The sequence below is a fragment of the Amblyomma mixtum genome, chromosome 8 (assembly GCF_055824585.1).
Source record: "Amblyomma mixtum isolate Tamu chromosome 8, ASM5582458v1, whole genome shotgun sequence".
Taxonomy (NCBI): Eukaryota; Metazoa; Arthropoda; class Arachnida; order Ixodida; family Ixodidae; genus Amblyomma; species Amblyomma mixtum.
The window spans coordinates 90,526,501-90,598,589 of record NC_143019.1 but is presented as its reverse complement, the minus strand read 5'-3'; the positions used below and the strand labels follow the sequence as shown (position 1 = coordinate 90,598,589).

General features: G+C 45.2%; 3 protein-coding genes across 3 annotated transcripts in view; 1 reads left to right on the top strand and 2 right to left on the bottom strand.

Moving 5' to 3' along the window:
- Positions 1–1,306: 1,306 nt before the first annotated feature.
- Positions 1,307–2,227, top strand: LOC149333468 (uncharacterized). Its single transcript, XM_089558690.1, has one exon. The coding sequence runs from the start codon at positions 1,328–1,330 to the stop codon at positions 2,183–2,185; it is 858 nt and encodes a 285-aa protein (XP_089414816.1). The 5' UTR covers positions 1,307–1,327; the 3' UTR covers positions 2,186–2,227.
- A 10,389-nt stretch (positions 2,228–12,616) lies between these two features.
- LOC149333467 (uncharacterized) lies at positions 12,617–32,424 on the bottom strand. Its single transcript, XM_089557726.1, has 5 exons — positions 32,299–32,424; positions 25,744–25,895; positions 15,975–16,039; positions 14,088–14,180; positions 12,617–12,759 (listed from the first exon to the last, which is right to left on the bottom strand). Exons 1-5 carry the CDS (start codon positions 32,422–32,424, stop codon positions 12,617–12,619), a joined length of 579 nt encoding a protein of 192 aa, XP_089413852.1.
- Positions 32,425–63,553: 31,129 nt separating this feature from the next.
- Positions 63,554–72,089, bottom strand: part of LOC149333466 (uncharacterized) — a 17,121-nt gene continuing 8,585 nt past the window's right edge. The window contains exons 3-5 of the mRNA XM_089556062.1: positions 69,295–69,359; positions 67,453–67,536; positions 63,554–63,693 (exon numbers count right to left, since the gene is read on the bottom strand). Of these exons, the coding sequence (XP_089412188.1) occupies positions 63,554–63,693; positions 67,453–67,536; positions 69,295–69,359 (289 nt within the window). The remainder of the gene's footprint in view (positions 63,694–67,452; positions 67,537–69,294; positions 69,360–72,089) is intronic.

Below are 72,089 nucleotides of genomic sequence, written 5' to 3'. Positions count from 1 at the left end.
TAGGCTGTTTTCTGTAATGAAGATATCAGTTACGGCAGGAAAGAAATGAGCTTTATCTTTGACATGGAAGCGCAGGTGGTTGGAACTTTTTTAATCAGGCTCTCGTCCAAATCTGGAGCTTTCCTTAGGTTCCCATTCCAGAAATATTTCGTTTTCTTCAATATGTTTTCTTTTGGGCAATATAAAACCTACCTGGAATGACATATATATTGAAATAATGAACATAGCCGTCTATTCAGTTATTTTCAATACTTTCTGCAAAGTCCTCCGCCGCGGTTTAAATAACGTGTTTAGAATAAAAGGTTAGGTCAGAAGCGACAGGTTTTCAAAAAAAAAAATATAATGCCTTGGAGCCTTGGTCCTTAATTTTCTAGTCTTGCGTTTCCAAGACAAAGTCTTCCCCTTTTTCTGGTGGCTACTATATAAGTACGTCACAACGCTTACCAAGAAATTTTAAGAAATTGATTTTTTTTTGTGTGTGTGAAAAAAATGCACTTCAGTAATCAGAGGCCTGTTATATTCCGCCAGGGTGTCTTTGTATTATATATTTATTTATTTGTAACGCTGAGTGTGCCGCGCGGCATAAAACGTGGTATTAGTGACGAACGGTGTAATACGTTACAAAAAGGCATGAAGCCCGGTTGCGTGTAAAAGTCACATAAGCTTCGAGCACAAATGTTTTTCGTTGCTACTACTACTACTACTACTACTACTACTACTACTACTACTACTACTACTACTACTACTACTACTATTACTACTACTACTACTATTAATACTACTACTAAAATTGTATTATACATAGGTCGACCCATTTATCGCGCTTTAAATGAGGGGTCTCCATTTTCCGCTGTCTTATCACAGCGCTCTTGAAAGCCGAAGCGACGGGGAAAATTATCTAAATGCATGTAAATTGGGTGCTCCTTTATGTTTCCACTGACGCAGTATACACTAAATTCTTTTGAAAAGCTACCGTATTCTTTTTTGGAGAGGTTGAAATCAGAGGAATAATTATAGAAATATCCACAGGTTTTCATGAAATGAGAAGCTAATTCACTGTCAGCAGGTTGTCCGGGCGTATGTATTTCTCTTGCAAGAGACGCTGTATCCAATTATTTTGCGCAGCAAAAATAGCTCCTCCGGCCGTTCTTGGGAATATTCACTTTTGACTGGAAGAAAAGACAGATTTGTGGCCGAGCAACAAGTATATCCTAATCTTCCTTCCAGCCGTTTCAAACTAAAGTTGTCATTATTGAAAAAGATGGGTGGCGACCGTTTCGCGTTGTTGGCGGAATGGCGTAGACCCTGCGATCCGCTAATCTTTGCGATGCAGGTTAGTAAATCATATGCCTTATTTGCCAAAAGATCAAGCAATTATGTTCTGGTGCAGTTCCCGAGCCCACAGTGCTGTTTTGCCATTGCCGCCGAGTGTGCCACTGTTGTTCATTCTTTGCTATTGTTATCAGGAGATATCAAAACTAACCCTGGTCCTAACGACAACAGTGCAGTACTCGCGGAACTCCAGAAACTAACCGCAGGCCAAACCCAACTAATAGCCGAGGTACAAGGACTGAAAACCCAGCTCACTATTACAGATAAAACCATAACCGATTTAAGCAATCGTATGACCGACCTGGAAAAACACTACCAAGCGCTACTTCCCCTTCGAAACGACATTGAAAAGATGCAGGCTGACACAAGCAACATGGCGCGTATAATCCAGGAACTAGAAACCCGCATAGATGACGCTGAAAACAGATCACGCCGTAACAATCTCATCTTCTATGGTATCCCTGACACTACTGATAGCGAAACGTGGGCAGAATCTGAAAAACTAATCATTGATGTCTGCCGTAATAGCCTTCAAATAACTGTGGAACCTCACGAAATAGAAAGAGCTCATCGCCTCGGTCGTCACTCACAAGATAAAAATCGTCCCATAATCGTGAAATTCACAAGTAGCAAAACTAAAGAATCCCTCCTATCAAATGGGCGGAACCTGAAAGACACGGTTTATAGTGTTGGAGAGGACTTCTCGCATGCCGTTCGTCACGCGCGAAAACAACTTGTTGCATTTGCTAAAGCCAGGTCTGCCAAATTTTCCTTGCGATTTAAAACACTTCACATCGGCTCGAACCGTTATATTTTTGACACTTCATCTAACACCGTAAAGCAACTCGCGTAGCAATCGTCCCTTCACCCTACACCAATAAAACGCCAGCGCGCGACACCCTCAAATGTTTCCTCAAATGTTATCTGCCGCCGCGGTGGCTCAGCGGCTATGGTGCTCGGCTGCTGACCCAAAAGACGCGGGTTCGATCCCGGCCGCGGCGGCTAGAATTTCTTTGGAGGAGAAATTCTAGAGGCCCGTGTACTGTGCGATGTCAGTGCACGTTAAAGAACCCCAGGTGGTCGAAATTTCCGGAGCCCTCCACTACGGCGTCTCTCATAGCCTTAGTCGCTTTGGGACGTTAAACCCCATAAACCATAAACCATCAAATGTTATCTCGTTTTCCGTGATATACACTAACATCCGCAGCTTTCTCCCAAAGCGTGAACTCATATCCAACGTAATTTCGTCATCCAGGAGCAATATACTTATACTAACTGAAACTTGGTTAAACAGTAACGTGTCCGACGCTGAAGTTTTAACTGACTTACCGGAATTCAACGTGTACCGAAACGATCGGAAAGACTCACAGGGGGGGGGGGGGGGGGGGGGGGTGTTCTTGTTGCAATTCACCGAGGTTTATCATGCTCTATTGCACACGTCACATCTGATATGGAATCATTATGGCTAATTATTCGCACTCCCCCTATAACAGTACTTCTTGGCGTTTGTTATAGGCCCCCGCAGTCAAATCCAAACTTCTGTCGACATCTGAATGATACTATAAATCATCTTGTTGTTAAATACCCAAATGCGCGCATTCTCCTTTTCGGGGACTTCAATTATCCGGACATTGATTGGCAGAGTTTAGGCACTTCCTCTTTAACATGCAATACAGAAGCCAAGAACTTCATTGATGTCTGTTTAAATTTTAACCTCACACAGTTAGTCTCGGAACCTACTCGTGTCACGCATGCAACCGCAAACACCCTTGACCTAATACTAACTAATAGCCCTGAGTACCTATCATCCATTAGTTATCTTCCAGAAATCAGCGACCATAAAATCTTACATGCTCTATTTTCATTTACCCCAGCTCAGAAGCACCCATCCAGAAAAACAATAAATCTTTACGATAAAGGGAATTACGATGCAATAACTGAAGACCTTCGCATGTTCTTTTCAGAGTACCAATCCACATTCGACACTCACTCTGTTCACGAAAACTGGTTGATATTCAAAAATAAGTTAAATATGCTGAAGGCGCTAGACACCGCAGCGGACACGGGACATAGAAAGAAGACGACACAGGGCGGTACTTGCAACTAAAAGTTTAGGCACTTCCTCTTTAACATGCAATACAGAAGCCAAGAACTTCATTGATGTCTGTTTAAATTTTAACCTCACACAGTTAGTCTCGGAACCTACTCGTGTCACGCATGCAACCTGATTGTAAGATCACACGTGCCTCTGTCTTTATAAAGCCATGAAGTTTCAAATAAAATTTTAGTTGCAAGTACCGCCCTGTGTCGTCTTCTTTCTATGTCCCGTGTCCGCTGCGGTGTCTAGCGCCTTCATGTCTCACCAACTGGCCTACACAGCTACCCTCCTAAGTTAAATATGCTCTCTAATATGTTTATCCCCAGGGTATCTTTCCAAAATAACCGCAATAAGCCATGGTTTACTAAGCATCTAAAACGCCTAGAAAACAAGAAGAAACGCCTGTTTCGTACAGCCAAACACACTGATAATCAAGCCGCTTGGGAAAAATACCTTTCATCTGAGAAATCATACTTACTTGCAGTTCGTAGCGCCAGGCGCTCATTTTATCACACTGACTTACCGAAGCTACTAATCAGCAATCCTAGACAATTCTGGCAGGTTTTAAATCCTAAGCACACTCATGATATTACACTCACTAACGACTTGCACGAAGCGGTTACTGACGATGAATGCGCAGAAATATTTAATAACGCATTTGCATCTGTTTTCACGAGTGAATCTGACATGCCTTCACAGTTACCATCGCTCAACACAGAAGCCATCATGCCAGCTATCACATTCTTCGCAGATGGTAGCGCTTCCATAATTGATAACATTAAACTCTCATCATCAGCTGGTATGGACATGATTAATACAAAACTGCTTAAAAATGTGAAATCAACATGTGCAGCCTACTTATCTTTGATTTTTTCGCAATCGCTCTCTTCAGGCATCATTCCAGATGACTGGAAAACGGGCAAGGTCGTTCCAGTCCACAAATCAGGTAACAGAGACTCCCCCATGAATTATCGCCCCATTTCATTAATTAGCGTACCCTGCAAAATCATGGAACATGTCATCTACTCTCAGATTATAAATTTCTTAGACTCAAACGATTTCTTCCATTCTTCACAACATGGGTTTCGTAAGGGCCTCTCTTGTGAAACCCAATTAGCGTTGTTCCTTCACGATTTGCACACTAATCTTGACCGTAACATACAGACTGATGCCATATTTCTAGATTTTGCGAAAGCTTTTGATAAAATTCCCCACCGTCGTTTATTAGTAAAACTTGCACAGGTGAACTTACATCCTAACATACTACAGTGGATTGAGCAGTTTCTCACTAATCGTTCTCAATCAGTCTTTGCTAATGGCCACCTGTCTAACAGCCTCCCGGTTACATCAGGCGTTCCGCAAGGATCTGTACTCGGTCCATTACTCTTTTTGATATATATTAATGATTTACCTGACCACGTTTCCTGCAGTATTCGAATGTTCGCTGACGACTGTGTTATTTACCGCACTATTAATAACTCTCGTGATCAACTTAGTCTTCAAACCGATCTTAACAGCGTACTTAATTGGTGTAACAACTGGCTCATGTCCCTAAATCCTAATAAATGCAAACTCTTATCCTTCTCTCGTCGCCATAGCCTGCATCGCTTCCAATATTCCATTTCTAACACCTCGATTGATTCAGTACCATCTTATAAGTATCTAGGAGTCACCTTGTCTTGTGATTTATCTTGGCGCACCCATATTGGCAACATTATTTCAGCATCGAATAAAACGCTTGGTTTTCTCAAGCGCCATCTCCGCCTTGCCCCTCAACACGTAAAATTACTCTCATATAAATCGCTCATCAGACCAAAATTAGAATATGCATCTGCCATATGGAGCCCGCACCAAACTTATTTAATTAATGCATTAGAAGCTGTCCAAAATCGTGCCACTCGATTCATCCACTCTTCATACTCATATGACGTCAGCATTTCTTCATTGAAAGCATTATCAGGACTACCGCCCCTTTCGTTCCGTCGTCGCATTTCAAGTCTCACCCTTTATCACAAATTATTCCATTCTTCCCTCAATCGGTCACCGTATATCACAGCTGCCGCGCGCATATCTCACCGCACCAGTCATCCCCTACAATTTGCCCGGCCACCATCGCATACTGCCACCTTTTCTGCTTCATTTTTCTTTCGAGCAGCAACGGACTGGAACGGCCTACCCCGTGACATCGTCAACATCGCTTCATCCTCTGCTTTTCAAGAACATGTAACCGATCACCTTCAGTGCTAAATAATATTCGCTGTTTTGTTTGCTCATTTTATTAAGATCCCACCCCTTATGTAATACCCCCGATACAAGGGGGCCTTTAAGGTAAATACACTAAACTGAACTGAACTGAACAAAGATCCGTGTAGACGCATGTATTTTACTAGCTAATTCATCCTCTGATGGCGACACCTGAAATCCTATTTTTTCTGGTGTTTGGTGCCTTGATAAGCTCCCTTTTCGACTAAAGAGTTCTGTTTGCGAGTAAAGCGGTGGAGCCAATCAACAGAGATCAACACTTATTTTTCCTATGTGCGTTTTTTCTAACAGTACCCCGCCGTTTACGCGAAGGACGACGCATGCTCGTGGTCCGTGCATCTTTGCTCCTCACCGCTCCCATTCCAAACGAGTAGTAAACTATCAAAACGGCGTGGCCACTCCCAAGTATTAAGGCAAAAGCCTTTAATGGCTCATGCTCGCGGTGTCCGTCCGTGCTCGCGGTGTCCATGTTGCTCTTGCGACTGAGGGAAGGATGGAAAGGAAAGTGCACGGGCCTGCCGACTGGCTCAAGCGGAGCCACCATTGCTGCCACGTGCAGATAGAAGAGAGTGAAAAGATAAGACGAAAGAGTGAAAGAGAGAAAAGACGCCCGTCGAAAGAACCGCGCCCGCCGAAGCGGACTCTGAAGCGAAAGTGGTGCATCCCCCCCCCCCCTCCCTGGTGTCGATACGTGCGCTGGAATCGTGCCAACTGTGGCCTCTCCTCCGCGCTGCGGCGCCACCTTCTCCGTAATTTCCTTTCCTGAAATTAGATTTCATCATTATGGCCCCTGTTTCTGTTTCTCCTTTCACTCCTCCTTCCTCCCTTCGTCTACAAACGGAAGACGGGTGTCCGCCGAGATATGCGAGACAGTTACTGCGTAATATTCTTTCCTAAAATACAATATTCATTTTCTTCCCTACGCCGGCTCTCTGTCTTTCTTCTTCCACTCGAACTTCCTCCCTTCCTATGTGGTTTGGGTGTCCACCGCGTCGGTTGCTAGGCAGCGGCTCATACGGCCGTATCAACCATGGTAAATTGGTTTTTTGAGGAAAGGAAATAGCGCCGTATCTGTCTCGCATATCTCGACGGACACCTGAACCGCGCCGTAAGGGAAGGGAGGAAGGTGGGAGTGAAAGAAGAAAGAGAGAAAGAGGTGCCGTAGTGGAGTTCTCCGGAATAATTTCGACCACCTGGGGATCTTTAACCTGCACTGACATCGCACAGCACACGGGAGCCTCTTGCGTTTTGCCTCCATCGAAAAAATCATATCTGTGGGATTCGGCCGCAGCCTTCGGGCTGCGGTCGTTTATCTGTTTTTTCAGCCAGCGTCCTTCCCGGCGGACGCCGTTGCGACGCGCGTCTTTACTCTCTATTTTACTCTGTCCTCTTATCTTTGAACTCTTATCTTTGAACCACCACGTAGCAGCGGTGGTGGCTCGGCTTGAGCCAGTTGGCAGGCCCGTGCACTTTCCTTTTCATCCTTCTCTCAGTCGCAACCGCAACCAACGCGGCCGCCGCGGTTGGGTTCGAACCCGGGTACTCCGGCTCGGTAGACGAGCGCCTTACCACTGAGCCACCGCGGCGGATTATCAACCACACAACAGCGCGATTCAGTCATCCACTGACCCAGGAAGCCAGTATGCACGCTTCTTTTCCTTAAAATGTTCGGAGTGCAGAACGTCAAAGCCAACGCCAACGAACACAATGAACGCCAAACGGGCGACGGCCATGCCGCGAAACGGGCGCAAAACAATACAATAAAAAAGCGACCGCAGTCGACAAAGGCAATGAAAACCGCGCATGCAGGAAGGGGTAGTGGTGGTGGTTGTGACTGAGAAAAGGCTGAAAAGGAAAGTGCACGGGCGTGCCGACTACCACGTGCAGATAGAGGGAAGTTAAAAGATGAGAAGAAACAATTAGACACGCGCGTCGCAACAAACGCGTCCGCTGGCAGAAACAACCGATGCTCCATGCGGGAAGCCCACCCGCCACGCGCCAAGCGGCTCGGGGAAAGGGCAGTGGGTGGACCACGCGGCTTTCGCCAAGCACACTTTAGAATTTCCAAGGTGTCTTCGGTAATTTTTGCTTGCTCTTTAAGAGACCTCAGAGTGAATCACAAAGATGACGTCGCGAGTCATCATCATCATCAGCCTGACTTTGTCCATTGCAGAGCAAAGACCCGTCGCATGCCTCTCCAACTAACCCTTTCCATTGCCAGCTGCGGCCTCCGTATCCCCGCAAACTTCTTAATCTCATAAACGCTGCCATGGTCAGTTCCCAATGGTGGCCTGTTCGGCAACGCGCCGAAGCATCGCCAGAAGAACGTGCGCACCATTGCTATACGCAATTTGCCCGGTTTAACCTGAGCTAAACCACTCCCATTTTTTTTTCAAATGCGGTGGAGAGTTGTGTGGCGCCGGAATTCGAACCCCCTGTACTCTTGCATGCGAGGCGTATGCTCTACCTATGCACCACCGCTGCTTTCCCTTGCGAGTAGCTGACGCTAAAGAAATTCACTCATAAGCGCCCGCTGCTCAGGAAAGCAAAGCAAAGTGAGCGATGGAGCATGCGAAATCTAGGTCAGTGGGAGCACTAACACTACGCTGAAGGTCAGTTGCACCGTACCATAGCCGGTGCCTCAAAACTGTGCTTTGCCTATTTCCGCACTCATTTCACTGCTCCTGCGTCCGTATATGTCGTGCACGGGTGCCGGTATTTGTTTAGGCTTCTGCCTTTCTTTGACAGCCTGCTCCTCAAACATCGGGTCCTTATACACATGCTTATACACAATGGTTAATGAATGGATATCTACCAAGCGAGCGGAAAATGTCCTCAATAATTGGTCATGAGTGTGACTGCCCGATAACTTGACTATTTTGTTTTCATGGCTTCTCACAAAAATTTCTTCATGTTCTTTACTTGGCAAGATTTAAGCGGCACTTTCATTAGGAGAACAATTTCTTGCTTTTTCGCGCAAAAGAATCGTTACTTTCGAGTTGGATATTTGCGATTTCCTTGCTGTAAAATGCTTGGCCGACCTTGAATATAGCTTTAAAGGCCCGACGCTCCTTAATCGCTTAGTTTGCATTCTGCGTCGCGATGAAGCCCTCATTTCACCATCTTTAGGCAAAAGAAATTCCTACAAGTATTCGATAGGATAAAGTTGTGTACAATGAATTCTACAAATAACATTGATGAGTGGGCAAAGTTTTCGCGCTCCCGTTTGCCTCTCCGAAAGCCGTCGTACGAGTGAGTGAGTGAAAAACATTTATTGCTCCAAAAATCAGGTTTTAGCGGTGGGCCGATGTCTTCATGTCTTCGGCCTCTTCACAAGGTCGGCGCCCCTATTCCAGGGCACCGCTGAGTCTGGCTGCTTCGCAGGCGTGCTGCACCAGTGCCCTTTGGGCCGTGAGCTCGCTGCTGGTCAGCAGGCCCTCCCATTGTTCCGCATTCGGGTCATTTAGTTTGTGAAATGCTCTGTTACGTTCGCATTCCCATGTGATGTGATATAGCGTGGGGGTTGCTCCGCACCACGGACATGTGTCCCTGTATTGTGCAGGGAACATCTTATGTAGTAATGTATAAATTGTGGAAAGTCCCTGCTTGCAGTCTCCGCCAGCAGACCGCCTCGTGCTGTGTTACTGACGTGTGGGGTGGTGGGTATTTGAATCTCCGCCCTCTGTAGTAGTTTAATATTTCTGCATACGTTGGTGTGCATACGTTGGTGTGCCAGGAATGTGTCCCTGTATTGTGCAGGGAACATCTTATGTAGTAATGTATAAATTGTGGAAAGTCCCTGCTTGCAGTCTCCGCCAGCAGACCGCCTCGTGCTGTATTACTGACGTGTGGGGTGGTGGGTATTTGAATCTCCGCCCTCTGTAGTAGTTTAATATTTCTGCATACGTTGGTTCCACCGTCATGGGGTCCTCCAGGGTTTCTGACTGCCCTGTTCGGCTCGTGATCTCGCGAACTAGGCTGTCTACCCTCGAGTTACCCTCTATCCCGGTGTGTGCCGGTATCCAGAAAATCCTGTGTCTTAAGGTTTTATTTGGAAGCTTTGCTTCGAGGAGGATGCTCAGCGCTTCCTTGCTTATTTTGGCCTGTATGTAGTTCCTGCATGCTGCTTTGGAGTCTGTTAGGATTATCAAAGACTTGTTCCTACGGTAACCTTCGGCCGCCGCTAGAGCTACGGCAGCTTCCTCCCCCTCCGTTACCGTACAGTTTCTTAATGTCGCGCTGCTAATTGGTTCCCCCATGTGGTCTACCACTGCTGCCGCGACTCGGAACTTTCTGGTCCTGTGGTCCCATGGATAGAGGGCCGCGTCTGTGTATACTGTGTTTTCCATTGTGGCTAGGTTCCGCTTCACATAGTCTGCCCTGGCCTGCCTTCTAGCGGCATGGAGGTTGGGATCCATATTTCTCGGCAGAGGGCTGATGTCCAGTGTCTGGCGGGCCTCGTCTGGAATGCTAGCTGTTCTATCTACGATCCCTTCTACGTTGTGCCCTAATCTCTTTAGGAGCTTGCGGCCGGTGGCTGTCTGCTGGAGCCTGGCTATTTGCGCACTTAGCTGGGCTTCCGTTAGTTCTTCGAATTTGTTGTTTAGGCCCATTTCTAGCAGCTTTTCATTTGATGTGTTTCTTGGCAGGTGGAGTGCCATCTTGTGCGCCATTCTTAGCAGCGCCTCCGTCTGTTCTTTGTCTTTCTTGGTCATGCGGTGGTATGGCAACGAGTACGTGACTCTGCTGACTATCAGGCTTCTGACGAGCTGGATCGTGTCGCTTTCTTTCATCCCGCTTCTGTTCTGTGATACCCTCTTTATCATGCAGCTTATTTGTTCTGTTGACTTCTTGAGTAGGCTAATTGTGTAGGTACATCTCCTGCTTCCTTGGATCTACATGCCCAGGATGCGTATTATATCCCTTTCTGGTATATTTTGGCCTTCTAACTTTACTGTCAGTTCCTCCTTGGTAGGGTTGGACCCTACCCTAAGAAGTTCCGACTTTTCCGTGGAGCAGGCTAGGCCCCTTTCCCTCACGTACTCTTCTACACACGTTGCTGCTTCTTGCAGTCTCTCTTGCTTTTGTCCAAGCGAGCCTCGATTCACCCAGACCGTAATGTCGTCGGCGTACATCGCATGCTAGATGCCATCGATCTTGCTGAGTCTTCTGGCCAGTCCGATCATTGCGATGTTAAAAAGCACTGGTCAGATTACGGATCCTTGCGGCGTGCCCTTACGTGAGGTGGTAAACGTGTCGCTTCGCAGGTCTCCCAATCCCACTGTCGCTGTGCGTTCTGACAGGAAGGATCTTACGTAATAGTGGGTTCTTCTTCCGCAGTTGGCGTTGTTTAGGCCTTCCATAATGGCCTCGTGGCTAACATTGTCGAAGGCCCCTTTGATGTCCAGGGCCATGATAATGTTTTCGCCAGTTCTAGGTGCCGTGTCTATGATCTCTTCCTTGATCTGCAGCAGGACGTCTTGCGTCGACAGGTTCGCCCGGAAGCCGGACATGCTGTGCGGGTACTGTTCTTCGTCCTCCAGGTATTGTACGAAACCTCCGTACCCCGAACTCCTGTCGAACGGCTCCGAACTCCTGTCGCAGTCTGATGGCATTCAGTAGCCCTTAAGGCCAGCATCAACGTTGGTCTAGTGTGGTAACGCTGCATTCATGTGCCGACATGCCCACCATTTGACGACTGGCTTGGTTTATCGGTGTTTAACGTCCCAAAGCGACTCAGGCAATGAGGGACGGTATCGTGAAGGGCTCCGGAAATTTCCACCACCTGGGGTTCTTTACCATGCACTGACATCGCACAGTATACGGGCCTCTAGAATTTCGCCTCCATCGAAATTCAGCGGCCGCGGCCGGGATCGAACCCGCGTCTTTCGCGGCCAGCAGCCGAGCGCCGTAAACACTCAGCCATCGCGGCGGGGCGTTTGACGACTATGGCGTCTGGTCGGTGCATTGCTGCTGTGTCTGTTAACTGTTACGGCGTTCCTCAAAGAAAGGCGCAACAGTAGTTAGGTACGATGGAAATCTACAGCGCAAATACAGATGACGTCACAGGGAAGACATATAGAACACACGAGCGCCTGTATGTTTTGTCTTCCTTGTGTCTTCGTCTGTATTTGCGCTGTACATTTCCATCTTGAATCACCAACATACCCAGAATGCCACTTTAGTTAGGTGCAGCCCCAATATTGAAAAGTCTGGTCAAGCAGATACCGCCCTCAACTCCTAGTTGGCACGCGTTTTATTTACCCACCTCTTCCTCCACCCACGCGTTTAGTTATCTGATTCTTTATTCCGGCTATACTCATCGCGTGCTTGCATAAAACTTGCATTCCTTGTTCAGGTCTCCTCCGTGGGATTCCACGAAGCTTTGCGTCCCACGCTTCATTCCTACCAGTAACACGGTCGCCCGTTGAGCGTGATGTCATCTCAGTGTCGTCAGCTAGACTTTCGGCTCACGCATGGTGGCGCCCCACTCTGGCTCAAAAGCTGGTTTTGAGGATAGTCTCCACAGAGCCCTCATAAAACACTTCCATCCATTAAGAATGGAAAAGCTACTTCGTAACTGATATGGACACTTTCGCTGATATCATATTTTACATGCAAAGTTACATAAATAACATAATCACAGCCTTAAGCAATCGTCACAGTTAATTCAGGCCAGTTCGGAACCACAGATGTTGGGTACATGGATCTATTTATTGCTTCTTACAGCACTTCGTACAGGTTACGAGAAAACAGAAATGCACTGACGTTTCTTTCAGTGGAAAGGTCATAAAATGCTTGCAGAAGCTTATTACAAAGTTCTGCGAAGTTCTGACTAGCTTTTTTCATGCAGATTCATGCATATGCATCGCTATACAGAAGCTATAATAGAATGAGGTTTCCTTGGTGTGCTCCTTGCTATCCTCACTGTGGTTTAGCAGGAACATTCTGGCATTTTTCAATGTCACGCAGAATAGTGACGCTACCCGCAGAGTAGCTGTCAATCTTATTGAAGCACTTGTTGTATTCCAAGATATCCGAGTCAGGGTTGTCGATCAAGTAGTAGTCTGAAGGGCACAAAAAAAGTAAACCAAGCTTACTTTATAATATCGGAAATTTCTCCTCTCCTAACGAAAGAATACAGCGGTGCAAAAAAATGGGCGGAACACCCAATAGAACGGAGGGGTGCCAAATACCAACTGACCTATTGTCTTGAAAAAAACAAACAAACACGTATGAGCACTTGAGAGTGCGCATAAAAAACAAACAAAAAACACAAGGCGCGTAGAAAAGAAGCAAACACATTAAAAGGGGGCATTGAACCTTTCGAAAAGGCATTCTGTTCATCTGTTAGTGCCGCAGCAGACTTCCTCACGCATATGGGACCGAGTTCCGGTTCAGTGCCCACGTTTTAATCTCTTTGCTCCTGTTCCACGTTTTTGTGTTTGTTGTTTTTTGCGTACGCTTGTTTGTTTAAAATCGACTTTTTCGAGACAATAAGTCAGTTGGTAGCCGGTTTCTGCCCTTTATGTTGTGTGTTCTCTTCGTTGCTTTCTTGCTCCGTTGTATTCCTTTAGCTATGTGTCTTCACCGAGTAGCTCAAGCCTAAGTCTTGCTTCAACATATTTCTTTTCAGGGCTAATTTCTCGGATTATTTGCTCAAAATACATTGGTTCAAATTCGGGTTCACGCACGTATAGACTTTATTGTAAGAAGCGGCAAGGACATAAAACCGTTTAAAGCTCATGGTCTTCTTAATAGAACTGAACGGCAGACGCTCCAGCGAGAGGTCGCTAATCAATGGAGTGCATTTGGCTCATAAGCTGTCATACCATTGCAAGAAAATAAGTGTTAAAGAAATATAATTGTCCTTGCATTAAGTTAAAGCCACTTGTGAAGACAGCGACGGCCTAGTGAGTGCCAGCGCCCAATGGCAGAGCATAAAACATACTTACGCATACATTCAGTGTAATACGTGTGGTCAGCATTATGGTTATTAAATTGAATACCAGAGTGATGCAAAATCTAATTATCTGGACTCCCTGCGTCTTTCGCAGCCTTTATTTGATGGTTTTATTCTGCATTCTTCGCGATTGTAATATGAGCTGTTGCTAGTTGTCAATTTATTCTGCATTCCTCGCGATTGTAACGTCCTGATGCTGGCAGATTGTAAATTTTCCGCACATATGTACCTACCTCAATTTCCCATTCTCTTGTTTCGACTCTACATCCCATCGTGGTTTTTTCGCAGTGGAGGACATCCCATGTAAACTGCCCTTATGCTGACCTCCTCTCTTCTACTTATGTTGGCTCTTTCTTGCTCTCGGGTGAACTATGATGCTAGGTATTGTAGTGAGCTGTGTCTTAAACAAAATGGTATAGGGCATATACTTACAGATCTCAGGGGTCTCAGTGCAGTTACAGTGGCCGACAAAGCATTGGTCTCCGTTGACGTAGTCCAGTGTGAGCTGATAGACGGGGCTGGAATCTGATAAACGAAAACCAAGCAGTTCTTTTCCTAACTCTTACCTTCTCAAAGTTTGGTATAGTACAATAATGACAAAGAAACAGTACCTATGATGACAATTAGAACCAAATTTCATTTTTTTCCATTAGAAACGAGAATTTAAGTAACGCTCAACACTTCTTAATGACATACCTAGAGATTTAAAGTAGAATCCGGATTTGGAAGCTTTTGCGCCAGCACAGTACACACTGATTTCCTATATCTAAACCATCAACTGTGAATATGACAGCGTCTTTACAATGCATAATTTTCCTACTTTGCTGAACTGCGTTTACGGCGCAGAATTTTGTTTTCCTATTTTGTAATACTAATATCCTAAAAAGGGCAAGCTTATTAAATATTTCAGTTCTTCCAGGGGGACCGCGATGATTAAACTTGCAAGACAGCTTCCAGCTACTGTTAAATGCCTCCTTGAAACTCACATTTTTTTATCTCTGACGCAGCTGGCAGGACCTTTGCCTCTTAGCGTCTTTTCATCAACGGCGGTGGTCTACGGCAGAGCCATCTGCCTTGATTGAAACACCGGCGTTTGCTCGAGTTGCGTGGCTCGAAGCCCTACATCAGCCCACGCGGCGCATTCGCCTAATCTGGACGCCTGCTCATGCCTCCCTTGCTGGTAATGGGGCGGCTCATAACCTAGCTCGAGAACTGTCCCGCCGAGCTGGGTCGTACAGTCAACCCGCCCTATACTGCGGCAAGGACAGGTTGTTTACTTACAGAGAAATCCTGCAGCACTACAGGCTTGCAAGACTCAGATTGCCCCCAGCAGATAAAACGCTTTCCAAGCAAAAGGCCAAAGCCTGGCGTAAACTTCAAACTAACACCTATCGAAACCCCAATTGTATAGCTTCTATTCGGATGGACTCTACTCAGACAAATGCAAAAATTGTGATGCGAAAGCCGATCTAAATCATATGATCTGGAACTGCCCGCAGTCCCTACCCGCGAGTCGATTCATTACCGACTCTGATCATTGGGAGGCTCTATTGCTCAGCCCCGACCCGGGGACACAGATAAAGCTGCTCCAGCTGGCTGAAGACGCCGCCGCTGCCCAAGGGATAGCGGCCGCCGTTTAAGCGGGGGCCGACTTCGGGTCGCTCCTTTATATCCGCTGGAAATAAAGTTCCACCACCACCACCACCACCAAGAGCAAATGTGCGTGTTTGATAGAACCGCAGTTGGCTTATCTAAGAGTACAGCTTTTGTAAAAGCTGGAAGAGGCTGCTCATGACAGATGGTGATAAACGCTTTCAGTAAATGCAGCCCGCTTTGTCGGAACGGCGCCTTATTATTATAACAATCCCGTTAGTCTGGCTGGACACGTGCCTTTTCATTAGTTTACGGGTCTTCGCGGATGAATTATTGAGCTGAACTATAATTCTGTACTCGTCACTTAAAACTTCCTTCGGATACCTGCATTATTTTCATGTCAAGGATTATTAGCGCCGGCTCTTCCATTGAGGTGTGATTCATTTTTTTGTCCGACTTAGGTTTGGATTTAAATTTTTATCTTATCTCAACACTACCACTTCTCCCTCGTTAATCTGTCCGAGGAAACATTTCATCATAAATGCTTAAGTTGTAATCCTGTTCGAACTTCGTAAGATACAAAGAAGACATTGCTGCTTCTGATATTTCTGTGATTTTTTTTATTTCTCTAGAAACTGAACGCACACTGTGAATGGACAGCAAGATCTAGCGTGACAAGGATTGCTGACATTCCATGAAGGACTTTTTTTTCGTTCCTGAACTCACAATGTCCGAAGGTGATGTAAATCACGGTATTGTTTTCCACCTCAAATGTAGATGTATCGTTCATTCTGTAATAAAGAAGCAACAACAAAGAAAAGAATTGTAGCGCTGAGCATTACATAGTCTAGACAACCAAGAATGGCTTAAGCTGATAGCGCTTAACCGTAGAACAGGTTATGAATATTTCAGAATGAAGTACGGGTGCACAACCAACACAAAACATTCGCTGCCTAATCCCAATGCGAGTCGTCAGCCGGAATGCTATATTTCTTCTCAGTCTGAACCCTACTGTACCGTATTGCACTTTGCTTGTGTCTTGCTCCTTTACTTCTTTTGCAGTAATGCACTGGCTATCCATCTAGCTTATGGAATTGTTTGCATGCAAGCCCATTGCCATCAGTAGCGGCAGGACTCGTGCCGACGGCCTAACTCCAAGAATTCATATTCTAGTGAGGGAGCTCGTTGGCGCAATATTCATCGCATGGTGCCGAATGCTGTGTCCTCCTCGCCTGCCTATATAATCTTATTGCCAACTACTGCGAGCAGAAATAAAATTTAGACACCTGCATTTTTTTAGAATTTCAGGCGCGCATTCCTTGTGATATAAACAACTCAGTGGCAAATTGCTGTCGCAAAAGAGCGGAATCTACGGATCCCAAGCACGCATTCTCTTCTTTCACAGCGTTTAAGCTTGCAATCATAAGTCATCGCTCAAGCATACTATAGGGTCAATATTCGTTAAATAAACGCATGCCAACGACACAAGTAATTTAACACTACTGCAAACTCTCAACGTTCAGCAGGAAGGGTGTGGAAATGAGATGCTCGTTACAACGCATGAAGCATGGCAACAGTCATCGAAACAATGAAATCCATAGGGAAATATTCGTAATTTTTTCTACTTTGCGGTGACGATAAACTGAAAAACGATGAGGTATGTATTTATTGGTTAAATAAAGTAGAAGGATTTACTTTCAACGCCGAAAGGTAAACAAGCAGTTGTTTTATTACAATAGAATTTCGAGGCACGTCTAGTTACCAGAAGCTTCAGCAGATGGAGCCAGATGCTCCAGCAACACTATAATAGTGGCGCGCGGAGAATTCTCCTCTGCTTCCGGGAGAGATTGCAGCTCAGCTGGAGCCAGTGAGTGGGCTCGTGCACTTACACTTTATTAATGCGTAAGCATTGTATGGCTTTGTTTGCGGTTTCGTGTCATCACGAGCTTGTCCGCTCGATTGCAACTGAACGAATGGGATTATACGAAACTGAAACGTACCATCGGATAGAACATAAAAAAAATCTCGTACAGGAAATTCGGGGGGGGGGGGGGGGGAGGTTGAGTAGGGTTAATTAGTAAATTAACTACAGCCAAAAATGTCCAACAAAAACCCGGGGCTGGAGAAAACTGGCGGCAAATTCGAAAACGCCGGCTGTGTGGCACCATGTGACCGGAAGTGTCGGCGGAGCCAACGCGTGGCGCGAAATTTGAAAACAGCGTGGCGCAAAGTTTGAAAACTCACATGGGCAATTGATGGAAGTTGATTAAGTAAGATAATTAATTGTGGCACCGTCAAGGTTTCGATAATGTATCACCAATGCTTACGCATTTATCCAATGCGGCTGCCGCAGTGATCTCTAGCGTTTTTCCTTCCTTCAGTCGCAACAACAACAACCGCGGCAGGCGGTCAGGCACACCATCGTGCGCAATAAGTGAAAGGTGATTTTCTCCAACCGTGCCCATATCCCTGACTGCCTAACTCGTGCGCTCCCGTACCCACCGAGACGGCATATGACACATCTTGGCCGTCTTGCCAAGAGCCAATGGCACAGTCGGTCATGGTGTCGTTAGTGTCTTCGCGGGATGCCCGGTGCGGGGGAACAGGAGCGAGCAGGTTACGAACGCCTCAGAAAGTGGTTAAATGTTACCGCGAAAGCCACAAACCGCCCTCCGCACAGGCCTCAAACGCATCCTATAGCTCTGGGCGGCGAGGGATACCCTTGAAGCTCTGCTTGGTCCCGAGTGCGCAGAAAAGAAAAAAAAATAAGAGGGTGACATCCCCGTTTCACCCCGTAGAGCTGATTTCATTGCCTCTAAGCCGGTCAACCGAAGTTAACCTTTAAAGTTTTACTTTTAACTGTTTCGTCGTGAAACATCAAGAAGACCAATTTCGTTCTTCATTGAAGCGAGGGCAATGGTGCTGACAAATTTATTTCTTTTTGAGAATCGCATATTATAGTCTTCATGAAGTTCGTGCTTTCGTATCCAGCAAGTTCGGCCCAGCGTTCCAGTCATGTTGCAGAGCAATAACTTCACGACACGCGCACTGCCAGCGTGTTCCTTGATTCCGATTTCATTGCTCTGTTGTTGTCTATTAGGCGACTATTTATGCGAAGTCCTGTTTATTCACCTACGACGATCCTAAAAGGGGAGGGACAATATATTTTTCTCAACAATTCGGCTCTTCTGAGCTTTGCATCTAATTCGTGATGCTTAAAACTGCTGCTCACGCTTACCTTTTGGGATTAACTCTAAGGTAGGCTTGTAACTATAGTTTGGTGCGGTAAATGCGGCTTTGCTCACATTCGTCTGACTGTTCTCTTCAACGGATGCGGATCTGAGTTCCGAAGTCGCTTACAGCTTCTCAGGATGGCCCGATCGACAAAAATCTCAAAAGCCTGGGCTACAACTGACAGCCTGCGGGAATCCGGCGCCGAGTCAGAGTTACACAATTTGAGTTGTGTTTTCAACTCTTTCCTGCTGACGGATGTGAGAAAATATATTTAGGGCAATGTGTAAAGCTGGCATGCACACTGGTCCCTTCTTAGCATTTGTTCGCTGACTAGTAGGTTAGATGATCCCATTTAAAATGCAACACTAGTACCACCACAGATCTTCCCTCGTTTAGAAAGGCCGGAAGTCTTGGCGTCGCCGATCGTCCTCATGTTGCAATTATTTTGCAAGCGCATGCTGCTTCACAGTTCCTAAGGTACAAAATACTTAATGCGCATCCATGAGCGTGACTAGGTCCGGCAGCTTTTAGATCAATGACTATTCTTTAACAAAGTGGAAAGTCCTTACATTGTTACGTAATGGTTATCATTCCATTCACTATTACAGAATGTTATCAGTTCACATGAAAGTGGCATAACACAGGCACCGATGCTGCTGCATCCGTTCACATAGCTCGTCGTTAAACGTACCAAACTAGGAACGTATTGAACGGTGAGTACTTCCAAGAAACTCTTACTGTTCATCCCTCAAACATTCTCGATTCGCATCAAGAAGGTTTACACGTGTCCTGAGGTTCACGTTACCAGTAATTCGGAACAGCGATCAACTTCATCTGGTTGACACCAAAGAGAGCATGATAGGGTACGTAACGCCTCTATATTTTTTACCCCGGAAGATAGAACTGCACAGCAGCAGAGAACTTCTTTCAGCGCAGCAATCTGTTATGCTGTGAGGTAAAGCTTTAGAACACTTGGCTACGCGAGGCGCATGCGTTTTGGCGACGCTTTCGTTTTAGCCCTACAACGTGAGATCGCGTGCCTAAGTTGTATAACTGCCAATTTTGAGCACTTATTTGTTTTTGTTTCGAAAAACAGTGGATTAAAAATTAAAATCACAGCGCTGGTTTTCTCCATTTCTAGTCACAATGAAAGGAGAAGGAAACTGAATAATAATGATATACTGCGTTTTTCGTATCCAAAACACCTAAGAAAATTTAAACTTGCAAACTTCTAAATTATAGAATTTAGACTAGTAGTGGTAGTAGTAGTAGAAGACGCTTATTCGGCCAAAATTTACAGACCGAGCATGTCGACCGCCTGGGCGACCAGAAGTCGCTGTTCTTCCTCCCCTTCACCGCCAAGCCAGTCGAGCCAGGTGGTGATGGATAAAGAACGTGGGGGGTAGGAACCCGACTGCTGAGCAGCCGGGCAATAGAAGAGGCAATGGGCCAGGTCCGCATAGATACAGGGGCAGTTGGGGCAGGTAGGGTCCGATCAATAGCGATAGAGAAAGAGGCGAGACGGGGTGATGACTGCATTCATTTGAATGTGCCGAAGAAGGCGATCCTCCGGCACCGTGAGTGATGGATGAGGGGGAGGGTAAAGGCGTTTGTCGAGGCGGAGCTCGAGGTAGACCTCTTTTATTGTGCGGCGAAGGGTGAGTCTCCCACCGTCCTCCGAAGGCTTGGGCCAGGGGATCAACGGTGCCCGGAAAAGTGTGCCGCTGGCGAGCTGATGGGCCAGCTCATTACCGTCAATCCCTGAATGCCCAGGGACCCAGCAGAGGAAAACTATGGAAGGCTGCAGTGCGGACACCGCTCGTTCGACCTCCTATTGAAGAGAAGGGGTTAGGATGCGTTTCTGTATGTGGTGTATAGAGGCTTGTGAGTCTGAATAGACTGTGTACTCTTGAAGAGAGTGAAGTAGGGCAAATGACTAAAGGGCATGCGCAATGGCGAGGACCTCGAGGGACATGCATCCGGAGGATGTAGAAACGGCCCGCTGGTGTGAGTTGCAGGAGCGGTGAGGTGGGGTTGGTACAGGTCGTAGCCGCAGGAACCTCGAGGAGCCACGAAGGAGGCATCCGTGTAAGCTACACCCTGGGTATCAAAGAGAGGGAAATGGTGCTGCTCGGCCGCATGACGACGGCTGTCGTGCAGAACGGGGGACATGCTGGACGGGAGGGGGAGGATACGAAGATTGGGAGCCGGGGTGGGAATAAGAGAGGTAAATGGGGCGATGGGAATGGTGAGATACCCGCTTGAGTCAGTAACCACTGACCCTGGCGAATAAGGGAAAGCCGGGCAAGCTGCAAGTCATGATGGAGAGAGTGCAGAGAACGAAGAGAATGAAAGAGGCCTGTGGTAAAGATATTTGCAGTAGAGGTAGTAATAGGGAGGTTGAGAGCTGCCTTGTAGAGGCCCACAAGGGCAGTCTCGAGAGCGTTAAGTTGAGTCTGATTGAAGGAAACGTAGGGTGCAAAGTACAAGACCTTGTTGAGGGCCAGTGCGTGGGCAACTCGGCACGCATGAGACTCGTGGAGACCTGAGCTCCGAGTGACCACGCGCCGCAGTAGGTGAGTTACGGAGTGGCAGGTGGTGACAGCGTGGTGGAGGGCTTACACGTTCCTGGCTGCATGCAAAGGAAAGCCAGGAACTTTGCACTGCGTGACGACAGGAGTGGGAGAGCCAGAAAGGTGGAGAGAGACGAATTGGTTGTGTGAGCGCTGGTATGAGGAATGGTTGAGAAGGAGGTGCTCGGATTTTTCAGGAGCAGGAGAGAGGCTAGTGGTGGTGAGAAAGGTGTCGATGAGATCTAGGCCACGTTGCAGGGTTTCCTGATAGTGACCGGTAGAGCCAGACGAACACCAGAGAGTGATGTCATCGGCGTAAAATATGTGATGCAGGTCGAGAATTTCAGCTCGCTGGGAGGCGAGAGGCGCCATAGCAAGATTGAAAAGGGTAGGAGAGAGAAAAGCACCTTGAGGAGTGCCTCGGGTGAGGTTGTGGGGGTCGGACAGACAGGTGTCTACTCGTAAGCGAGCGACACGCTAGGAGAGGACTGAGCGGATATAAGAGTATATGCGGGAGCCACAGTCTAGAGAGGCGAGTAGGGAAAGGATGTGGTCGTGGCAAACACCGTCGAGGGCTTGCGAACATCGACGGTAACAAGTGCGTGAATTTGAGGGGGGGTAGGTGACAGAAAGGTGTGCTGGAGAATCAGAAACATGTCCTGTGCACAGACGCGGCGTCGGAAGCCGATGAGAGAATGGGGCAAGAACTCTCTCGCCTCGAGAAAATTAGAGAGGCGAGTCAGAGCCATTCGCTCAAGGGTCTTACGAACACATGATGTCAGGGAGATTGGGCGGAGGTTAGAGAGAGAGGGAGGCATGCCCGGCTTTGGAATCATAGAAATGAGGGAGGAGGTCCAGGAGCTCGGCAGCAGCCGCTGTCCCATGCCTCACTGTTGGTTTGAAGCAAGGATTCGTTGACGAAGTCAGGAAGGTTGCGAAGTGTGGTATATGTAATGCCATCCTCACCGAGAGCCGAGCGTGTAGTATTAGCAGCCAGAGCCGATTCGAGCTCCCGGAGAGTGAAGGATTGGTCCAGATCGGAGTTAGGTCCACCTGAGTACACCGAGTAGGAGGGTGCCAGAGGGCGCGGGAGATAGAGAGAGGCGAGCTGATCAAAAACAACGGATGGAGTCCCTTGAGTGAGGGCTTTAGCTAGAGTGGGAGCAAGGGCAGGCTTAGTGCCATGGAGGTATTTGAACAGAGACCGTGTGGATCGCGAGTGCAATGCAGAGTCAAGACGGTACAAAGAGCACTCCAACGAGAGTGCTCGAGTGAGGCGCAATGGGCGACGATCTCGGCCCGCAGAGCAGTGATCCGGGAGAAAAGTTGGGCATTGTGGGGTTTGGAGCGGAAGGAGCGCTGCGTTTACGGCGACGCCATAAACGGAGAAGGTGAGGATTTGAGTCTGGGACTGGGTGACAAGAGCAAACACGACGGCTACTGGACGTGAGCGCTACAGTGATGCGCGACGTCCAGTCGTCGTAGGATTGAAAGGAGTCGGGGGCGAGATTAGCGCGGAAGGCGTGCCAGTCAGTATGAGTGACCGGATGACATCGAGGGATGTGGGAAAAAGAGGTTGAAATATGTACAGGAAAGTGGTCACTGAGAAGAGTTTCGGCTGTCACTTGTCAGTGAAAGGAAAGTGAACCTCGAGATATCGGGTGCCGTGGGGCGCTGTGAGGCAGTGCCCGCTCGAGTAGGGGAGCCAGGAGTATTGAGAAGGGTGAGGTGAAGTTCCTGGGCCAGACAGTGGAGGAGGCGGCCGGGTTTGAGGGTTTGACGGTAGCCCCAGAGTGTGTGAGGGGCATTAAAGTCACCACCAAAGATAAGATGGGAGGTAGAAGGAAGAGAGTGAAGGAACTTGCCCAGGGCTGAAAATATAGAGAGGTGACAGGGGGGTTGTAGAAAGACAAAATTGAATGGTTCTCGATCAGGCGTTATGCGAGACACCGACACGTGACTGCCTTCTTTTTACATCCAAAAAGCCTTGAAAACTGTAAACTTTCAAACTTCTAAATGTTAACATTTGAATATTGAATGCTTCCAAAACATGGCTTATTTAAGGACCCGAGTCGTTATTGCCTTCGACGCATGCAAGAGAGGAGTAAGAACCCAAATGCAATGAAAAAACCCAGTTCGTTATTGCCAAAAAAAAGGAAGCTTCTCCCTATGAAGCGCGTTCGGCCGCGATGGTTAACGCAGCTAGCTAGTAACTCTGTCAAATGAATGCTAGAGCAAGCAACAGAAACTTTAAGCCTCGCAAAACTTTTCGTGTGTTGTGAGCAGGTTGTTTCAGCCACAAAGCACGTAGCTGTGTTTAAACGCTATTTCCTTAGCTTCGACAACCTAAACGATTGTTGTGAAATTTGTAACACAAAGAAATGGAAGTATCTTTTTATTCTCGTTCTAACCGCACGATTTCGAGATTTTTTGGATGTTAACGGTAATTTCTATATTTATGCAACCACCGCAGTCTAATTACACACTGATTTCTCAAGGCTAGTGCCAGCCTTTTTTTTTTTTGGCAGGGCGTTTGACGCATTGTTTCCATTACAACTAATGTACCAGCAAGCGGGCTTCTTTCCGCGGTTCACATAACAGCGAACCGAAATGCAGCTCGTTCCTTTGGACAGTGGCCTCGGTTACACTGTGGCGCGTTACAGAGCAGCACAACCCCCAACGCGCCACCAACAATTTTCTGGCGAGGGAAACGGTTCCCACAGCAGGACACCACGCGCCTTTCACGCGTGTCAGTTCGGCGCACACTCTTTCAAATGGATCGACCTCTATGGGTATGTGCGTTGTATAAGTACCTTTTCTCATTCAGCGGAGAACTACAATGTTTTCTGACGGTGTCGGTCTCTAATTCGTGCTCATGACATTCTCCTTTTGTTCCTGCTTCCATTTCCATTTCTGAGATTCTCTGCGCTTTGACATCCAATAATTTGATATCCTAACTCGCCTTTGATTATAGATGGAAGCCTGAAATCCAATGCAGGAAAGTCGGAGAAAATCCTGGACTCACAGGCCATCGTATCCACAAGCCGGTATTTGCCATTTTTTATTCGCTCCTCAAGTGCGTTCCACCTCCGCCCAATTAGTGTCCAATTCTGCACACCATGCCTCGTCTCCCTGGTTGCTTTCGCACATTTAGGAGCCTCTTCCATAAGCTCGTTTTCTCTCTTTACCGGACTTAACTAGCCATGGCTGTGCAGAACGTATGAACCAACCACGAAAAACGCGAGGATTTCTTAAATATAGCACAAGATGCTACCAGTTAGTTCGAACACGTAGCGACTTGCTGCGGCGGTTTCCGAGCAGTGCAATGCATTGACAAACGAAGCTTTTGGGCTTTCGCTGCAGCTCATGTGAATCCCGGGCGATGTTTTTAAGAGCGAATTACATGAATGGCAGGATAGGTCGTCACGCGCTCCGTATACTCCTCGCAGCGAGCGACAGAATTAAAAACCAGGAAGAACAAAGCGACAAGATCCCACACAAAATTGTGTGGGTACCGGGGCACACGGGGGTGGCAGGGAACCAAGAGGCCGACAGGATAGCTCGAGGATACATTACTTTCCGAGCATCCGATGAGCCCGCGGAACTCGCGCCAGCACTCAGGGATTACTCGGCCATACTACAAAACTACAGAGGCAGAAGATTGCGGTATCCCCCACCGCACAAATCTCTCAGCAGAGAGGAAGCTGTCACTTGGAGACAATTACAAACAGGCTCTTTCCCAAACCTGCATATACTAAACAAAATGCACCCTACCATATACGCGGACAAATGTCCCTGGTGCGACGGAAAACCTACTCTCTATCACATCACATGGGCCTGCCAAAAGATAGACGTGGTCCCCAAAATACAAAACCCGAGTGCGGAGCAGTGGGAGACTCTGCTGTCCAGCGACCGCTGTGAAGACCAAGAAGGTCTGGTACAGCGAGCTCAACGGGCGGCAGTGGCCAGCGGAGCCCTGGACTGAGGGCAACCGACCACTGATTAGAGGCGGACGACTTCGACAGAGAAGACTCCTGGGGGTAAAATCAAGGAGAAAACGTCTCTGAAGATGCTCCCAAACCGCAGGAAAAAGGACTAGAGTAAAATAAAGTTTTTCCTTCCTTCCTTAAGAGCGAGAGCTCTCTCTCACGACCAAGGCGACAAAAGTCGCTTCACCGCTGAAGCCTGGCCTTGAAGTCAACTTGTGATCCTCTCTAAAAACTGTAAGGATATTACTTACGGTAGGCTTCACGATTATGCATAATTAATGCGCCTAAAAGTAAAAGTTAACTACTCAACAATAGTTACCAACCTGCTAGTTAGCACGTCTTAGATCTATCCTGGCGTACTACACCACCAACAATACTATGTTGACAAAAGCGCTACTGTAACTCGAAAAACCTATTTTTTTTAATTGCAGGAAGGGTTAGGTGAAACACTTTGTATAAGATTAGGAGTTTTAGTATTCAAGCTTTAAAACAGTCGCGAATGTCAATCTTGCGTGTACTGCCACTTTCTTTTTTATGTGCCACGTCGGCCTCTACCAGATGTAAAGTCAGACATCGGGACATCTGATGTATCAGTGGATCTTCAAATAAAAACTTGTGTTCTAAACACTGACGCTACCAGCACCAAGCAAAATTGAGGACTTCTCTCCAGCTTCGCACTGGCTCATGAAGACAACTCACGCCGTGGTATCTCCTGCGTTCGTGTAAGCGACGTCATACTCGGCCGTGGTGCCGTCCTCAGATAGCGAGGTCCTCTCGTACCTCTCGCAGTTCGTAGCCGGCTGGGGGTCAGAAGTCAATTGGGCGTTGAACAAGGGGAAATCCGACAGAACCTGCGGCGATTTTAGAGCAGTTGTTGACGACGGCACACGGGAACCCACAATTTCAATGTTTTTTCATGAGGTTGTTAGTCACGCAAAGCAATATTTCCGCCGTGTCCTTTCTTACTGACCGGGGAAGAAAAGTTCATTTCCCAGTTCAATTTTTATTGTAATGGTCAACAAGTAAAAAAAAAAACAGGAAGCTCACGTTGCGCTTACTTTATCCTTCACACAATCTGCAGTCCAGGCAAGAATAGCAGGAAGCATGCCTCCTTGGTCTAAGTTTTCTCTTGTATAACTTGGAAAGGCTATCAAAGTTCCGTACATTTCCTAGTATAGGTAATAACACAAGCTTTCATAGCCTAAGCATTAAAGGCACATTGAATACATCTCCAACTTGAGTTTCTTCTTCAAGAAATGAATCTGTGGCTTGTTTAATATATACTAACTTTGTGTGGCAGCTTGAAAAATGTCATTTATGGCGTAGCAAATAGAATTTGGAAATTTTCACGCCACTCAATGTGATTCTCGTGCCGCCCATGCCGAGAACAAAGTGAGCCTTTCAGACGCGCGCAAAAATTCCATGTCGGCGCAAACAGTTTATTTCCGAAATCGGCCGTTGATGACGACACATTTTTAAAATTTTTGGAAAGTGTAAGTTTCATTTATGGTGGCAGTAGTCTTTCTTATTAAAAATACGTGCTCTATTACACAGACCAACTTTAATAAAATGGGCCAGCGTCCCTTTGAACGCAGCCTAATTTCTGCTTAGTAATGCCTGAAAGGAGTTCATTGCCCGTACCGACTCTAGTTTGGTTTATTGGTTTATTGGGGTTTAACGTCCCGAAGCAACTTAGGCTATGAGGGACGCCGTAGTGGAGGGCTCCGGAAATTTCGACCGCCTGGGGTTCTTTAACGTGCACTGACATCGCACAGTACACGGGCCTCTAGAATTTCTCCTCCAAAGAAATTCAGCCGCCGCTGCCGGGATCGAACCCGCGTCTTTCGGGTCAGCAGCCGAGCACCATAGCCACTGAGCCACCGCGGCGGGGCCGTACCGACTCTAACATCTCTATGACTGTACATAATGTCCGGTGTTTAAAAAGGCATTGCGGTTATAAATTTAGCAACAGAATGACACATCGGCTTTGAAGCTGGTAAAGAAAATAGCTATCCTCACAGCGCCTATACCGCGCTCTCGTGAATTTTGTGCATGTTTGGCGTTTGGTGGTTCTGGAAGAGGCTGAGTGAGGCACACACAGAATAAGCGGTCTTTATATACGTTACAATCTATCATCAGCTAGCGTGAAATAATTGTGTGTTCAGGATCTCTTCTCAAATTTAAGAATAATCAGAATCCTAAAGGCACATCCTATGGCGGCACGGCACCTCTATCCGAGCATTTGAGGACGTGAGGACACTGCGACAGTAAAACACTAGCGGGTAAATTCCTGCGTAAAGACCGTTTATTGCACAGTGCAAATTTATATTTCAGGTGTTTAACAGTAATGAGGATGTCACAACCGCTACATGTGCCTTGAGCACCCGTTGCTTCCGAGCGTAGAATTATACTAAAACATAACATATAGCACACAGCACTACATTCAAGCTCCATTCGCGGTTCTGTTTTTGTTAAAATGTTTACACTGTTTGCTCTGCAACATACATTGTTTCCGCGGAGAGTGCGCTGTGTGCGCTGGAATTTCCTGGCTGTCCTATGGTTCTCCTTCTCTTCAGTCGCTCTCTGCCGCTTAGCATATTATGTGGAAATGGAGGTAAACGCTCTTCACACCGAGGAGCTTCGAAAAGGTCTACCTACAGTGCAGGACTATCACCACGGCTTGACCCTACAAGTAGCGGACATCAGTCTGCAGTTGTCCGCAATGAGCACTAACCGGCGCCGTTGCCTTCGCGAAGCCCTTACTCCTGGAACGTCTCGGGTCGTTGAAGCGATCCGTCGAACACATGCTCTTAACGGACAGTGGACCGCTCGCGCATCTATTGCCGGCCACAACTTTCCAGTCCAGTGCATTTATTTGGACCCTTGCGCCCATCATATCATTATTAGAACCGATTTCCTGTCGGACCATTCATCCCTCACTGACCGCTGAAGGCACGGCCTCATCCTCCGAACACAGCTCCCGATCATCGATTCCGAATATGCAGTTCTCGCGCATATTTTTTTATACACAACCATGTTCGCCTGCCATCAAACGCACCCCCATCCCTGCCGTCAACCTATCCTATTATGTTCCTCATGGTGACTACCTCGTTGCTTCCATATATAATATTGCCACGTATCATTGTACTCTCCGTTCGTACGCGCAAGGCCGCAGGAAAGGGGTGTTATCATTTTTGTTTGTGACGCGAGAAGCGACCGGACTAACCTCGATTGATCACAGCCATGAAGAGCTGCATCTACGTGTTTCCAGATTACTCTAGATGATCTCAACCTGTTATCTCGAAGTTTCCTTGCCGGCTTTAAATTGAACGATGCCGCGTGCAAGGAGCATTCGTAGTTCGACGACTTACGAGCACGTTTGTTGCTTACGCCGCCGCCGAGTGATTCAGTTCTTTTGCGGGCGCAAGTCAGCCCAAATAAAGAGCTTCGTTTCCAAGTCTTGTTGGGGTCCTACTGACCGCTGGACTGCCGTCACTACAACGTGACAATATCGCGCTGACCCTAAACATTAAGCTGTCCCATACTGTCGCCGCAGTAACGGCGCACACGCACTATTTTCAAGTTTTGGCTTCTCCTTTCGTGTACTTCCTTCTGGCATACATGGCACCCTTTCTTTCCTGCCTCATTGCCAAGTCACTGCAATAGACGCAGCCCTTCTTAGCGAACCCGACCAGACCGCCAGCATCCTGAGCATGACCTGCGCACAACCCTGAGCATGAGTTAATCAAGCCGAGCTCAGAGAAATGCTTGAAAAAAAAAATATTACTTGATTCATTTTAGTCGGTGACTGTTTTGGCAACCGCTTTTGTGAAGAAAAAAAATGCCTTTTTGCGTTTCGGCGTAAATACAGACTTCAGTAACATAACCAAAAAGGACTTCTCCACGCTGCCAAGGATCCGTGGTGCCCTTTATTGTCTCTACAGTGTCAAATTTTTCTCGAACTTCGGCATCGAAGTTCGCTCTGGCTACTAGCAAATTGCGGTGCATGAACAATATCTCGAGATAATAGGTTTTATAACATTTGACGGCTTCAATTATTTTGAAGCAATGCCTTTTTCTTATGGAATGTACCAGCTAACTTGGAACGAATGGTGGACCCCACTCTCCAGGGTCTTCAATGTTCCACAAGCCTTTCTTATGTCAACGGCGCCAATTCCTTTTCGCCGACCATGTCGCTTCATCTCGCCAGCCTTTCTGAAAATGTTACACTGTTCAGCCACGCCGGTTTACAGCTAAACTTTTCAGTCTTCAATGCGCCGTTTCTCACAACACGAAATCATAATCTTCGGTCACGTCGTCGACTGCCCAAGAGTTCATCCTAACCCCGATAAATACGGGCTATGAAAGACTTCTTCATGTCATGTTCTTGCAAGGACGTCAGGACTTTCCTGCGACAGTGCTCGTAGTTTTCTCGGCTCGTTCCATCCTCAAGTGACGTCGACCGCCTCCTCAAAACCTTCTAAAATAAGGCGTAAATTTCCTTCTGTGGAACCAAGACTGAACATTTGTTGCCCTGATCTCGGAGCTTACCTCTGGGACTGTTTTGGCTACCTTCAATCTGAAAGCCCGAGCTAAAGTCCGTCCTAACGGCAGTCGCTATGGAATGCACACTGTACTGTCTCAGGGGCACACCAGAAAAGATCGTGCCATCGCCTACGCCTTTCGCCTACTATCTACATTACAGTGGAATCGCTTAAAAAGTACGTGGCTGCTTCGCCACTGTCCGTTCAGCTGCCAACTTTCTCCATTACTTCTCGGCAGACCGCTTACAGTTGTCACCGACCCCAAAGCACTCCCTTAGACCCTGCGCGCCGGTTTGGTCGTTGGGCACCACACCTGCAGGAGGGCATTTAAGGCAGGCCTACACCGTTGGCATGTGCGAGAGCCCTCGCATTGATAGTGACATCGATCTGTTGTGACTGCGTGCCTTTTCCATCTATAGCGAAGCATAGCGCTATGATACAGAGCTCTTTTCATTATAGGCCGCACCGACTGCACCACATCGCACTCTCTCTAAGCCGGTTCATGCTGCAGAATGGAAGGCACTTTTATGCGGCAGACGCCACACAGTGATTCACCATGACCTCCTGATCACTCTGACCAAGCACCTTGGAACAGTTCTTCTCCGACAGCCCAATAGCCTCATGATTTCATCGCTGCTAGTCATCTACATTTCTCGCGCACGTACGACCGCATAATTTGACGACTCTTTCTGCTCCACCTCAACCACCAGCACTGTAAAAGCCCTCAGTGGATGATCCAATCTACTGACAGATCGCCCACTCCATAGTTACATGCCTGCTTGAGCCTTTTGGTGACTTCTAAGAGAACAGATGGGCGCCGATTGCCACGGATACTGCGCCCCTGTGCGTAATCACGCGCACAGTCTCCAGCAGTACTGCTAGTGATGTTGACAACTTTCTTCCTAACGGCCTCATCTTACGCCTTGCTCAGCGCCAACTACACACCAACCGCGGGCGTTCAAGCTCACTGATTTTGTTCTCCGTTCCTCCGCCACTAAAAGCAAGCTCCCCACTGCCTATCACCATCATAGAAACGGCTTCACCGAACGCCTCAACAGAGCTTTCAACAGTGTGCTCGCAATATATGTTTCACGAGGTCATCATAACTGGAACATAGCTTTTTCAAGTTTACCATTCGTATACAACTCCTTTTTCCATGAGGAAGCTGGTTATTTGCCTTTCTACCTTTTATACGGACGCCAGTCCAAATTTGCTCTTGACACGCTTTTTGTATTCTTTGGTTCAGACTTCTTATTATCGACACGACTAAGACTGCCGGGTTGATCACACCTGCAAATTACTCCGTTCCCGGCTGCTAGCCTCATAAGCCACACAGCAAGACTACGACGACCGCCGTCACTGCAGTGTGTCCTTCTCACGAGGCTCCCTCATCTTGCTTCGGTCGTCCTCTCGCCGCATTGAGAATTCCGAAAAACTTTTATTCCGTTATTGTGGCCCGCACCGTGTGTGTGCAGGGTCACCGCTATCAGCTATGAGTTATGTCCTGCCTTCCCAGTTTACATCTCGCCAAGTTGTACGTTATTTAACCTTTGTTGTCTCAAGCCTTACCTAACCCCTATTCCCGCAATGCCCTAATCATGGGACCTCGGGGCTGTGTAAGATAATGTGATGGGCGACGGTGTGGACTATGGGTCTCCGTGGCGCACGTGCTGCCTTATATGGGTTTTGTCGGTTGTCCTTCAGTTATTTTGCGCGCCTTACCTTAACCAGCTCCCCGGCGCATAACAAAAGATGGTCCAAGAGACACTTTCGCAGGCGTGTTTGCACTTTGCTATCGAGTTTTGCTGCATTTTGCTGTCGCACGAACGAGATTTAGTAGAAAAGTTGACTTTACAGTTAATGTACTCATGCTTCCTTTAAATGAAAAATACAAACTTGCTCTTAAGGAAAGTTTTGCAGTGCACATTACGCCCACGTAGTGCTAACGTTCGGCAAAACCTAACGGATAATATCAAATGAACAAAAGAGCAGTGTGAAACTTTTTTCTACTTCTTACAAGGATGACATTTCTGTTGAGCAAATACAAAATTACGTAATACGGCTCAGTAAACCACCATACACACTTAGGCCTGTCAAATCACGCGTCCGTGTAAAATAACCGTAAGCGTCAGTTGAGAATACCGTGGAGATTTCATGGCGTCTCATGGCAATGACGCAGTTATATACAGCTGCCTACACTTCTTCTCCAATTTGTCTTGCCACTTTGCGCTTGTATTGCATGTTTTCGGCTGGCAGAAATCGTTATTCCAATGCTCTGGCCTAATATAAGTACAGATACAGGCATTACGAAATACAAAATGCACTTAAAGGCATTAAAACACTCGGTAAAGAAAAGCAAACAACAGTAAACAAATGAATGATCCCACACTCGCGGGGTAAAACTGACGTCTTTTAAGCCCAACGTTGAGTTGCGCGAAATTGTACACATGCATTCTTATAAAATAGCTCAGCACTCGTCCGGTGTTCTTCTTACTCGTCGTGGGCCGCGATATTTTACAAGAATACCCACTTTTTAATGTTTGTGCGCATTGGTATCAAAAGTTTCCTCCAGAACTGAGTTGGTGGTGGTGGTAGCTACCATTCCTTCCACACATTCATGCTCGTAAACTCATGCTGCACTTGTACTCCCGAGGTTTCCTTTTTAGAAACAAACTGCTAGGGACAGAACACCATTCCACTCTGTTTTTACCTGCGTCGCATCGCAGTCCTGGGGACTCTGCTGACAATCTTGTGCATGGGCGCAAGGAAAAGACATCACAGACACCAGTGCCAGCACCGAAATGACCAAGAGGTTGGAATGTTTGCTCGCATCCATTCCGATAACACTGTGAGAGCGAACAAAGAGTCGCGGGTACCTTCTGTAAAAAAACGAAACGCGGAACGATTTCGGCCCCGTTCACAAGCATCAAAAGAGACATTCAGAGAGCCAAAACACAAGTCACAGGATCTCCGGAAAAGCCAAGACAATGGATGAAAACCATGGTTTCGTCGTAACAGGAGCAATAAACAATCACAGAGGCTACTGCATTGCTCCGAGCAGCTTTCGCTTTTGAGGGAAACAGAAGCGTCTTCCAAACGGAAGTGTAAATACCCACCAGAAAGTAACTTTGCCAGACGCAGACGGTTGTGCTATGAGGACTGCAACTGTTCCCTATTCACGCCAGGGCTGCCATTTTATGCGGCCAGCTCCTCTCGTGTTGCATTCCAAATGTCGCTATCTGGCTTATTTTTTTGCTGCACGCCGACCCATACAGAGAGAAAAATAGAGCGAACACAGGAATGGTCGCGCGATTCTGTGACCCTGAAAACCCTACGTTTCAGCACCTGCATGCACAGCTCCAAAAAAATTCATTTTTCACTGTTTCGCATAGCGCTTGATTTTGTTTCTGCTTATTTTTTGAATAAGCGCACGGTGCGCACTTAAAAAGTCAAGTTATCCTGGGAGTAGTACAGTTCGATTAAAGGGCGGGAAATAAATAAAAAAAATCATCGGACTTGGCGATGTTGAACAGACATGCGAAGCATACCTACATGGTTTTAAAGTGTAGGCACGTACTATGCTATTGTTGTTTGGCGGTCCGGAGAGAGCTAGGTGTCGAATTCCTGATCATATTTATATAGCTGCTGACATAGAGGAGTTCTGCTGCATTAAGTTGAGGGTGGTGGCCATCGTTGTACGACATAATAACGGGCACAAATTGATGGTCACACAGCCGTACTCTTTTACATAGAGTCGCAATGTCCAGATAGTCAAAAGATTATAGGTGAGAGTTCAGTCGGCATTGCGTAGAGCGTAAACGCCGTACACGGATCCTGATGGGCGGCTTTCATTCTAAGGCAGGCAAGAAGAATACTAGAAAACAGGCTGCAACTACGGCATAGGTTTTAGAAATAGCATCATCGCCATTCCGACTGCTCTCAATTCAGGTAAAGGCGTCTTCCATGTACCTTTAGTTACCCCTGTCACATGCCAGTTGCTGTCATCTTATTCACGCAAACATCCCAACCTCATCCGGCTAAATGACTTTCTGCCCCCCCCCCCCCCCCCCCGCATAAGCTATCTGCTCAAAAAATAGTTTCAGTGAATAGCATAGGTTCTAGAATACCAAAAGTTAGATAAAAGTTGTGTTCCCAGAATGAAGTGGATTACTAATCATGAGTGACTTTTTACCGAAATCTGAGAACCTCAAGTGAACATTGAAGAACCAAAACGGGGGACTAAAATTGAAACAGGCTTTATATTTTTTTGCCCATCCATGCATAGTCGAGGATGTGAAAGTGATCGGCCGTGTGCTATGTAGCGACCACAGGAACGTGAGGTCCGGAATCAGCTTAGGTTTTAAAAGGAACATATTGCCACGTATCATTGTAGTGTCCGTTCCTTCGCGCAAGGCCGCAGGAAAGGGGTGTTATCATTTTTGTTCGTGACGCGAGAAGCGACCGCACTAATTTCGATTGTTCACAGCCATGAAGAGGTGCATCTATGTGTTTCCGGATTACTGTAAAGGATCTTGACCTGTTATCTCGAAGTTTCCTTGCCGGCTTTAAATTGAGCGATGCCTCCAGCGGCGGGCATTCGTAGTTCGACGACTGAAGAGAACATTTGTTTCTTACGCCGCCGCCGAATGATTCAGTTCTTTTGCGGGCGCAAGTCAGCCCGAATAAAGAGCTTCGTTTCCAATTCTTGTTGGTCTCTTCCTGACCGCTGGACTGAAGTCACTACATCATGACAATATGAAACTAGTAAGAAAAAACACATCAGCTAGTTAGCGGTTAGATAAAAAGTACAGGAATTCAAGATCTCGCGTCACAAGACATGCTCGCTCTGAACGCGGGACAATCACTTTATTTTTCGGAAGATGCAGGTTAATCTCACATAGGAGACTGAACACATGCCTACTAAACTCCGAGTAATTAAATGCTCTGGCCATACAAAGAGGCAGATCTCGAAGCACTGTGAAATTTTGTCACTAAGGGCAAGTCAAACATGTTAAGGATATATAATATGGAGAGAATACAGCAGGCGCCAAGGAATGGTGTTAGCCCTAAAGATGGCAAGAGGAAAGCTTGCAGAGACAAGAGGGGCAGTGCCGTCATCACTTCGATTAAGAAAGTTCAATTGGTCGAAGAATTTTACACACTCCTCTACGCTAGCCCAAATAATAGGGATTGTTATCATGTAGCCAGTTGCGTGGACTAATTACACCCGCCGGCTCTAACGAAAGAGGTGGTAAAGAAACCGCTCTTGAAAAGCAAAGGAGGAAAGCGGCTGGTGAGGATCCGGTAACTCAATATTTCTTTGAGGATGATGGGAAGACTGAGCTTGAAAAACTTTTCACTTTTTATATCAGTGCTTGGCGACCTATAACGTACCGCAATCTCGAAATAACGCGAATATTTTCTCAGTCCATAAGAAACAGGAAGCTAAGGATATGAAAAAATACAGACCGATCAGCTTAGTCTTCCTTCCTGAAAAATATTTGCCAAGGTAATTGCTAATCGAATTTTGTAAACCATATAATTCAGTCAGCCAAAAGAACAGGTTGGCTGTCGAAAAGGCTACACAATAAGCAGTTTTTACATCTTAAGTAACTTAATAAAAGCCTCTAAATGCAACCTTCATATAATACGAGAAGGTATTTGTTTCAGTTGAAACCACAGCATTTATGCAGGCATTGCGCAACCAAGCTGTAGAAAAGAGATATGTAAAGAATATGTAAAATATAGCGCTTGCAGAAGGCGCGATAGTGCTTTACAGCAAAGTGAAAAGAAAAGTTTGTAGGACACTTCAGCTCCACCTTTAAGTAGCGCTATTGGCTCCCTTCAAGGCTTTCATTGCCACAGTCACCGTTTTTTTTTTGTTGACATTCACACGTTTGGGCTAAACTTCAGAGCGTTTTCCATATCTTTGTCTGTGAGCTTTTACACATTTAAGTTCGCGGACATAATGTTACTCTATTATCTCAATAATTGAGAGGTCTCAGTTCTCTAGCCCGGCTGGCGACCAAAGAATCGTGGGTTCGAGTCACGAGTACAATAATGATGTTTTCTTTTTTTACAATCTATTATTTTATTACCTCAGGTCAATTAAAACTTCCGCCGACTTTACTTCGCATTACAAGTCCTCTTTTCAAACATTTTATTCTAGTCATCCACGTGTGACGTCACGGTTGTCATGGATTTGTAGACAGAACAATTCCAGCGGGATGACGCCGCGTTTGCCGCTGAGCAGTAGCCTTAACGCTGCGACGTTAATAGCTGTCGAGAAGGGCGCCAAGGTGGAGACACGATGGCTCCGGTACTTTTTAGCGGGCGTTTAAGGGAGGTATTCAGAGAAATAAATTGGGAAAACTTGCTATCAATAGCAATTCGACAGTACCATAGCACTCTCCGATTTGTGATGACAGTGTCTCGCTCTGTAATAGCAGGGCTGAATTATGGAGCGCGACCAAGGCCATAGATAAGCAAAGAACTACAGTGGATAAGAAAATTAATAGTAACGCTGTATTCAGCAGTGTCAGAAGGGAATGGCACTTTACAATATGCAGCGAAGCTTTGAAAGTGATGTGAGAATACATGTATTTAGGGCAGACTTTGGTAGCAGGTACGGAACAAGAGAGTGAAATAGCGGGTCGTATTTAGAGGGGTGAGGTGAATTTGTCAAGAGCTCATAATATAAATAGAAATTTGCTAACAACCGTTAAGAGCAAATGATCACAAAGTAAACAAGGGAAGGAAAAACACGAGAGTGAAATAGCCTTAACGCTGCGACGTTAATAGCTGTCGAAAAGGGCGCCAAGGTGGAGACACGATGGCTCCGGTACTTTTTAGCGGGCGTTTAAGGGAGGTATTCAGAGAACTAAATTGGGAAAACTGGCTATCAATAGCAATTCGACAGTACCATAGCACTCTCCGATTTGTGATGACAGTGTCTCGCTCTGTAATAGCAGGGCTGAATTATGGAGCGCGACCAAGGCCATAGATAAGCAAAGAACTACAGTGGATAAGAAAATTAATAGTAAAGCTGTATTCAGCAGTGTCAGAAGGGAATGGCACTTTACAATATGCAGCGAAGCTTTGAAAGTGATGTGAGAATACATGTATTTAGGGCAGACTTTGGTAGCAGGTACGGAACAAGAGAGTGAAATAGCGGGTCGTATTTAGAGGGGTGAGGTGAATTTGTCAAGAGCTCATAATATAAATAGAAATTTCCTAATAACCGTTAAGAGCAAATGATCACAAAGTAAACAAGGGAAGGAAAAACACGAGAGTGAAATAGCGTGTGGTATTTACAGGGGTGAGGTGCATTTCGCAAGACCTCTAAGGTAATGAATAGAAATTTGCTAATAACCCTTTAGGAAATAACCAAATAGTAAACAAGGGAGGGGAAAACCTCAGGGTGGCAAGCACCCTGAAGTTTTCCCCTGCCTTGTTTACTTTGTGTTTATCAAGAACCATCTGACCAACCTCTCTCTACCACGGACTCCTTAAGAAGAAAGTATGCAACAACGATGTATCTTACCGGTACAAAAAGATAGAACAGAAACATGAAGAGTAGCATACATGGTTGAGCTTAAATTGCCGACAACACAAATAGCTGTGCAAAAAAAAATAACGGTATAAAGTTCTGAGACGGGAAGGAGGAGAAGCAGAAAACATTTATTAGAACACTGTATTGAATTGAGAAAGGGAGGTGGGGATGGTCGTTGCGGTGGGTGGCAGTCCTTATTCCGGGGCGCCATTGACCGCCGCCGCTGCCCGTGCTCTCTGAACCAGGCCCCTCTGGGCCTTCAGGTCCGAGCTGGACAGGGACGCCTCTCAGCCCTCTCAAGTTGGCTCACTTTTGACGGATATATGTGTGCTGTACTGGCAGGCCCACACCATGTGGTATAGGTCAGCATAATACCCGCAGAATTTGCACCTGCCCGGTAATGTCGGGTTCACGTGTTATGGTGCGTCGGGATTAAGGAAAGACCCGCTTTGGAACAGTCTAAGGTCTTCGGTTCTGTCGAGGCCCTTGGCGGGTCCCGGGAGTGCCCTCCTGCAGAGGCGTAAGGAGTTTGCAATATCCGCTTAAGATATTAGCGGAATTGGTATTATTGGCGCGGCAGGACCGGGAGATTGAGCGGAACCCAGGGGAATGAACGCTCGGGCAGCGGCATGAGCGGCCACGTTCCCCTCAACCCCCTGGTGACCGGGCGCCCGTACTATGTTTTTTACTCATAGCTGAATCCGAATTGCTCTCAAATGCCAATAGTATTCTGCAGGCGAGCGGTGCTATCCTACCCCGTCCGTAATTCCGGCATACCTGCTGCGAGTGCGACATTATGTACGCTGCGTAGGAGTGGGTGGAGGCCAGTGCAATCGCCACTTGCCCCAACATTAGCACGTGGCTAGTTTTTATTGAGAGCCCGTTCAACTGTTTTTCCTCGTGCACACCGCAATAATGCAGATGCCCTCCTGGTTGGACCCGCTGCATCCTCGTATTATATGCCTGCCTTATTTCCGTAGTAATTTTGAATAAATTTTGCCCTGGCTTCACGCCTCCTCTATTCATACTCCCAATTGATATTTTTGGGGAGCGGCTTAACAGTCGAAGTATTTTTCCTCGCCTGCGTGATGTTGACTCTGTGTTCGGTGGTGGGGAGCAGCGCGAGATTGAGGTCCCGAAGGACTTGTCTGCCGTGGCAGGTCACCGACAGCCAGACAATTTGGCTTGTTCTGTGGGCTTCAGTCAGCTCCTGCACCTTGTTGCGGACACCAAGTTGAAGCAGGCGCTCAGTAGACGCTTTGGCAGGGAGTCCTAGTGCCTTTTCAATCGCCGCCTGAATCATCGCGCCGATGTTCCCGCGGTCGCTGTTCCTCTGCTTGAGGTAGGGCGCCGCATACACCACGCGACTGACGATGAACGCCCGAACCAGGCGAACGGTTTTTTTTTTTCGAGAAGTCCATCGTGCTATTCGGATATCTTGACAATCAGGTACTAATATGTTCGCAGGTGTACTTTATATTTTGTAAGGCCATCGCATCGTTACCCCCGTTATTAACCTGTAATCCCGATACCCAAAGCGTCTCCACCACTGGTATCTAGTAAAGCTTTTTGATGGGCTAGTTGGTACATATTCATATTTGAAAGGGTGTGCGCTAAAAAGACGTACACATGAAAAAGATAGAGACGACAGGAAAGAAGCGCAACTTCCAACTTTAATGACGACAAAAGAAGCCAGGCGCACTTACATATCCGCTGAAACCAGATATGAGCTGCGTGATGGAGCGTGACCCCAACAACCAAACAAAAGACAGCGCAAAAATGCATATGTAAGTGACATTAAAAGAAACCCAAGAATGGGAACATATCAAACACCTGCCGACGTAAGGTAAAAAAGTGGGATTCATATCGGCTGATCACAATGCATAACAACATAGGAAAACAGAGCTGTATGAAAGATGACACTGAAAAAGAGGATAACGCCATAAAAATGCCTAACAACATGACGAAATTTATAACAAAGAAAAGAACAAGTGAAAGATGGAGATAAAAAACGTGTAAAGGGCGGCAAATAAAAGCACATTAGAACATCTAAAAGGACACTAAAACATAGAGAGGCGAACGGGTTAATAGTCTAGATGTACCCATCCAAAAAGGTAAGTTCATTTCTAGAAAGGTTAATAGAAGGCGTGCTAACGCACTTGTCTTTCCTGAGGTGAATAAAAAAGGCCTCAATTACTTCTCTTTCTGTCTTGTCCTGAGCCTTAGCTAGAAACTTGGTTTCATTAAACTTGGGGTAGCAGTTCTGGCAACTGCTGCAGTGTAACGGAAGGTTACCTCCAGATCTGTTCTTCATGGTGACGTTGTGTCTGCGGGTGCGCTCATTGAAACATTTCCCGGTTTGACCCACATACACTTTGCCGCACGTCAAGAGAATCTCGTACACAACATTGGCAGTGCATTGTGTATGCATGGTTTGATGCTTGATATTACAGGCCTTCTTAACACGCTTCCTGGTCAACATCGGACATAATTTCGCCAGTTTGCAAGGAGCCGAAAAAAGCAGCTTAACCCCGTGACGAGACGCAACTTTCTTTAAATTGTGCGAAAGGCCATGCAGGTAAGGCATAACCTGCACAGGTTTCTGTTCTGTTTGACGTTTAGCATGCTCCGAGTTTTTAATTTTTTTGCAAAAGGTTTTCAGACATGTTGGTGACCAGATGTGCAAGGTAACCTGCAGCAGAAATTCGGTCGATCTGGCACTGGAAACTTTCGCCTATCTTGTGGGCGCAGGATTTTTTTAATGCAGATTTCATGCAAAGAGATACTATGCCACGCTTTACAAGCTTGGAGTGGGCACTATCATAGGCCAAAAGTGACTTCTTTGAGCGCAGCTGATAAGACCAACACACATGAGCATTTGTAAAAATAAGCTGTAGGTCAAGAAACTGGAGTCGATCATGATCTGCACGTTCATGCGTGAATTTTAGACCCCTCGATGAAGAACAGAAGGTAGCGAGAATTTGGTTTACAAGTGTATCAGCGGCACAGTATGAAGGTGCGTTAAGAAGGACAAGATAGTCGTCGACGTATCTGAAATAACGCGTTATCCCTGTGTCCTTCAGTCCTTCAGTTGTGTCCTTCAGTCGCACCGGTCTTATGCGAAATTTTTCTGGCGTCATTTTACCGGCGCCTTGAAGCTAGCTTGAAGGACACAGGGATAACACGTATTTTCAGCTCATATCTGGTTTCAGCGGATATATAAGTGCGCCTGGCTTCTTTTGTCGTCATTAAAGTTGGAAGTTGCGCTTCTTTCCTGTCGTCTCTATCTTTTTCCTGTGTACGTCTTTTTAGCGCACACCCTTTCAAATCTGGTATCTAGGCGTCGTTAACGTAAATTTACATGTTCTCGCCTAGGTGTATTTCCTTTCTAATGGGTAAGAGCTGCGATTTTTTTGGAGCGCATTCCGGACCGCACTCTCGAGCGTAATCTTGCACTACCGAGGCAGCCTCTTGGAGGGCCCCTCCATCTGCCCAACGCTGCCCCGGGTCGACCAGATAGTAATGTCGTCTTTGTAGATGGCGTGGCGTACGCCATCCATGGCGTCGAGCCTCTCGGGGAGGCCCATGAGGACAACGTTATAAAGCAGCGCAGAGATAACTGCTTCTTGTGGCGTGCCTCGGGTTCCCGTCTTGGTGGGCCCAAATGTCTCATTGCTAAGTCCGATGTAAGTTTTCCTATGTTCTAAAAAGTTTTTTTATATATTTGAATGTTTTCTCGCCGGAATTGGTGGTGTTCAGATTCTCCAGAACTTTACTATCTTTAACGCTGTCAAAAGTCCCCTTCAGGTCCAGGGTCAAAATAGTCCTGTCTGCCGGATTGCCGAAGGGGCGGTTGATGACTTCCCTATTGATTTGAAGCGGTACGTCCTGCGCTGATGAATGTGGTGGGAAGCAGAACATGAAGGGTGGCAGTAGCTCATGCTCTTCTAAATAATTGGAGAGCCTTTGCCACGCAGGCACCTCCATGAGCGTACCGGCACAGGACTTGGGAGATAGTAGTCTCAAATTTTCTTTATATATTTACCGGTCATGGAGATCAACATCATACGGATGTTTTTCAGTCGTTTGCTAACTCCCCTAAGCCCCAGCATTCGTTTATGTAGTGCGAAAAATCTTCTAGAGCTGGATCGCTGAGGTTGGCGAAAAGGCCGAACGTTATCTTATCTCCCAGTGCCGTCCCTCGCTCATCCTCATCCGTGTGGGTTTGATATCCTGGACGGTAACTTTTGTGTCCAACTTTAAATTTTCCACTCCGGTGTATGTCCTAATCTCCTGATTATAGTCTGCAGCAGAACGTAAGTACGTTGCTTCAATTTGTTGTTTTAGTTGTTTTTAGTTGCTTGTTTGTGCCTTTAAATTAGAATTGCCCAGCTAACCAAACAAGCGGAAGAGCACGCGTGGTCTCTAGCCAAAACCAACTGGATATCTAAATGTGATTCCCTAGAGGGCACCCTCAGCACGAAAGGTACATGGAGCTTCCTCAGGCGCCTCATTGAGCTTAATAAAACCAACGGCGAACAGAGCAGAAATTTAAGCAGGGCACTCTCGACGGGTAGACAGTAGAACTGTTCAGTGAATAGACCTGAAGAAATGAGATTATGGTCGAAATCAAGAATAAGCGGACATGGGCTTCTTAATCAAATGCAAGAAAACAGCCCTTCTGTTAGGGTAACGGAGCGGACTGCCTGATAAGGCAAGCTTAGCGGGAAGCGTCACTGGGTCAAGTAGAAGGTTCATGTTAGCACGTTTACGAGGATAAGTTGGCCACTACGGGCACAAGACAGGATTTTTTTGGAAATAGAGAGATGACTCTACTGCACTGAACGCGGTTTGCTCCTGAGCGGCTCAAATAATCTGCCCAACATTGGAAATGGAAGCTTTTATTCTAGTGCTCTTTTTGGGGAGCTGCTTTTGCCAATATATTTCCGGGCCGCTTCCGGGCAGCTTGAATTCAAGCTGTAATTTTTGAATACCGTTTTTCGCACGTATCTTTTGAACATATTGCCGCGCTATTAAAATCCATCCGTTCCAAAACTTGGTATAAGGAGTGGTCTGCCGCCCATTATTTCTCTCTTGTAGGTCTTTAAGTATACATTGCGTGACACACTGGAAAAAATGAAGTTCTTTAAATTCGTCCCCATTAAGCACCAGTCTATTGGAGTCCAATGTGAACTTGAAACACTTCAAAGCGCACACGGCGTCTGACATTACTAGATCTTCAAACTATTTCAAGATGTCATGTTTCAAAAAGCCCAACGCACCGGATGCATTCATCCACGCTTCCAGTTTTTCACTGCACATGTGCTGTACGGATCCCACCGGTAGCATGTGGTTGTTTTTTCTTCTGCTTTTTTAATCAATTAGCTTTAAGCGATAACATATTCAGTAATATTATAAATTGATCAACACCACAAAATAAATCAATAAATTAAAAATCCCCTGTGCCCCTTGGTTTCTGTGGCTATTGGCTTCTCTCATGTTCTGTACATATCGCACAAAGGAAGTCTGGGCAAAGATGAGGGAACGTCTTTCATACCATGCTTCATTGGGATGCAGTCTTTAATATTGCTGCAGATTTCTCATCCACCAGATTTCCCATGATATGATCAAGACTGTAATAACGCTGCAATAAGCTTTTCTTGGGCACAGTTTACGAAAAAATTAATCGCGTGGTTCCTACGCACATGTGACAAACTATATTCATCACCCGGAAGGGCAACGTAAGGAACTCTCCCGCCAAGCAGGGAAGTGGGCCAGTGTCGAAAGCCGGTGCTGTAAGATGCTCCGCTAGATGCAGCAGGGGACCTGTGGACATTCACTGTAACAAAATTCAGATAGTAATAAAAGGGGCTCACATAGGAGACCCTGCAGCTCTCGGTAGATGAGAAACATAAATGCACAATTCAGGAAGCAACAATGAAACGTGCTTGTAAACACATGAGCTGGATCAAAAACCAGAACTGACCCATTTATCCCTGGTTTTATGAACTCGTGGACGAAACTACTAGACCTAGAGGCAGGAAGTTCATTGTGCCTGCTGTGGTACGCCATAATACACAAGCATCAGGATTTCGTTAAACTCTACGCCTTTCATAGATACATCTGCGTCATAATGCGGCAAAGTTGCAGGTACCTTGACCATACATTTGGGCAGGCGTCTAAAGCCGCCACGCATTAGGCATATGTGTATTTAAAATCCATTGCGAAGGCTGTGGTGACTTCTGGTGAAAAATCTTTGTATGATTTCTGTGAAACACGAATGACAAGCTACATTAATTGAAACTTTACTTTTCCTAATAGCCAATCCCGTATTACTTTTTATTTAAAGGCACTAAAAAACCAATGTATCACCTTTAAAACGAGGAAAATTAAACTGAAATCGCGCCTAGCAACATATATTTTGCGTCGCAGTGGATAAAAACACCACAGGTTATGAAATTTTTCGCAGCAGCATTGAAGGCTATAGTTGAGTCACGTGGACTTCAGTTGGTTTACATTTTTATTTTTAGGTTGCTGGGTGCCACGAGACCCTGGGCTTGTTGTTTTAGGGAAACAAAGCTGCTTCGCTTTCCATCGCGAGCTAACAGAGAAAAATAAAGAAAGTGCTGCACGCGTATAAAAATTTCTGCTTCGCCGCAGTTTTGCATTCGACTCCTGTGTTCTGGCATTGTGTTGCACCAGCACCATGGTGAACTCATAGGTCTATGCACACGAGTGGCGTAGCGCGTTCGAAGCACCCAGGGGCACACATTTATATGCGGCGGCGATATCAACTGTGGCCCGTGAACACCTGTGCAGAGTGTTCCGCCGTTGTTATGCGGCCTTTAAAGCGTGGCACGCAAGTGACGCAAAAAAAAAAATCTGCCTCATTTTCATTTTGTGAAATAGCTCAGTTTGGAATCAGATATTTCGTTGCATAACCAAAAGTTGCACGGCAGTTTGTAATCACTAACAAAATATATTCAAAGAACTCACCACACATTAAAATGCCTTGATCAAACCTTACTCCTCGGATTATTCTTCCTTACAAGCAGAAAGACACGCTTATCAGTTACATTTTGGATGCTAGAAGCTGCATGGGCGCTAATTAAACTATGCTATTATTATTGTTCCCATTTGGGCGCAATCCTCTGATGTCGTGAAGCACCAGTGTAAAAGCTACTGAGAAAGGTAAATAATGGTGAAAGGTACTAATTAATTCCTGAGCACACAGTCATAATAAGAATTTCAGTGGGGTTTCCCATTTGTAGGAGTAAGTAAGTGGAGTAGAAGTTTTAAACTGCATTTAAAAAAAAGCAACATAACGAAGCGGCTATAAAATACAACGAGAACAAATCAAGTACTGTGTTCCTAGAAATAGTTCTCTGTTTATTGCTCTCTGTTTGCCTGGTAAGAAGTTTTGCCGCACAGTGCGAGAAAATTGTGGTAAAAAGTATTTTCTCTGCGAAAACAGCGCCATCTTCTATTTCAGTTCAAGGATTCAAAGCCGTTAACCAATGAGATTACCAATTAAATACTGAATTTTTCCACACAACAACGTATTACTTCGCTTTAAGGGGTGCTTTTCTTGAGCACCGGTGATCATGTTTTGTTTTTTCAAGTAAAGAGGATGAATCACAATGGGAATGTAGGTAGTGTTCTGGTTTTCTTATACAACTGCGCACACGGGAGCCTCCGGTCCTGTTACAATGCACCATTAGAGTGTTTTAATTTATTTTATTTTATTTTTTATTTTTTATTTTTTATTTTTTATTTTTATTTTATTAAACGAACCGTTAGGTAAAGCGCTCAAGCATAATACAGAACTGTCTAATCCTAAGGTTCTTTCTGCCTTCAAAGCGCAGCTATAAACTGACCATTACCACCAAATAACCTACGACAGTATTGTACTTAAGGGAAAAAAAATAGCGCACACGAGAAGACGGGACAAGCGAGGAGACACAGACACGCGCTAACTTTTAACAGACGGTTTATTGCCAAATCGGGAGCATATATACACATGCCCAAGCCTCATCTCTTCTGACAGTATTGTGACCGCAACACAATAACGACATCAGCCACTGTGCAATAATGCATAGCACGATAGCCATCCATTCCGAATACCCAGACTACAAACTCAACTTGAAAAAAAAAACATCATCCTCGCAACCGAAATCATTTGCCGCAAAAGGAATCTTGCCATGTAGTCTTGCCATAATCAAAACACTCCAAAGACAGCAGACCGTTCACAAGGCTGCCTTCCCCCTGTGTAGGACAGGGACTCCGCTTCACAGCTTGCAGTAAAGAAATACAGGAAATAAATAGAGCACAGGACCCAACTACGCAGAGCGATCGTAACCCGGCATCACGACTCACAGCTGCAGGACTCAAATGCACACCTTCATGCACCGTTCCCACACCCTTCAAAGTGCCGTAGTGAGGGTTCATGCTTCCCCCTCTCCCCACCGTGTCCTTAGAACTGCAAGCCAAACTGCCCTTTGTCACAGCTCTCCAAGCAGCCAAGCCTCCTCCAAAATTCAGGATTTTTTAATATTGAGAAACTTAGGTTGGAGAAAATACCACAAAGTTTACTAAACCGGAACTAAGGAATGAAGTTAGTGTATTCGTAGAAGACAAGGCTAATTACTTTTAATTTTTTCAGTTCTCCGACGACGCTTTGCAGAAACAGCTCTTATGTTGAAAGTTATATCACTGTTCTTTTAAAAAGGAATGTATGTGGTAAATATTACCTACACAGTAAGGTACCTGGTATGGTTTTAGAGTGCCTTTAGTGTGCCCTATTATTTGTACCAGAAAAAGCTTCTGTTCTGAAGATTACTTCATTGAGCTAAACTTAAACGAAGCGGCAAAATAATAAAATCTGTTGCTATATCAAACAGAGTTTGGTCGATATTTATTCAATGCAGGTGTTTTAAAAATTGATTTTTTACAGAAAAAAAAGTAACACTTAAACAGAAAGTACTGGCTTAAATAAACGAGAAACCGACGACAACAGCTCCACACCTTCCATCCAAGGCATGCTTTTCGTCAAGCGTAATCCGCCCCTCTCCTAGCCATTTTTTTAGTCACATAACTTTCTAATGCTGCGGTGGCTGACTGGTTAGGGCTCTTGGCTACTAAGCCGGAGTACCTGGGTTCGGTCCTTATCCGCAGCGCAAACACAAACGGTGTCAGTGTGATCTGCTGTGTGTATATTAAAGATCCCGACCTCTGCTACAGCACCTTTTTCTTCCTTTCTTCTTTCACTCCCTTATTGTTTTTCTTACGGGCGCAACTAGGGTGTCCACCGAGGTACGATTTATGGGGTTTAACGTCCTAAATCCATTCATGCTATGAGGGAAGCCGTAGTGGAGGGCTCCGGAAATTTCGACCGCCTGGGGTTCTTTAATGTGCACTGACATCGCACAGTACACGGGCCTCTAGAAGTTCGGCTTCATTGAAATTCGACCGCCATGGCCTGCACCGAACCAGCGTCTTTCGGATGAGCAGCCGAGCAGCATAACGACTGAGCAACCGCGGCGGCATCCACCAAGATATGTGAGACAGTTACTTCTCTTTCCCTTCCTTGAAGAAAAACAACTTTCTACCCATCGCGGTGGCATAGTGGTTATCGCGCTCGGCTACTCAGCCGGAGTAACTGCGTTCGCACCCGACCGGCCGCGGCCGGGGCGGCCGTATTTCGATTGAGGCGAAATGAAAAAGGCGCCCTTGCGCTGTGCGATGTCTGTGCGTGCTAAAGATTCCCAGGCGGTCGAAATTATTCCGGAGACCTCCACTACGTCCCTTGTTTCTTTTTTCTTCCACTCCCACCTTTATCCTTTCCCTTTCGGCACGGTTCGAGTGTGCACCTAGATGGAAGACAATTATTCTGCCATTTCCTTCCGTGAAAAACAAATTTTCAAATTTTATCCATGCATTGATGCTATTTCGGTAAATGGTAATTTGGTTTTTGAGGGAATGAAAAGGCGCAGTATCTGTCTCGCATATCTCGATGGACACCGGAACCGAGCCGTAAGGGAAGGAGTAAAGGAGGGAAAAAGAGAAGAAAAGAAGAAAGAGGAGCCGTAGTGGAGGGCTCCGGAATAATCTCGACCACCTGGGTATATTTGACATGCACTGATATCGCACAGCACACGGGCGCTGTTTGCGCCTCGCCTCCATCGAAACGCGGCCACCGTGGCCGGGTTCGAACCTGGGAACTCCGGCTGAGTAGCCGAGCGCCTTACCACTGAGCCACCGCGGCGGGTCTGCTTATATGATGTTGCTAATTCTTGCGTCCTCAAACCAAAAGCACTTGCCTTGGTGGCGTTGCACGGTGTTGGATCCCTCAAGCAGTCCAATGGTGTCCTAAAAACACACAGTATCGCAGGTATTACTACAACTGATGCTACTCATCAAGCGATATGCAGTGGCGGAGGCATCAGTACAAAACTAGTGACAGCTTACTAAGCGCTTCAATAGCAGGAAACGGAACCCTTATAAAATTTTCTATAGACAGTCCATAGACTGTCATAGACTTTAGTCTGTGGAGTCTATAGACTCTATAGACAAATCCTTTACACTGGTCTATAGAGAGTCTATAGATTTATGGCCATACACTTTTAGTAGACTTTTCTCTATAGACAGTCTATAGACAAATGTCTACTGAAAGTCTATAGGTCTATAGAAAGTCTATAGACACAGGCCTATAGACAGTCTATAGACGATCTATAGACTTATAGTGATACATTTCCTATAGAGTTGTCTATAGACCGTCTACAGACACTTGTCTATAGATGGACTATAGACGACCTATAGACTTATGGCCATAGACTTCCTGTAGATTACTGTCTATAGACAGTCTACAGACAAAAGTCTACTGGTTCAGTAGACATATGTCTATAGACTGTCTATAGGCATTCCATAGGTGTGTGGCCTGGCAGTGCTACAGACCTTTGTCTATAGACAGTCTATAGACCTCTGTCTACGAAACTATTAGTAGACCACTATCTATAGACTGCCTATAGACAGACAATCTACAACCGTTGAAAAAGGTCACCAGACAGAGTTCACAAATGACAATATCAATATACTTACAAATTTAGTTTATTTCCAAGCTATCCAGGCTGGGAATATGCAATACATGCACCATAAGAATGCACCACAGTAACATAAATGTTGAAAGTAACAGTCCTGCTAGTTTCCTCAGAAGCATTCTTGCGGTCTGTTGTCTGCAGTCAATCATCCGGGCATGTTCACCTGTACAGCACAAAGGAAAAAAATAATATAAGAGGAACTGAAAAAAAATTCCCATCCCATCTCTACGCATGTGCTTTACAATGCAAGGCATATCGTGGCTATGCCATTCTAGAAAGGCAATCTTGATCTTTTGGTTTGGTTTTATGGGGTTCAAAGACCCAAGGCGACACAGGCTACGAGACGCTGAAGTGAAAGGCTGCGGAATAATTTCGGCCACCTGTGCAGAGTACACAGGCCTTTAGCATTTTGCCTCTATTAAAATGCGATCACCTAGGCCGGAATCGAACCTGCATCTTCCAGGTCGCCAGACGAACATGATAGCCACTGAGCTATCGCGCCGGCTTAATCATTTCAGTAAATACACGACAGATAAGTGTCTTCATAACACATTGTAACAAAGACCCATAATCCCTGGAGCACTCTACTCTGAATCCAGTACTGATATTGATTTCTGTATTGCTATACTGTTACAGCCAATACTGATCTTTGTATGGCAATCCTTTTACATTATTTGTAACAGAAGACTTCGAACAATTGAGCCACATATCTGCATTCACTCGCAAGGAGCTGTTAAAATGTAACCTCGATAAAATACAGATTCAGTGCACCTTACAGAGATCCAAAAAGGAGAATATTGCAGCATTTATTCTTATAACCACTATAGAAGAAGCGCTTCAAAATACCCTGCGTGAAAAATGGTACACCCGGCTAAATTTTTAATTGGCTCGTGTGTTGCATCGCTAAATGCACCTTGTAAAAAAGGTGCCTTTCGGCTACACTGCTGGCATATTCATGCTGTAATTTGACGAGTGAGATGTCATTTCGTGGCTCCTTTTTGTTCATATAATGTTTGAGTGCAGTACTTGCGTGTTTAGATCAACGTTATCAGAAATATTCGTCTGCTAATACGAACAGCTGAAACAAGCGGCATACGCAGCAATGGATCTGCTCCATATGGCCTCATCCTCTGGGTACACTACCACTCCTTTCATGGCGGACGTTTACCCAGAGTAAGTGCAAATGCGCCACCAGAACCATTGCTCCGTATTCCGCTTGTTTCGGCTCTTCGTAGTGGGAGACGATGAATATTTATGATAACTTCAATCTAAACACGCAAGTACTCCACTCAAACACTATATTAACAAAAAGAAACTATGAAATGCCATCTCACGCGTCGAATTACAACATGAATATGCCAGCAGTGTAGCCAAAAGGCACCTTTTTACAAGGTGCATTTAGCGATGCAACACCAGAGCCAGTTAAAGATATGGCCGGGTGTACGTAAGCCGATACTCAAACGGCCACAAGCTATACAAAACCAGCAGGCAGAAGCAACTAGTTCACCACAGATTTGCGCCAATAACTTGAAGCACAAAGACGGAACAGAATACTCATACATCTGCGCGCGCTCTTAGAAACAAGCGGGTTGCAGCGCTCCCATGCCGCGCTCATTATTTAGAAAACTTAAACAGCACACACAGGCTGCAGCTTCGCCGTTTCAAAAGCAGTCGAGAGGTTGAGACAACATATTACTGTCACGATAAAATACCGTCTGAAATTCACTTAGTTTTTCCTTCAAGTGCAGCCCCACAGCGCAGTAAAGAGGTGTGTTTCTTGCATGGAGGTAGTCTAACCCAACGCTGCTAGAAAAATCAGCAGAAGCATTGAACGAGCTCAAAGCAGGAAGCATTTCAATGAAACAATTAACGCCTTCTACAGGCGCAGCTATAATAACACGAGAGCTTAATTTACCGTATTTTCCGGTGTATAAGCCGCGGGTTTTTTTCAAAAATCTTGCTGGTGCGTCCTATACAAGGGTGCGTCTTATATGCGAATTTTCCGTTTTTTTTTTGCGAGTTCAGAAATTACTCAGGTTCATGTTCAAGCTTTTTTCACCGAAAAAATATTACTACCAATAACGCGGTTGTAACATGGTTAATACTTCAATACGGGGACCGCCGTGCGCAACTTTTTTAGGTGAACTTTATCATGAAACGGCGGGGTTGACCACTTCCGGGATCTTAAACACGCGGCCGTTTCGGAGAGCCCAAGCAAAGGTAATGTGAAATGCCAAAAGATGGCGAAAGTCGCGCTTCTCGCCATTGACAAGACAAACCAAGAGAAGCCGACGTTTTTTTTTAGTCACCCTTTGCAAGTACGTAGTGCAAAGATATTGCTTCAGCCGCGTTGCCTTTTCGATAGCGCATCCGAAAGAGAAGACTTTGAAGGTTTTATGTAAAAATAAATTGTTGTGGACATAAAGAAAGTTCTTTCGCTTTTTTTTTCTTTTGTGCTGAAACGTGGGCGGGTATGGCGTGAGTGTTGCCTTCTTCGATCACTTAGCGTTGCTTAAGAACTTCTCACACGTACGGTGCATTTTGCGATGGTCGAATAAGCATGCTTAATTAAGCCTCACTAGCCTAACTGGGTAAATTGGTGTGCGTCTTATACACGGGTGCGTCTTATATACAAATTTTTTCAATGACAGCCTGCATATATGGCGGGTGCGTCTTATACAAGGGTGCGTCTTGTACACCGGAAAATACGGTAATTTTAGGCGCAAATAAGCGGCGAGTTACATCGGCGCTTTCGTAACGTAGCAGTCTGAAATCAGAAACACATACCTTGCCTCTCGCGCAAATGGTATTCGAGAAATCTCTGCACGCGTGAGCGGTATTCATGAACGAACCACTCGGAACGAAATGTAAGCCACCTCTTGTCGAGCCGACCTTTACCCAGCTTTCAAAATGAAGTGCCCGCAGGCCAGCGGCGGCGGCCAACGGCTCTGATGACAGACATGGACGAATTCGTACGTGTGCAACGAAGGGGAGATGGGATGGAGCTCGTGGGTTCTTCGCGGTGTTTGAGCACGACGGCCATTCGCGCCGGCAACGAATTTTATTCACCCATCACACTATAAGCATTCCTCCAGCGCCGCTTGAGTACAACTTTGACAAACGTCTCGCGCTCCAGTCAATAGCGTTACAAGACACCTTTGCTGAAACGTCGGCGTCCACGACGCGCACCGAGCGAGCGTCAATACGTAGCAAGCAATGCACACCTCAAAAAGAGCAACATTCCATGGTCCAGAGAGGCGATAACACAAAGATTAGAAAATAAATGTAATCCACCACAGAACGAGAGCGTATGTAAGTAGGTTTACAGAGGTGCAAAGTAAATTGAGCTCATACGGGGCTAACTGACGCACAGTTCAATTTCGGCCGTCATTCACAGGCTAAACAACATTTCTGGCCGCAAATATGCCTTGAAACACGAAACATCTGGTATACAGCTCGCGAGGAGCGGCTTATCATCAAGGGCATCGCACAAACTGCCTTTGCGCGCGTTAGTAAAGACAGCGGCACAGAAATAAGCGGCGTTAGCCGAGAACCCGATGGCTTCCGCCTTAGAATCGAAGACAGGACGTTTGTCGCTGCGCACACAATCTGTTCTGCACACACAGCTCTGCTTAGAGTGGTTTAGGAGACCAAATGAATAAAATACAAACGTGTAGACTTACCGTAAGAGGACGATGAAGCTGGATTTTGAAGAAAACGTAATCCGCAAAAAACACGCCAACGCCAGCGATGCAGCTACGAACAGGCTTGTTTGCAGCCCGAATGATTTTCCGCCGTCTCGCGGTAAAACGGGTAAAACGTGAAACAGAAACCCAGTTCACGGTCGTATCTTTATCGCTTGAACTCTTGCCGTGTGCAGCTTGATCTGTTATCCAAATCCACAGAGGCAATTGGTTTATAAGCTTAAATTCTTCGCTTACCCTCTAAAATCTTATTGTTTTCGTGAAAACAGAACCGAAATCTAACTGCTTGTCCGTATACACGCCGCATCTCCCACCGAATAGTATGTGGTACAATCCTCAAATAATAATTATAATGTGGCATAGCATAACATCTTTTTTGCTTGTTTTCGTGTTTAGAAAACTGATATGCGCGACATCAGCGTGTCATCGGCTCCGAAGCAACAGGTGCAAGGGTAGGAAAGAAAAAATACTGGCTTTGTGATTGTTGCGTCGCAGACTTCTTCACGTGAATACAAACTGCAAAGGTATAAATGGCAGATGTTAATCGCACAGAGGACCAGGCTCTTTGAGACTATTCTAAAGTGTTTCTAAGGGATGGGCGCTTCCTTGAATTCTCACACCCCTCTTTCCCCCTTTATTTTCTGGACGTTTTAAAAAGAAATGTAGAACCGTTGATGAAATGTTTCTGATTTCAGCGCGTTGGACAGCAAAGATCGAAAGATGGAATGGAATTGTGTCGAGCGATTCCTTTAAGAGACAGCGTATTCGTTCGATGTAGTATAGTTTGAGGGATCCCTTACTTCAAGAACGGCTGCCTTTCCTCGGCTTACTTGTTAGCATTAAATATTTAATTGTATTGACAATATACGTCATGGTATAACGAAAAGGAGCTTGTCAAGGCTCCTGAAAACAATATACAGGAGGGTGTTGTAATGTCCTCACGCAATACTTTTTAATTTCCGTAATAGCGAAGGAGGTGGAGGACTCCCGACATAGTTGCGGTCACCAGATGCAGGTCTCCTCAGCATGCAGTGCAAAAAGAAATTGACATTGTACCGGACTTAGTCGAAAGTGAGTGTATCGAACATTGTTGGAATTATGATTGTTATAGACTGGTCTATAGACAGTACACTATCTATAGTGTACAGTCTATAGACGAAAGGAAATTGAGGTAGTTGTAGACTGTAGTCTATAGAGAGTCTATTGACCGTCTATAGACGAAAGGAAATTGAAGCAGCTAAAGACCGTAGTCTATAGAGAGTCTATAGACGAAAGCAAATTGAGGCAGCTATAGACCTTAGTCAATAGACAGTCTATAGACCATCTATAGACAAAAGAAAATTGAGCCAGCTATAGACTTTAGTCTATAGAACATCTATAGACGAAAAGAAATTGAGGCAGCTATAGACCTTGGTCTATAGAGAGTCTATAGACCGTCTAGAGACAAAAGGAAGTTGTGGCACTATAGACCTTAGTCTATGAAGAGTCTATAGACCGTCTATAGACGAAAGGAAATTGAAGCAGTTAGAGACTTTAGTCTATAGAGAGTCTATAGACAAAAGAAAATTGAGGCAGCAATAGACCTTAGTCTATAGCGAGTCTATAGACCGTCTATAGACGAAAGGAAATTGAAGCAGTTATGGACTTTAGTCTATAGGGAGTCTATAGACGAAAGGAAATTGAGGCAGCTATAGACTTTAGGCTATAGTGAGTCTATAGAACGTCTATAGACGAAAGGAAATTGAGGTAGTTATAGACATCAGTCTATAGAGAGTCTATAGACCGCCTATAGACAAAAGGAAAGTGAGACAGCTATAGACCTTAGTCTATAGAGTGTCTATAGACCGTCTATGGACTAAAGGAAATTGAGGCAGCTATAGACTTTAGTCTATAGATTTTCTATAGACTGTTTATAGACAAAAGGAAAATTCTATAGGATGGCTATAGAGTCTATAAACAGTCTATAGACAGTCTATAGACCATTTTCATAAGGGAAGCACGCAGTTGAAGGTATCCGGCCCGTTTTGTTCAAATAGTGTTCATACCCTTATAAAAATGGTCTATAGACTTTCTATAGACTTTTTATAGACTCTATAGCCATCCTATAGACTTTTCCTTTTGTCTATAGACAGTCTATAGAAAATCTATGGACTAAAGTCTATAGCTGCTTCAATTTCCTTTTGTCTATAGACGGTCTATAGACTCTGTATAGACTAAGGTCTATAGCCGCCTCAATTTCCTTTCGTCTATAGACTGTCTATAGACCCTCTATAGACTAAGGTCTATAGCTGCCTCATTTTCCTTTCGTCTATAGACTGTCTATAGACTCTCTATAGACTAAGGTCTATAGCTGCCTCAATTTCCCTTTGTCTATAGACTGTCTATAGACACTTTATAGACTAAAGTCTATAGCTGGCTCAATTTCCTTTTGTCTATAGACGGTCTATAGACTCGCTATGGACTGAAGTCTATAGCCGCCTCAATTTCCTTTTGTCTATAGACTGTCTATAGACTAAAGTCTATAATTGCTTCAATTTCCTTTCGTTTATAGACGGTCTATAAACTCGCTATAGACTAAGGTCTATAGCCGCCTCAATTTCCTTTTGTCTATAGACTGTCTGTAGACTAAAGTCTATCATTGCTTCAATTTCCTTTCGTCTATAGACGGTCTATAGGCTCGCTATAGACTAAGGTCTATAGCTGCCTCAATTTCCTTTTGTCTATAGACTGTCTATAGACTAAAGTCTGTAACTGCTTCAGTTTCCTTTCGTCTATAGACGGTCTATAGACTCGCTATAGACTAAGGTCTATAGCTGCCTCAATTTTCTTTTGTCTATACACTCTCTATAGACTAAAGTCTATAACTGCTTCAATTTTCTTTCGTCTATAGACGGTCTATAGACTAAGGTCTATAGCTGCCACAATATCCTTTCGTCTATAGACGGTCTATAGACTCTCTATAGACCAAGGTCTATAGCTGCTTCAATTTCCTTTTGTCTATAGACGGTCTATAGACTCTCTATAGACTACAGTCTACAACTAGCTCAATTTCCTTTCGTATATAGACTGTCCACTATAGATAGTCTACTGCCTATAGACCAGTCTATAACAATCGTAATTTTATCTAACAATGTTCGATACACTGACTTTCGACTAAGTCCGGAACAATGTCAATTCATTTTTGCACTGCATGTTGAGGGGACCTGCATCTAGTGACCGCAACTATGTCGGGAGTCCCCCACCTCCTTCGCTATTACGGAAATTAAAAAGTATTGCGTAAGGCCATTACAACACCCTCCTGTATATTGTTTTCATTAGCATTGACAAGCTCCTTTTCGTTATACCGTGACATATATTGTCAATACAATTAGATATTTAATGCTAACAAGTAAGCCGAGGAAAGGCAGCCGTTCTTGAAGTAAGGGCGCCCGTAAACTGTGCTACATCGTTAAAAGAATCGCTCTACACAATTCCATTCCATCTTTCTATCGTTACTGTCCAACGCGCTGAAATCAGAAACATTTCATCAACGGTTCTACATTTCTTTTTAAAACGTCCTGAAAATAAAGGGGGAAATACGGGTGTGAGAATTCAAGGAAGCGCCCATGCCTTAGAAACACTTTAGATTAATCTCAAAGAGCCTGGTCCTCTGTGCGATTAACATCTGCCATTTCTACCTTTGCAGTTTGTATTCACGTGAATAAGTGCTGCGACGCAACAATCACAAAGCCAGTATTTTTTCGTTCCTACCCTTGCACCTGTTGCTTCGGAGCCGATGACACGCTGATGTGGCGCATATCAGTTTTCTAAACACGAACACATGCAAAAAAGACGTTATGCTATGCAACCTTATAATTATTATTTGAGAATTGTACAACATACTATTCGGTGGGAGATGCGGCGCGTATACCGACAAGAAGTTAGATTTCGGTTCTGTTTTCACGAAAACAATAAGATTTTTAGAGGGTCAGCGAAGAATTTAAGCTTATAAACCAATTGCCTTCTGTGGTCTTGGATATCAGATCAAGCTGCACACGGCAAGAGTGCGAGCGATAAAGATACGACCGTGAAATGGGTTTCTGTTTCACGTTTTACCCATTTTACCGCGAGACGGCGGAAAATCATTCGGGCTGCAAACAACCCTGTGCGTGGCTGCATCAATGACGTTGGGGTGTTTTTCGCGGATTACGTTTTCTTCAAAATCCAGCTTCATCGTCCGCTTACGGTAAGTCTATACGTTTATATTTTATTAATTTTGTCTCCTAAACCACTCTAAGAAGAGCTGTGTGTGCAGAACAGATTATGTGCGCAGTTACAAACGTCCTATCTTCGTTTCTAAGGCGGAAGCCATCGGGTTGTCGACTAATGCCGCTTATCTCTGTCCCGCTGTCTTTACTAACGCGCGGAAAGGCAGTCTGTGCGATGCCCTTGACGATAAGCCGCTCCTCGCGAGCTGTCTACTAGATTTTTCGTGTTTCAAGGTAGATGCGCGGCCAGAAATGTCGTTTAGCCTGCGAATGACGGCCGAAATGGAACTGTGTTAGTTAGCGCCGTGTGAGCTCAATTTACTTTGCACCTCCGAAAACGTACTTACGTACAGTCTCGTTCAGTGGTGGATTACATTTATTTTCTTATCTTTGTGTTATCGCCTCTCTGGACCATGGAGTGCTGTTCTTTTTGAGGTGTGCATTGCTTGCTACGTATGTACGCTCGCTCGGTGCGCGTCGTGGACGCCGACGTTTCAGCAAAGGTGTCTTGTAACGCTATAGACTGGAGCGCGAGATGTTTGTCAAAGTTGTATTCAAGCGGCGCTGGAGGAATGCTTATAGTGTGATGGGTGAATAAAATTCGTTGCCGGCGCGAATGGCCGTCGTGCTCAAACACCGCGAAGAACCCACGAGCTCCATCCCATCTCCCCTTCGTTGCACACGTATGGATTCGTCCGTGTCTGTCATCAGAGCCGTTGGCCGCCGCCGCTGGCTTGCGGGCACTTCATTTTGAAAGCTGGGTAAAGGTCGGCTCGACAAGAGGTGGCTTACATTTCGTTCCGAGTGGTCGTTCATGAATCCCGCTCACGCGTGCACAGATTTCTAGAATACCATTTGCGCGAGAGGGAAAGCATGTGTTTCTGATTTCAGAGTGCTACGTTACGAAAGCGCCGATGTGACTCGCCGCTTATTTGCGCCTAAAATTAAATTAAGCTCTCGTGTTATTATAGCTGCGCCTGTTGAAGGCGTTAATTGTTTCATTGAAATACTTCCTACTTTGAGCACGTTCAATGCTTTCGCTGATTTTTCTAGCAGCGTTGGGTTAGGCTGCCTCCATGCAAGAAACACACCTCTTTACAGCGCTGTTGGAGCTACACTTGAAGGAAAAACTAAGTGAATTTCAAGCGGTATTTTATCGTGACAGTAATTTGCTGTCTCAACCTCGCGACTGCTTTTGAAACGGCGCAGCTGCAGCCTCTGTGTACTGTATTAGTTTTCTGAATAATGAGCGCGACATGGAAGCGCTGCAACCCGCTTGTTTCTAAGAGCGCGCGCAGATGTACGAGTATGCTGTTCCATCTCTGTGCTTCAAGTTATAGGCGCAAATCTGTGGTGAACTGGTTGCTTCTGCCTGCTGGTTTTGTATAGCTTGTGCCCGTTTGAGTATCGGCTTACGTACACTCGGCCAAATCTTTAACTGGCTTTGGTGTTGCATCGCTAAATGCACCTGTAAAAAGGTGCCTGTTGGCTACACTGCTGGCATATTCATGTTGTAATTTGATGCGTGAGATGGCATTTCATAGTTTCTTTTTGTTAATATAATGTTTGAGTGGAGTACTTGCATGTTTAGATCAAAGTTATCAAATATTCATCGTCTGCCGCTACGAAGAGCCGAAACAAGCGGAATACGCAGCAATGGTTATAGTGGCGCATTTGCACTAATCTGGGTAAACGCCTTGTCCGCCATGAAAGGAGTGGTACTTTACCCAGAGGATGAGGCCATATGGACAAGATCCATTGCTGCGTATGCCGCTTGTTTCAGCTGTTCGTAGTGGCAGACGAATGTTTCTGATAACGTTGATCTAAACACGCAAGTACTGCACTCAAACATTATATGAGCAAAAAGGAGCCACGAAATGACATTTCACTCGTTAAATTACAGCATGAATATGCCAGCAGTGTAGCCGAAAGGCACCTTTTTTACAAGGTGCATTTAGCGATGCAACACCCGAGCCAGTTAAAAATTTGCCCGGGTGTACCAGGCTTAATTCACGCAGGGTATTCTGAAGCGCTTCTTCTATAGCGGTTATAAGAATAAATGCTGCAATATTCTCCTTTTTGGATCCCTCTGTAAGGTGCACTGAATCTGTATTTTATGGAGGTGGCATTCTTAACAGCTCCTTGCGAGTCAATGCAGATATGTGGCACAATTGTTCGAAGTCTTCTGTTACAAATAGTGTAAAAGGATTGCCATAAAGAGATCAGTATTGGCTGTAACAGTATTGCCATACAGAAATCAATATCAGTACTGGATTCAGAGTAGAGTGCTCCAGGGATTAGGGGTCTTTGTTACAATGTTTTATGACACTTATAATCTGTCGTGTATTTACTGAAATGATTGAGCCGGCGTGATAGCTCAGTGGCTATCATGTTCGTATGGCGACCTGAAAGATGCAGGTTCGATTCCGGCCTAGGCGGTCGCATTTTAATAGAGGCAAAATGCTAAAGGCCTGTGTACTCTGCACAGGTGACCGAAATTATTCCCCAGCCTTTCACTTTAGCGTCTCGTAGCTGTGTCGCCTTGGGTCTTTGAACCCCATAAAACCAAACCAAAAGATTAAGATTGCCTTTCTAGAATGCATAGCCAGGATATGCCTTGCATTGTAAAGCACATGTGTAGAGATGGAATGGGAATTTTTTTTTCAGTTCCTCTTATACTATTTTTTTTCCTTTGTGCTGTACAGGTGAACATGCCCGGATGATTTACTGCAGACAACAGGCCACAAGAATGCTTCCGAGGAAACTAGCCGGACTGTTACTTTCAACTTTTATGTTACTGTGGTGCATTCTTATGTTGCATGTATTGAATATTCCCAGCCTGGATAGCTTGGAAATAAACTAAATTTGTAAGTATATTGATTGTTTCATGTGTGAACTCTGTCTGGTGACCTTTTTCAAGGGTTGTAGACTGTCTGTCTACAGGCAGTCTATAGATAATGGTCTACTAATAGTTTAGTAGACAGAGGTCTATAGACTGTCTATAGACAAAGGTCTATAGCACTGCCAGGCCACACACCTATGGAATGTCTATAGACAGTCTATAGACATATGTCTACTGGACCAGTAGACTTTTGTCTGTAGACTGTCTATAGACAGCAATTTACAGGAAGTCGATGGCCATAAGTCTATAGGTCGTCTATAGTCCGTCTATAGACAAGTGTATATAGACGGTCTATAGACAGCTCTATAGGAAATGTATGACAATAAGTCTATAGATCGTCTATAGACTGTCTATAGACCTGTGTCTATAGACTACCTATAGACCTATAGACTTTCAGTAGACATTTGTCTTTAGACTGTCTATAGACAAAAGTCTACTAAAAGTGTATGGCCATAAAACTATAGACTGTCTATAGACCAGTCTAAAGGATTTGTCTATAGACAGTCTATAGACTTCATAGACTAAAGTCTATAGACAGTCTATGGACTGTCTATAGAAATTTTTATAAGGGATAGAAGCGCATTACAGTTTCAGATTGCAAATTCGTTAAGCGGCCAGATGCGTTCTTTGAAGGAAACCTAAGGTACACAAACAACATTAAACGAAGAATACAAATTCGCTTATTTTAAAGCAGCGTCAGAGCTTAACTCCCGAGACGGACAAATGTGATCGCTTAGAGAGGCGGTACATAGAGGAGAACCTGGAATCTACGGATGAAAATGCTAAGTCTGGTCGACTCTAGCCCGTGTCGGAAATTCTGTAAGGCCGATGAATGTGTGTAGTGGGCAGGAGAAGCCCACATCAAGTGGCAAACTTATGTCAAGGCCAATTACTGCTGCACTGAGCTTGGTGTGGTGGACAACATTTATTTAGGCTATTTACAGGAGAGATTGCAGACTGGCCTTAAGGGCCAGACCCTTACAAATTTTAGGAGGCGTTTCTAGCACGGGACCCCTGTGGCTTCCGGGGCAGCTCGGGCCCTAGCCACGAGAGCTCGTTGGCTCTCTAAGGTAGGGCAGCCGAGAGGAGCAGCCTCCCACCTCTCTCAGCTTGGTACAGAATTAAATTATCTCTTAATTAGGGCAAGCGACGTAAACCGGGAGCCGTATTCTATAGGCTGTCCATTTTGCATTGTCCACTTCCCGTCTATCTGCTGCGCTGTCATTGGTCACTGAGATATAACCATGGTTTTCAAGCTTCTGTGGGAAGCGAGCCGGCCATTGCGTGGTTGGGGACCTGACCTCACCACTAGCTGCCATTGGTGACGATATGCAGCCAATTTTGAGGTGCATCGCCGCACTCTTTTACCAGCTAGTGGCCTGACCTAATCACTGGCGGCCTTTGGCTGCGATATGCAGCCAATGATAAGGTCTGGTGTCAACCAACCAATGACCCCGTCGCTTCCCACAGTCGCTTGAAAGCAGCGGTTATGTCTGAGTGACCAGCGACAGACGACCAAATGAACGTGAAATGGAGAATGGAAAATGGACCACTTTAAATGCGACGCCAGACCACAGGACTAGTTTTTCTCGGAGAAGCCCATGAAGCCTGTCTGGAATAAAAATAGCGTTCCTTAGTGAATTTTCTCCAGGTTATTATAATACGTCTGCTTGTGCCTTAAACGTAAAGCCTTACACATGTAAGGATACGCATCTAAGGCATATTGAAGGCTACATCGGCCTTAGGTAAGGAAGAGTTGCAACTTGAGGCCTACATTTCTCGATACAAATGCACGAGGTAGTGATTAAAATGATGTTAAAACTGTTTGTATTATGTGCTGATAACAAAGAAGAAAGACTGGATGGGAGGCACCGGACGGCGTGGTCGCTGACTTAAATTTTTAGGCAGTACCACAGCGATCCCTAGGATCAGCTGAAGAAGGATGTGTTTGAGACTACACATGTTGCTGTGATTGCTGAACTTATTTATTTATTTTAACAAGTGAAAATTGCCCAATGGGCATTGGTGCACGCGGGTATAAAAATAAAAAATGATCGAAGAGCGTTGCATACAGCATAAACACTGTGAAGATATCAAGGCTATATTCGAAGAAGGAACACTTCCCATGTTTACACAAACACCACAATTTTAACATATACAAATACGAAAAGCTAGTTGTAACAACGCATAAAATGAAAAATAATGAAAATTGCGCAATTTATTCAGTTCCAATGATTTAATTGGAGATTTGCTTCAATATCAGTCGGAACGCTGCTGCTGCTTAATTTGACTATGACGTTTTGAAATTTGTTGCAATCATTTAATTTGCTTGCAAAAAATATGACTAAAATACCGACGTTCGACAAGAAATTTCCCTTTGTGCCCCATATTTTTTGGTTTCCTTAATCGACTATCTGCTAAACTTTCAGCCGGACATAAGCTTTACCCATTATTCTCATGGATAAATTTCGTATTCCTCTAAACGTGTACGTATTAACATCCACAAAGTTTATTTATATTCTAGATGGCTTACAGCTTGCAGTAGCGGCGCTTTTCTGTGAACACTAGCATCCATCGCAAGTCTAAGGGTCAAGACTGGATTCGTCTGAAAGAAATAGAAAGTACAGGTCGGAAAGCAACATTTCTCCTTGAAGCAATCACATTTTTTCCTCCAATACCGATGTAAGACGAAATATGGGCCCGCTTATAGAGACGCTGCCGTAACATTGCGATTATGTCTACCTTCGAATGCAATATTACCTACCGGCCATTTGTAGTTCAAACCGAACCTTCTAAGACTTGTTCCTGGTGTTCACTACTTAGGCGAACATTCGCATTTACAGTTTCCAGTGGTCCTGCTGTCCGAACGACTGCAATATCTGTCCAGTCGAAATCGTGAAGGTAGTGTGTTCAAACAGTGAAAACATCAAGCATGTGGCTTTCAAGCACAACAAGCAATGGCTCGAACGTTTCTTTACCGCGAACTGGCAAGCTATGAGAACCACCTGGGAGCGATGATTAACCATCAGCTACAGCATCTCATACATAGCACGCGTATTAGAGTCTGAGAGACATCAAAGCGGCGGTAAATGGGAGGCCCTCAGAAGGATAGGAGAGACTGCCACAGAGGGAGGAGAACCTTAGCCTCATGACTACAGGAACGGGAGCTGGTTGATGCACCTCTGTTGTCTGTTTGACATTCGTGAAAAATTAAAATAAGGCGGGATAGTTTCAACGCTACCCGAATTCTCCGATAGGCGCCGTGGCACTTGGGTCTCACGCCACGCTTTCAGCGGACATTAGGCGCGGCGATCTTTATGCTAGTCTTTTTATGACAAGGAATCAGCTTTGCGATTGCGCTGGAGCTTTAACTTGGGTAAATTCAATTACTGTTCAAGCCAAAATTCTTTTTGACGGGTGCAAGCAAACTAGACGTTGTTCGAAGAAATGGCATAGGGAAACCAACTACGACATTAAAACGTCTGGTTTCTTTAGTTACTTCTTTTGACTGATATTTCTTTATAAGCGTTCAGACTGTCAAGCTGTATAATGCTACAAATCAACGCTTTGCTGATTAGGTACCATGCTGAATATTCACTTGGAAGCCAGAAATAGCGGTGTTCATGTGGTCACAGCAGTTGCCATCGCAGTTCTTTGCATTAAACTCGGCTCCAGAAAGTAGCACAAGATAATTTTTTATTATTTTTACCGCAGCATGTATAGATCGGCTCTCTGGTGATTATGGTTTGTTCGTGTGGTTCGCTCAGGAAATGCAAAGTCAAGAATCCTGAACCTGTTAAAACAATTCGATTTTTCTTTGCAGCGGTAATGGCTAAGCAAATCTTTTTAGAAATCAAAAAATTAAATAGTTTCCTTACGAAAAGACGTTGTAGAGCTATTTGGTAATGCAAGTTTCACAAAAACTAATTTCACACTACTGTTTTTACAGACGAGCAAACAGATCGACATCACAGAGCCTGCGCTGCCTCGAACTAAGTTTATTCAAGTGCTTGCTGACTGCAGTTCTTGACAAAGAATTCAGTGAACTCGTACGCATATATGATTACAGGAAAGAAAAGGTATTGAAAACTAAGCAACGCAAACGCTATTTTTATGCATGCATTGTGCGAGTACCAATCGTATTTAGCAAGCCCACAGGGAGATGGAAGTGGTGCTGATGAGGATTTCGCCTGTCTTCTCCGTAAAAGATGCTTCTGATAGTTCGGGTAGTCTGTCTTCAGTTTAGGTTATAGTTTTGATTTCCTGAAATTATAGTTCACAGTTCTCATCGTTGTATTCGTTTCAAGAGTTGCAATGGCCGATTGGACTATGGCATGAGATTGAACAATTTTCTAATGGCCTTTCACCTTTGCTGGCGCTTCCTTACCAGAAAGAGCAGCTCTCAATTGCTTTTCTGCAAAAAATAAAAAAAGGCATCGTGGAATTTTTTTTGTCCGTTCTGCTTTAAGGCTTCCGAGGTATGTTCTGGCACTTCTCTAGGTCACGCAGCATTGTCAAGTTGCCGCCAGAGTACCCATCAATCTTATTGAAGCACTTCTTGTATTTCAAGACATCTGAGTTAGGTTTGGCAACCATGTAGTACTCTGAAAATGAAAAAAAAAGAATTACGACAATTTCATCTTGTGAAATATGAAACCTTATCGGCGCCGGCGAAATGCTGTTGTAAAGCGCACTTTTGTCCGATTGATTCTTAGACCACAGCTCTTAGTTTGCGCCAAGGCTAATATATAAAGCGGTTCAGGCCGCCGTCCTTTGCTCCGGAGACAGGACAGAAGCAAAATCATTAAGAATGACTGCAGTGCCATGACTGCGTACTGTTTTGCCTCCCCGCAAGATAAAGAACCAAACCCCATGAGATGAACTTATGTTCATGTTGAGAAGAACATCACTTAGAGAATGTAAATGGGTTGCCTAAAACGGAAAATCTGTCAAAATACGAATAAGAGATGAACGTAATTTTCTTGTGGTCCAGGTATTGCAGTGCACCTGGTGCCGTCCAGCTACGCTCATCATAGAAGTGATAAGTTGCGGGAGAGCCACGGATGTAGGTGGCGAGATAAGGTGGAAAAAAAATGCTGATATGCGCTGGCTATCTCTGTCACGAAGCAGATAAGCCTAACTAGATGTAAAGAGGCGACCAGGTGAAGAGGGCGTGATGGGTAATTGCGACAGGGGATTTGGTTTGCGAAACGCGTAGGTTATAAATTGGGAACTTGCAAAGCTTTGTGTATTGAAGTGTTGTGGTTGCGACTGGACAAAGAACGAAAAGTGCAGGGGCAAGCCCTCTGCCTAAAGCTGAGCCACATCCGCTGCCACGTGCAGACAGAGGTTTTTGAGGAAAGTAAATGGCCCAATTAGGGCATTAATATCTTAGTGAACATCCCAATTGTGCCGTAAGAGAAGACAGAAAGGTGGGAATGAAAGATTAAAGAGGGAAAGAGGTGCCATGTGGAGGGCTTTATTATAATTTCGACAACCTGGAGAACTTTACGTGCTCCTACTTCGCGCAGCACCCGGGCTCCTAAGCGCTTCGCCTAGCTCCTCGTTTTGCCTGACTCATAACTCCTAGCATTACCTATCCAACGTTTCAACTGTAAATTGATTTTTTACTTGTTTATAAAGTTCCGGCATTCATGTATACGACAGACTGACTTACTCAGAGGTGGATAAGGTGCACATGTTAGCTGCCACTATCCTGAGTTAAAAGCCTTGTTGTAAGTTTGCGCCAGTACTTTGGGTGCTTGTTTCATTTGCTCGTTAAGAAATGCACTATGATTGAATAAAGCTCGCGAATTCGCTATTCTCATTTTTTTATCAAGCCGTTTTAAATGCTAAGTGCGGCTAGTTTTTCACACAGTCACTGCTGCTTAAAATATGTGGTGGAGCGCGTTACAGAAAAAAAAAGGCGCAGTGATTTGTGCCTCATAGATTCGTACACTTTGGCCTTCATTAATCCAATGAACTGCAAAGAACTTCAGTTTCCCGGCAAGCACCGCTGGCTTGTGACCGCGTTTGAATAGCGTCGCTCCCCTCACTGTTGCACTCGTACCTTTGCTCGGGGTCGGCGGGGCGAGATTCATAAACAAAAATAAACTTGCCATTTGGACTGCAACTCGAAGCTCTCAAAATAGGAATAAGTACACACAGAAACCGGGTGCGCATTAATTAAGACGCAAGTAGGAGGGAGGACGTGCAGGAAAATCTACAAAATACATCTGGAACATAAAAAAAAGGAAACGGACGCTTGCTTGCGGATCGCATAAGAATCTCGCTCAGCTCTCCATGCATGACCGAGCATGCTCGACACACGAATAGTAATTGATCATTTCTGATGTTTCACGTCTCGTTTATTGTATTTAGCGCGCGCTGCTAGTTCATGGAGTACCCACAAAGCCTACGGGAGGGCGCCATCGGGCCTGCTAAATTTAGCGGGGAAAGTCTGGTGCACCTGTTTCTAGAGGAAGCGTTACGGCGCACATCAACTTAGTTGACGAGCTCCCTGATATTTTGTTTAATCAGCAAATACATTTATTTCAGAATGTGGACTCTAGTGATCCAGCCAGCCCATATGCGTATACTGTGATCTTGGTTGAACAACACTAGTGATTGTGGTGCATCGTAGTTCAGGTAACGAAATTTCGGCTATGCATATCAATCAATCAATCAATCAATCAATCAATCAATCAATCAATCAATCATTTTATTTCCTTAGAAAAGGAGGAGTACGGGACTAAAAGCTCGAACAGTTTGACGAGGTCCCGACCCCTTGTTAGTTGGCATGACAGCAGGATGACGGCCAGTCTTACACAAAAATGAAAAAATATCACAAAGCAACGGGTAATACAGAATGAAACAAGACGGCAATCAATCGGAGAAGCAACAAAAGGTAATACAGATAAATCAACACACATAAGCAACATAAGAGAACAAAATTAGGCGAATAGGAAGGCATGTTTTAGTCTTGCGAATGAAGAAGTTGACAAAAACGTTTAATGCGACAGTTTCGGTTTCTGGAGGGATCAAACTTTTGTCGGTCTAGTAAGTTTAACAGCGAAGGTAATGTATAAGATACAGATTGTTCATCATAGGAGGTTCTCGGGGTTATATGAAGGAGGTTATATGAAGATAAGAGCGGCAGATGCTGGCTTGAAGGCAAGCATCGCTCGTTGGTGGCTACATGAAAAATACGCCTGTGTGAAACGTGAACTTGCGCGTTCGTCCTCTGTTCCGTATGCTCATACTCATATGCAAGTTTGTCGCGATCCAGCCAACCCAAGCAGTGAGCGGCGTTACCAAGCGCTCGTGAGAACGGTGCCCCAATTAATCAAACAATTCGGCAGCTGGAGCCTCGGGCGCAAATAGGATTCGGTAAGTATTTTTTTTTCAGGCAAGGTTATAACAAAAAATCCAAGCGGCAGGAAGTGATGACACCTTCGGCACTGAATTTACGCCTGAGAACAGGAGAGTTTTGAAGCGAAATATTTACTGGCCTAGTCAAGTCAAGGTCTTCGGCGCCGCAATTTGACCTTCAAGTGGAGGAGCGGTGGTGCTGTGGCTGCTACGTGACATATACCAAGTCACTCGCCGCAGCCGCAACTGCCCGCCGCTGCCATGCCTACCACCGCCTTGGCAGCTGCGGCCACGTGAAAAACAACGTTACTCGTAATAAGGGAATAATTAATCATTGACATCCACCCAAGCGCAATGAGTAATTACTCCCTTCAAGGAGTCAATGAGTAATTACTCCCTTATTACAAAACTACTTCACCTTGGCGGATTCCCGTAAACATTTCACCACACTGTTCCCACTTCGAGTAATTGATCAATTCGCTCTCGCCCTACCATAAGCTTGCCGTCCCGGTTAGCTCAATTGGTAGAGCGACTGCTCCGGTGAAGCGGTGGTTCCGGGTTCGAACCCCGGACCAGGACGAATTTTTCTATAACTGCGAAGTTTCTGAGAAAGCTGTACAGCTTTCCTTTGTAGCCGTATGGCTGTGCTTGGGTGGATGTCAGTGAGTAATTACTCCCATATTACAAATCTACTCCACCTTGGGGGATTCCCCTAAACATTTTACCACAACTTGACTCGCCGTTTTCAGGAAAAAGGAGCAGGCGCCGCTCTGCCGGCATTCGCATTGCAGTTCTCTCTATGCGCGTAACGAGTCGACCGGAGCCGTCTACGTCCTCGGGACGATTTCGCTAAACCCCGCTTAGCTGAGTTAAACTGCAACCATTCTTTGAAGGAATGATTCATTCGCATATTTTAGTGCTAAGGTGACCTCTGCAGACAGGTGGTGAAGTAAGCTCTCGTCTACAATTAAGGACGGAGGAAGTATACTTACGGGTCACAGTGCAGCTGCAGTGGCCAACAAAACATTGGTCTCCATTGACGTAGTCCAATGTTAGCTGATAGACGGTTTTGGTGTCTGATGAAAGAAAACGCAAAGACTAGTTTCCATGGTGGCACTTTTATATTATGGCTCTTTATGGCAAACATTAAAAAAACATTTTCCTTTTATTGAGATTCTACGGAGGACTTTATCTTCTAGTTTCATTAGAAAAACAGAATAATAATAAGACGTGCTGTCGGCTATTATTCGATTTTAGAATCAAGAACCTAAAGTGGTTTAAATATATGTGAACCCTTTACTATAGATGTTATATATTATGGCGCAAATGCAGCTTTGGGTTGCCAAATCTTATATAACATGGTGTGAGAGAACTCTAACGCCGTACAGTGGGAACACTTGTCTAAAGCGTCCAATAGCGACACGTTTGAAGAGTTTGTTTCGAACTCTGTCAATTCAAGGTCGAAGAGAGTAAAAGCGAAAGTTTCGAAATGTTTTAATTCTTGCAGGTTCAGGAAGCTGACTGAAATTATGACAGAGCCAATTGCATACTCAGAACTTCTGACAGGAGCATTTTTTGAACCGGTATTTGCGCATAAAAGCAGTTTCTTCAACAGCACCATAACAAGGATATATCCGTAGATCCCCCGATGGGACGCTTGTAGAATTCTGTTACATTTTGCAAAAACGCACTACATTAATTTTTCTCCGGTGGTGTTAACCCCTGTCTGCGAGCTTAGTACAAACATTCGTTAGGTTTATGGCTTGTGGGAGTCAAACGTCCCAAAGCGACACAAGCTACGAGGGACGCCGTAGTGAGGGGCTCCGGGAATTTCGACCACTTGGGGTTCCTTAATGTGCACCGACATCGCACAGTACACAGGCCTCTATCAGGCAGGCAGTACACAGGATGAATTTCGCCTCCGTCGAACTTGGATTGAACCCGCATCTTTCGGGTCAGCAGCGGAGCACTTAACCACTGAGCCACCGCAGCGGCTGGACAGACGTTAAAATCAAGATTTTAAAGTTTATCATATGTTCATAACGGTATCTTACACTTTTCCATAGTTGCCTCAAAATTATAAGTGATGCCCAAGAAAGCTGAAATTCTTTCCGGCGATACATTTCTTGAGCCATCGCATGCTACATCCCAGGCTGCTCCCAGATCAACAGCTAGGCGCAGAAGACCGGTCGCGGAATGATGAAGAACTGAGGCGCATTAAAATTTCAGACTCCATGGATGGTTCTAGGACCATATCTGCCTCAACTTCAAAACCACCACCGCGTCCAGGAGGTACTGGTAGCCCCCAGTGTGGGCGCCCATTGCTCTAATAGGCAAAAGGTTTCAATAAGTGCAACCCTTTATGACCTAACTGGTGTTGAGTAAACCAAGTAAGTTAAGATTCTCTTGCGGAACGGCGACACCTTTGGCTTGCCCAAGGATTCTTCGTGATCCTGGTTATTTTGTCAGCCATGAAGAAGTTTATCGCACTTTATTTCTTCGTTTAACCTCCATCTTATTCAAGTAGAGCGCTATTCTTGGGCGATTTACTGCTGAATAACAGTTTCTAGCAAAGTGCAATTCTGAAAGGCAAATTTCGCTGAGCTTTAGTGAACGCGGTCAAGGTTGCTTTCCTGAGGAAGCAAGGAATAATCTATTGGTATTGCCTTTACGTACTTTCGTTTCCCAATACACAAACCGCGGGCTAAATTGCCGACGTTCTTAAGAGCATCAAGTGAGCAAGATTATCTTAATTCTAACTGGTAGAAAGTAGGATCAGAAGACAAAAGTGCTAGCGTGTTTTGAAGGGAATTCCTTTTCCTTTTTATACCCACCGCTTCCGTAAGTGACCAAAATCACGGTACTGTTCACAACCTTGAAGGTCGACGTGTCATCAGTTCTAAGGAAAAAAAGTATACACGAAAGTTAGAGATCACTGCGGCGGCCCGCACTGTAGAATGCGAATGAATGACACCTCCGTAAACTTCATCAGTTGCACCTTAGAAGAAGGCGTCTCTTGAACATTCCTTAATTCCGGCAATACACGGACAAGTATTGAAAGCTGTAAATTAGAAAAGGTTTTTCTTGTATTTGTGCAGTGATATTCATAATACGATCACTGCAACTAAAGTCGTAGAGGCGCTTTATACACCGCCATGAGCCATCGCTAAGAATGCTGAATAAGTCGAGGAATTCATTATGACCAATTAAGAGTTAATTCGGATGCCCCTTTTTGCCCCAAACAGCTTTCACAGTGAGTGCTATTCTTCAGTTAATCTCACCAAAAGCTAACAGTGGCGTTGAAGACAAAAAAAAGTTAAAATAGCTGTCAAAGCGCACTGAAGAGTTAAAACGCATGTTTTTCACGCACCGTGATGCGCTGATCCATGCGCACTGATGCCGAACGCCGAAACGTGCACAAGCAATTGCATGCAAACAAACACATTTGTAAATACACCTTGTAAAGGAAGAAACGTAAAGAAGGACAGCGGCGGCAACAAATTTCATCTTGTACAGTACCATGGCGTTATTTCACAATGATCCACCGACACACCGAGACATTAATAACTGTGCGGCTATCTTACTTGCAAAGATCTTCATCTTCGAGCAAAATCTCTCAACGTATCAAAGAGCGTACAACGCGGTACAGACGATGGCCTTATTACTTTGGGAAAGTTTCTCCAAGATTCCAGAAGTCTCCACTACCCAAATATATAAAAATGGTATGGTATGGTATGGCACTTGCAGTATTCAGTGCGTCAAGTATTTATGTTTGCTGGTTGAGGTTTCGCTCTTTGCGAACTACCTAAATGAGCTTACTATGCAATATTTTTCTTCAGTATCATCGAATATGTCATTAAACATTCAATTATTTTTCTATTATGAGACTTTGTAATACTCAAGGTGTCCGTGCATGTACATTTTTGTGCGCAGGTTGCACACCTCTCCCCTCAGGGCTATACACCGGGTACAGAAAATGTAGAGAAAAAAATCACTTTCAGCAAATATTGAACCCTGAGGTAGTTACAACGGGAGTGGTGCGTACAGCAGAAATCACGGTATCTCTCTCATGTTATGCCTCCATGGTACCCCTATCACATTGCTTCTTGGCAGGCGGCCTCTTTTAGCAATTATACGACAAATGAGATGAGCGATAAATGAGATGGATTCGTTATTACAGCATGTTGCTGAGAAGCAAGGGGAAATCGTTATGTTCGGGGACACCAGAAAGCCCATCTCCAACGAGCCTCGCAAAGAATCAGTGAAAGTGCTCCCAAATTTTCAGTCGGTGCAGCTATAGACCTCCTCCATGTTTGCAAACAAGCGAGGTGGCGCTGCAGTCGCTCGCGGGCTCGCGGTAGGCAAGAGGCTAGGGACTGCCTTCCAGTTGATGTGGTGCAGCGCCGGTTTTCAAGGCTTGTAGAGCGTTTTGAGTTTCTGAGAATCATAGCAATGGTTGATGCTTTCAACTTAGTATTCCTCGAAGTACACGGGCTCGCGTTGGCCATGTACAGCGTATTTCGCCACAGTGTATGCTGTTATGGCTAGAAAGCGTTTCTGCCATTGGTTTCTACCCTAGGCATGGATTAAAGTAATGTCTTTGACCCTCTGCACAAGCAAAAATGAATTTATCTCGGGACAGTGGTGAGGGAAGTGCTGGCGTTTTTTCGGCAGAGCTGACGTGCGCTCACCGTCTGTTGACATACGTGTCGCTCAGTTCGAAAAGTGGGGAAAGCGTCGATCGTGTCCCGATCTCATCTGTCTCGCGTAAGCGCTGTTTTTAGCCGTCAGATCAAACACTTCTCCCCTTCTCCCAGCCAGGGCGACTTCTGCCCTTCTTAAACTGTCGATTTGGTGAAAAGTTTGGATTCCTGAAATGATATTCTTTCCTAGCCCTGGGTCTTCTGTTTGGTTACGAAAAAATGTAGCAAAATATTCAGTAGAAATTAATAAAATTACGGTTTTTAATCTGTGGTCGTCAAAAATTGTGAGGTAATGGCGTTTGAGATGGTCCTGGCACGTGGCGAATTCTACGGGTTTCCGACGACGGACGTACCACAATGGTAGTATCACTACGAAGAACAGGTATCAAAGATTTCGTTGATTTCAGGTCCGTATTTCTTTGACCAAAGCGAAAGCGAAGAGGCCATAAAAGAGGGAACAAACTTAAAGGTTTGTTTTGTGATCTACCACATTTTCTGATTGGCATCACTCACCCCTTCGTAAATTTGTAACGAATGGAAACAGAATGATTCTATTTGTCGCGAACGATTCCAGGGACATTGGGGAGTGCAATAAGTCTCTCGATTTTTTACCTAGAGGAACAGTAGTATGGTAGTTATTTTTATACGAAAGGTACTGAGTATCTAAAAAAAAAAGAAGTAATACCGCCATCATAGAGGATAGGGCTTTGGGAACATGCTGGCATAAAAAAATTCCGCACTCTCTACTTAATTATTCAAGACCCGGGGTGACCTGATGAGTGTCTTAATTATAATTATTCAAGAACTTTACCAGGTATAGCTGAAAATAAAATGCATTACTGAAATTAGCAGAGCAATGTCATATTTGCGCCAAACATGCTTACATATCTCATGCGTCTCTAAAGAAAACATTTTTCATTGCCTCA

What these genes read in the sequence shown, in the direction of transcription:
- LOC149333468 (XM_089558690.1), top strand. Translation starts at nt 1,328, where the DNA reads ATGCAGGTTAGTAAATCATATGCCTTATTTGCCAAAAGATCAAGCAAT.
- LOC149333467 (XM_089557726.1), bottom strand. Translation starts at nt 32,424, where the DNA reads ATGGATGCGAGCAAACATTCCAACCTCTTGGTCATTTCGGTGCTGGCA. An exon ending in AACGCAGGAGATACCACGGC is followed by an intron (nt 16,040 to 25,743) that starts GTGAGTTGTCTT and finishes TCTTTATTACAG; the next exon opens with AATGAACGATACATCTACAT. An exon ending in TTACATCACCTTCGGACATT is followed by an intron (nt 14,181 to 15,974) that starts GTGAGTTCAGGA and finishes TTCGTTTATCAG; the next exon opens with ATTCCAGCCCCGTCTATCAG.